Source organism: Lethenteron reissneri, chromosome 28, assembly GCF_015708825.2.
Source record: "Lethenteron reissneri isolate LAM-NWPU_2019-01 chromosome 28, ASM1570882v1, whole genome shotgun sequence".
Lineage (NCBI taxonomy): Eukaryota > Metazoa > Chordata > Hyperoartia > Petromyzontiformes > Petromyzontidae > Lethenteron > Lethenteron reissneri.
The window spans coordinates 5810395-5882483 of NC_083806.1; positions in this window are offsets into that span (position 1 = coordinate 5810395).

The window sequence follows — 72089 nt, forward strand, 5'->3', positions numbered from 1 at the left end:
AAAAGGCGCACAACTCAAGGACAATGCACCATCAGAGTATGAGAGCTCGGGGCAAGCATCTACACTATGGGGACCTCATTTGCCAGTAAAAATATGATAATTGGTTCTTTACCCTTCTATCTGGCAACAAAACTGACACCTTTTTGCAAGGAGTCATGTTTGCATAGACCGCAATACCTGCAGTCATAAATACAAACAAAAGACATAACTCTGATAATGTGCACTGTCCTTGAAGTTGATTGGTCCACACCCGAGACAGCTTTCCTTCGAGCCTAGTCTCATATGGGTTGGACCAGATGACGCCAAAAGGCGCACAACTCAAGGACAATGCACCATCAGAGTATGAGAGCTCGGGGCAAGCATCTACACTATGGGGACCTCATTTGCCAGTAAAAATATGATAATTGGTTCTTTACCCTTCTATCTGGCAACAAAACTGACACCTTTTTGCAAGGAGTCATGTTTGCATAGACCGCAATACCTGCAGTCATAAATACAAACAAAAGACATAACTCTGATAATGTGCACTGTCCTTGAAGTTGATTGGTCCACACCCGAGACAGCTTTCCTTCGAGCCTAGTCTCATATGGGTTGGACCAGATGGCGCCAAAAGGCGCACAACTCAAGGACAATGCACCATCAGAGTATGAGAGCTCGGGGCAAGCATCTACACTATGGGGACCTCATTTGCCAGTAAAAATATGATAATTGGTTCTTTACCATTCTATCTGGCAACAAAACTGACACCTTTTTGCAAGGAGTCATGTTTGCATAGACCGCAATACCTGCAGTCATAAATACAAACAAAAGACATAACTCTGATAATGTGCACTGTCCTTGAAGTTGATTGGTCCACACCCGAGACAGCTTTCCTTCGAGCCTAGTCTCATATGGGTTGGACCAGATGACGCCAAAAGGCGCACAACTCAAGGACAATGCACCATCAGAGTATGAGAGCTCGGGGCCAAGCATCTACACTATGGGGACCTCATTTGCCAGTAAAAATATGATAATTGGTTCTTTACCCTTCTATCTGGCAACAAAACTGACACCTTTTTGCAAGGAGTCATGTTTGCATAGACCGCAATACCTGCAGTCATAAATACAAACAAAAGACATAACTCTGATAATGTGCACTGTCCTTGAAGTTGATTGGTCCACACCCGAGACAGCTTTCCTTCGAGCCTAGTCTCATATGGGTTGGACCAGATGACGCCAAAAGGCGCACAACTCACCTGTTACCCGAGTGTTATTAACGAATGTGTGTTTTATTTTTAAATTCAACACGTTTACCAGCTCGTGCGTGTGTTTGTGTGCAGCAAAATCAAGGTCACCACTGCTCACCTATCTCTTCATCACGCCCTGACCTCTCCCCCACCGTGACACCGGTTACAACACGAACCACGTGGTTAAGCCCTCTCCTCTCGCGCACCGACGATGATCGTCTCTCGGCGACGCAGAGGCTACGCTCGCTACCCCGCCGCGTCGCCGCGTCTCTCCTGCACACGGCATCCCACTCGCTGGCGAATTCATCCGACAGGGGCAAGGAGGGGGGAGGGGGGCGATGGGTGATAAATGCACACCCTCCACCACAACCCTCCTCTCACCGATCCCCCGTCGTCTTGAGACATAGATAATTTCTATTGCTGGTATTTACTTGAGAATATACATCGAATCGTTTTTCTTTATTATGAACGTAGGACACTATTTTTTTAAAATGCTGTTGGGACCGCCTCCCTGGTCCACTTGGGATGTTGCTAGATCCGCGCCTCTGATTTCCCTGCTAACCCCCCCCCCCACCCCGTTACTCTCCCCCCCTCTGTTACCCCCGCACCTCTCCCTCGATCTTCAAAATCTTCATATGTGCATGTCTCCCCCCCCCCTTCCACCCACCCGTGATTGCAAAGCGTATTGCTCAGACGCGCTGGCATTTATTTGGCTGCTTTACAAAGCCAAATACACTTCGAGTGTATGGTGTGCAGTCATTTATTCAGCGCCCCTTTGTTGACCCACTGTAGCAGGAAGCCCCCCCCCGCCCCCCCCCCGCATAGGCTGTGTCGGTCACGGGGTTTTGTTTAAACGAATTGCTCGGCGATGCCGCCACCGCTGCTGAGTTGGCAGCGATGCACAAGCATGGATGAACAAAACACAAATCAACACAATCGTCAACAACCCCGTGGCCTTAAAGAGAGAGAGGAAAACAAGTTCATGAAAGGCGACGTTTTGGGGGCAAAGGCTATTTATTCATAGCATGACCTGTCTATGTGCAGTGAAGAAGGGCCATTGCCCGAAACGTCGCGTATTATATGCGTTTTATGCTTAAAGGCCAGGCACTGTTTTATTGATGCGTCTGTCCAGTTTCCAGTTTGATTTATTTGGTATAGCCCTGTGAGCCACTCGGCTCTTGAATCGGGTGCAACCGCAACAAACAAAAAACAAAAACATGAAACATAAACATGAACAAGAAAACATATTAAAGTGACTATGTGACTAAGTGCAAACAGAAAATCCAGGAAAAGACAGCAAAATATTCCACAAAAAGCACCTTACACCAACGCTGTGTGCAGAAATCCCAGTGGGATGCAAGTCAAACAACAACAACAACCACAAGACAACTTATATTAAAGCCATCAGTCTAACTCCGTACTACAACAAACAAACATGGCCAAACCAAAAAACTTTTCGAAATCACCAAAATAAAGCCATAAAAGCAATGTAACAGTGTAACACACCAGGGCAAATAAAATAATGCATCATCATCATTATCATCTTCACGATCATCAGGATGATGGGCAAAATAAAATATATTCAGATTCTTAATCGATATCTGAGTTAGGCATTCGTGCAATCATCTCCCCAAACCTGTGTCATCAAGAACTCTCCACCATCGACACGTCCAAACAAATGTAATTGTCGCGCGGTGCATGTATGTATCTTGAACTTCTTTCGCACCGTACCATAGCCAACCACGCGAATCGGAGATGCCTGGGAAGGACAGCAAACTTAACGCAAAAAGTCAGTTCTAAAGTGTTCCAGCCGTGAGTTAAAGAACGCTCCTCGCCGCCAAATGTAGCGAGTAGATTCTACGTTTCGATTGAAACTGTTAAGTCAATCATCATCAGGACGATATCTAATTAATAATTTCTGCGTAACAATCCCAAGAAACCAGAGTCTATCACAACGTGGATGGTGCTGTTTCTTGCTGGCCGCTTGGCTACTTACATACTAATTCGATCGCGTAAACGTTACGCAAAGACAAAGATCCCCGATATAACCTTTAACAGACTGTTGGGGCAAGTGCTGTTAGCGAGCACCCATGAAGGCCTGCACGGCACACGAGGGGGTGGGTGGCCAAAACCACACCCGCCGCCTAACCATAAACCCACCACTCACTTACACACCGACTTATCCATTCATTCATTCACCCACTAACTCACCCATCCACTCACTCAACCGCTTACACACTCACCCACTAACTCACCCGTCGACTCACTAAACCACTTACACACTCACCCACTAACTCACCCGTCCACTCACTGAACCACTTACACACTCACCCACTAACTCACCCGTCCACTCACTCAACCACTTACACACTCACCCACGAACTCCCCCGTCCACTCACTCAACTACTTACACACTCACCCACTAACTCACCCGTCCACTCACTCAACCGCTTACACACTCACCCACTAACTCACCCGTCCACTCACTCAACCACTTACACACTCATCCACTAACTCACCCGTCCACTCACTCAACCGCTTACACACTCACCCACTAACTCACCCGTCGACTCACTAAACCACTTACACACTCACCCACTAACTCACCCGTCCACTCACTGAACCACTTACACACTCACCCACTAACTCACCCGTCCACTCACTCAACCACTTACACACTCACCCACGAACTCCCCCGTCCACTCACTCAACTACTTACACACTCACCCACTAACTCACCCGTCCACTCACTCAACCGCTTACACACTCACCCATTAACTCACCCGTCCACTCACTCAACCACTTACACACTCATCCACTAACTCACCCGTCGACTCACTAAACCACTTACACACTCACCCACTAACTCACCCGTCCACTCACTGAACCACTTACACACTCACCCACTAACTCACCCGTCCACTCACTCAACCACTTACACACTCACCCACGAACTCCCCCGTCCACTCACTCAACTACTTACACACTCACCCACTAACTCGCCCGTCCACTCACTCAACCGCTTACACACTCACCCACTAACTCACCCGTCCACTCACTCAACCACTTACACACTCATCCACTAACTCACCCGTCCACTCACTCAACCGCTTACACACTCACCCACTAACTCACCCGTCGACTCACTAAACCACTTACACACTCACCCACTAACTCACCCGTCCACTCACTGAACCACTTACACACTCACCCACTAACTCACCCGTCCACTCACTCAACCACTTACACACTCACCCACGAACTCCCCCGTCCACTCACTCAACTACTTACACACTCACCCACTAACTCACCCGTCCACTCACTCAACCGCTTACACACTCACCCACTAACTCACCCGTCCACTCACTCAACCACTTACACACTCACCCACTAACTCACCCGTCCACTCACTCAACCGCTTACACACTCACCCACTAACTCACCCGTCCACCTACTCAACCACTTACACACTCACCCACTCACTCACCCGTCCACTCACTCAACCACTTACACACTCACCCACTAACTCACCCGTCCACTCACTGCGCGGGAAAACAACGCTGAGAGGAAGTGCGCACAATTGCAGCACGGTCGCAATTCAGTAGCGGACTCGTGATGGTGGTGATGGTGATGGTGGTGATGATGGTGGTGGTGATGGTGGTGATGATGCTGTGGTCTGTAGCGCTCCGGAGGTCCTCTACGATGCACGGCTCCTCCAGGAAACCGAGTGAGCAAGAGACGCTCCGCGAGGTCTGTGACTCGCTACAGTGGGTGAGTTAGTGGGTGAGTGTGTAAGTGGTTGAGTGAGTGGACGGGTGAGTTAGTGGGTGAGTGTGTAAGTGGTTGAGTGAGTGGACGGGTGAGTTAGTGGGTGAGTGTGTAAGTGGTTGAGTGAGTGTACGGGTGAGTTAGTGGGTGAGTGTGTAAGTGGTTGAGTGAGTGGACGGGTGAGTTAATGGGTGAGTGTGTAAGTGGTTGAGTGAGTGGACAGGTGAGTTAGTGGGTGAGTGTGTAAGCGGTTGAGTGAGTGGACGGGTGAGTTAGTGGGTGAGTGTGTAAGTGGTTGAGTGAGTGAACGGGTGAGTTAGTGGGTGAGTGTGTAAGTGGTTGAGTGAGTGGACGGGTGAGTTAGTGGGTGAGTGTGTAAGTAGTTGAGTGAGTGGACGGGGGAGTTCGTGGGTGAGTGTGTAAGCGGTTGAGTGAGTGGACGGGTGAGTTAGTGGGTGAGTGTGTAAGCGGTTGAGTGAGTGGACGGGTGAGTTAGTGGTGAGTGTGTAAGTGGTTGAGTGAGTGGACGGGTGAGTTAGTGGGTGAGTGTGCAAGCGGTTGAGTGAGTGGACGGGTGAGTTAGTGGGTGAGTGAATGAATGGGTAAGTCGGTGTGTAAGTGAAGTGAGTGGTGGGTTTATGGTTAGGCGGCCGGGCGTGGTTTTGGCCACCCACCCCCTCGTGGGCCGTGCATGCCTTCATAGGTGCTCGCTAACAGCACTTGCCCCTACAGTCTATTAAAGGTTATATGGGGGATCTATGTCTTTGCGTAACGTTTACGCGATTGAATCAGTATGTAAGTAGCCAAACGGCACACGCGCCAAGATTGAGGCCGATCTCGGAAGCGTCGTGGATCTCGGTCGACTTTCGGCGTAGTGGGGGGCGGGGGGGGTGCTGGGGCAGGGCAGAGTGGGCCTGCGACTGATGTCTCGTGAGGACGGCTAGGCCTCCGACCGGGGGGAGCTGCGGCCGATTGATGGAGTGGTGGTGGGGAAAACGAGAAGATGAAGAAGATTTAAAGGAACGTCCCAAGTGCGCGAAAGGGATTGAAGCCCCTCCCGTGTTTTGTTAAACAAAATAAACATAACATCTCCTTCACATGATTTCTATTTTGTACACGACCCATTCGTCCCCACGAGCTTCTGAGAGTGAATCGTTTCAGAAACATAGATTCAGTACAGTGCAAGCAAAACTCTGGACCGGTTTCGACACTCAGTGAATCAGCAGCAGAGCGAGGCTTGTTTGAAATAATGATGGTGAATTGATAAATGTTACAGGCAAGGATCCTGTCCGTTTTAAATGATGTGGGCCTTGCGTAAGTTGGACGCAAAGTTGCGTAGTGCGTGGGTCATGTTTCGTTTGAGTGTTTGAAGGCATTTTCCTGTCGCAGCTGCTGCAGCGCTGAGAGTGACAGGTCCGTGGGAAGAGGCAGTGGGAAGAAATATATATATATTTTAACTTGAAACCAGCAGCTGTTGATCGGTCAAAATGTGTGTTCAATAGTAGATACCACATACAAATATTTGCAAAGTGGTGTTTTAAAGCGAGGTTTTGTTATGTTTAAAAAAGTTACGAATTATTCGAAGGCCCCAGCATGCCAAGCGGCCAGCAACAAACAGCACTGTTGAAGGTGTACTGGAGACGAGTTAAATATATATCGTTAAAAGTAAATTAGAATTTAAGTACAGCTGTTAAAATTTAAGATATAGTATGCCGTGGGTTTGATGGGTGTCTTAAAAATGAACAAGCCAAAATATCGTTTTATTACTATGAACCGTGCATTCATGTTGAAATCCGGGGTTACTCGGCACCTGCTGTTTTGATGGTGCGCGTAAGACACAGGAGGAGTGATATCTAAGAGGGGGAAAACCCTCTCAGGAAGAGGAATCAATTTTAGTATCAAGTGCCAGCTACATATTTATGTGCGCACTTCCCATGTATAAATTATGATGAGGTCTGATTTACCCTTGCATGGCCACGAGCATCTTTGACAAGTCTGCGGTGATTGGGCCGACAGTTCAAAGAGATATCACGGGAAGATGCAGCCGTCACGATGGGTAATTTATGCTCGCGTTTTTTTCACGGAGAGCACGCTGCAAGGCCAACGGTGTAAACAATCCCACGCGACATTGGCTCACCCTGTTAATTATGTGACGTTGTACCTGTTTCATAACCAGCGATCGTTAAAAAGTTGATTAAATGCAGCAGCAGAAGAAAAATAATGATCATAATCTGAAATTATATATTTTTTCACTCCCGAGATTGGGTAAAAAACTACTTCTCATCTAATCTCGACCAGTGGTTCTTAACCTTGACTGCAACGTTGCAACCTTTCGGTTCTCAATCTGTACAAATGTACAGTGTTAATAAATACATGGGTTTGATGAAACAAAATAGTTGTAACTTACATGCCCGTGCTTAATTTGTGTTTTAGATGATTTACCTTCTAAAAAAATCTGTCCATGTCTCGCACCCCCAGAAAGGGCATCTCTCATCTCCCAGGGGGTGCAGCGTGCAACCCAGGTTAAGAACCACTGCTCTAGACTCATCTCACGACCGTGGTGGAACGATTCACAACACATCTCCAGGTTGAATTCCATCTCCCGGAACGGCATTTGAAACAATGGTGCGCGCCCCCTCCTGAGAAGGGCCCACCCCCAAACCGCCTTTGTCCACCATACAGTGTGATCGGAGACGTCACGTAACGAGTCTATCGGCGTGTCGCTGTGCGCTGGGGTCAAGTATGGGTGCCCCCACCTCTTCCACCAAGACCCTCTCTCTAGAGCCAGTGCCGGATTATCCTCGCAGCAAAAGTAGCTACACGTGTAGTAGCTTACACATGTAGTAGCTACACATGTGGTAGCTACTACACGTGTAGTAGCTACCACGTGTAGTAGCTACTACACGTGTAGTAGCTACTAAATGTGTAGCTACTATACGTGTAGTAGCTACTAAATGTGTAGCTACTACACGTGTAGCTACTACACGTGTAGCTACTACACGTGTAGTAGCTACGGGCGCCGCACTTTCAAGGGCCCGGCGCTAAATGCTTTCAAGCTATCAATTCCTGTTTCAGTGATTCTGCACTTGCTCTATTGCTATAGTACTAGACTGCCTTCAGCTTTTATGAACGACTGGGTGTTTAATGTTAGCGATTTGTTGTATTATCTGGCTGTATAGCAAATGAAAAAATACAATTACTTTACTATGCAAGTTCAAAATGTGTGTTTTAATGTGTATGCGTTTATTTATGTATTTAGGGCCCCTTTATAACATGTGCTACAGGCCCCGCACTAGCTTAATCCGGCATTCTCTAGAGCTCGCCTCGCAGTGGAGACCCCTCCCGACAACAGCGGCGTGAGCATGCAATTGCAGGGCTGCACCTTTACACGGTGTAGACGTTGCGGTGTTCATTCTCCAGGCGGAGCGCATGTGCAATGTGCGATTCAGGATCGCGCATTTGTTAATTGGGATACGTCTGTCGCGCGGCCGTTCGCTTGAGCTCCGTCAACAACGCAGAGGGCATCGAATCAGAAGATGTGTAATGGCATGATGACGCCTGCTGGCGGGGAAAGGGAAGCACGGGTACGGGTACGGGCACGGTTAAGGGAACATCCGATCGGAGAGGGAGAGGTGTATCTGGAGCAAAGGTAACAGGTGGGGTTAGCCGTGATACTCCGGGAACCTGCTCGAAGGTTCCACGAGAGGGCGTGGCCGGAGGCGAGGCCTAGCGACGCCTGGGGGGATATAAGGGGGAGCGAACTCGGGGGCTCGGGGTTCGTGTGGGGGATACCGTCATCTCTCTCCGTCGTCTGGCCACGTGGAAGATCTCCTGCGGGGTTTTCATCGCCGTCATCGTCACGCCGCCAGCCAGCGGCGTAGCCGAGTGAGGGCGGTGTGAGCACGCCGAGTGATCGGCTGTGTGTAGCCAGTCGAGACGTTAATATCTAAGTGTTGTACTCGGAGTGAGAGGAATAAGGTTGGCCTGTGTTGTGCCCAGTGTGAGAAATAAAAGAAGAAGTACCCACTACACGACGTGTCGCGGAAGTCGCTTTTCACAGATGTATGTATACTGGAGGAGGAATCCGATGAGCTATGAAGCTCTTTTTCGCAGATGTCCAGTAGGGGCACGGGCTCAGAACTTTGCCACGACAAAGTTCCACAGTTCCTATGATCACTGTTTCATTGCTTTATTTTGGTGATTTCGAAAAGTTTACTGGTTTAGCCATGTTTGTTTGTTGTAGTACGTAGTAAGACTGATGGCCTTAATCTAAGTTGTCTTGTGGTTGTTGTTGTTGTTGTTTGACTTGCATCCCACTGGGATTTTTGCACACAGCGTTGGTGTACGGTGTTTTTTCTGCAATATTTTGCTGTCTTTTCTTGGATTTTCTGTTTGCAATTAGTCACATATTCACTTTAAGAAGTTTTCTTGTTCCTGTTTTAGTTTTTTGTTTGTTGCAGTTGCACCCGATTCAAGAGCCGAATGGCTCACAGGGCTATACCTAATAGATGAACTTGAACTTGAACGACAAACAATAAACAAAGCACGATCGGAGTGCAAAGTGTAGGAAATGTAAACAAATCACCTTTAAAAATACAAATAAAGCTAAACTATTTATGTTTGACCAGGTAAGGCCCATTGATCTATCAACTTATTTCTCAGCAGCTCCACCAGTCACTGCCCTACCGTGCACTCAATCTAGCTTGTCCATTCCCCCTCCCCCACCTCTGCTTGTGTCTAGAAACGCAACATTTCTCACGACCCAATGCAGCCCGAAAACAAACAAAAAAGAGCGTGTATCCCAACCACTCTGTTTACCGTTTGCCATTAATGTTTCATGGAATTCGGAGATGGCCATGCATCCAATGTGAAGGTTTACATTTCTCAATACGTAAACTTCACCCCCCTCCCCTTCCTCTCACTCATCTCAAACCAGCCTCCGCCCCGCGCCTCCACACACACACACAATCCCCAACCCTGCCCACGTTCTCTTCTCTCCCTCCTACGATCGGTTGTTTTATTGTTTGTTCCCTCCACCAACATACTTGAGGCTGGGTTATCCCTGGGGATGAAGGAGCAACTCGTTGGGGACGCTTTTCTCCGGAGCGTCAGTGACGGGTGCACACACCACGCCTACTATGAGACATCTCCTTTACCAGTGGCAAAATATAGTAATAGGTTTTTACCCTCTCAACTGGTACAAAAACTGACACCTTTATACAATTTCGATTGAAAGCTTTCGTGACTGCAGGGATTCATCTTCTTGGTTCTTTCGGTAAAGTCACGTAGAAGGGAAGTAATAAAATATAATAAAAATAAAACATAATAAAATAATTCCCACGACGTTTCGGCCACAACGCAAGCAGCCGTCCTCAGGTGAAGAACATGTCTGTCGATAAGACAGAGTCTAAACCTCTGTCCCTTCTACGTGACTTTACCGAAAGAACCAAGAAGATGACCCTTTATACAAGGCATCATGTTTGCAATAACCACAACACAAGCAGTCAAAATGCCATCAAAAAGAAACAACTCTGATAATGATAATGATATGCACTGTCCTTGAAGTTTATTGGTCCACACCAGAGACAGCTTTTTTTAGAGCCTAGTCTCCATTGGTGTTGGACCAGATAACGCTAAAAGGCGTCTTATCAGAGTTGTTTCTTTTTGTTTGCATTTTGACTGCTTGTGTTGTGGTTATTGCAAACATAATGCCTTGTATAAAGGTGTCAGTTTTTGTACCAGTTGAAAGGGTAAAAACCTATTACTACACCACGCCTACTTCAATTAGTCCATGGCAGTGGCTCGTGCGACCTTTAATGCAAACTTGCCAACAACCCCTTCGTTTCTCAATCAGTTAAACATTTTTAATTGTAATAAATACATAGCGTGTTGATGAGACGAAAGCAGTTTGCGACTTTCGTGCCAGTGCTAAATTTGCGTTTCGCTGATTTACCTTCTAAAAAAAGTCAATCTGGCCATATCTCGCACCCCCCAGAAAGGGCATCACGCACCCCTATGGGTTAAGAAGAACCACTGCTCTACGTCTTGGCGCGGTACGCGTTGAACACCGCGTCAAAAGTGCAGCGTCTTTATACAGAGTTCCAGAAGAGGAGCGAGAAAGCCAGGGCATCCAGGGCGTGAACATCACGCCGGCCGGTGGCACGCGCGCGCGTGAACATCACTCCGACGCTCATGGGGGACCTTTAACTTCCACGCAGTGGAAGGCAGACGGCGCGCGAAAGTGTTCCTGCCCCGATCGTGGCGGCTAATTTCTGAGCGCAAATGGGCGCGCGATGGGGGGGGGGGCGGTGGGTGAGTGACAGCGTGATGGTGCAATGCGCCTCGACCTCCAGTCTCTCGCCTCTTTGCCGGGGGGTGGAGGGGAAGGAGGGGTTGGAGAGGCACGTGGGAGGGGGGGGGGGTACGGCGGTCGTGAGATGGGGACGGCGATAGCGATGATGATGTGTCGGGGAACCTGTTGGCTGCTGCCATCTGCTGATCTCGGCAACACCCGGGCTTGGCTCTTCTCTTCGTCGGCTGTTGCCCGAGTGCCGGAATAAATTAGTTCCCAGGGGTTGGGAGGAGGCGGGAAGCACCGTATGTTTCGTGCGCAATTGCAATGTAATGATGGAACAACAAAAATTGCATCGCTATGAATGGGTAACACAATTATGAAATTCACCAAACCAAAAAAACACACTTTTTTTTCTGTTAAATGATGAGAAAAAATATTTCACTCACTGTAGAAAAATATGCGCAGGTTGGAAACAAATATAGATGAGAGAAATTGAAACTTGGTTTGAGCTGGTGGTCTAAACAAGGAACGTGAGGACAGCGTTGGCACGTGGTTGGAATCACCCGTTGGCCTTTAGCGTCGGCCCAACGTTCCGTATCTACGGGACCTTTTTTGCCGGTATCAAAAATGATGAAAAAATAAAGAATTGGCTTTATACTTTCTGGCAATAACACAGGAGGTGTTAAGATGTTAAAACACCAAATGTAAACCTATTGCAAGGCATGAAGTCTGCATTAGCCACACACAATTGTGGCTAAACGTGCACACAGGCACGCCATGATAATATATGCATTGCCTCTGAAACTCGCAACAGTTATCTATTTTGTGTTTGCACATCTTAACACTTGTTATGTTGCCAGAAAGGCTAAAGCCTATTCTTCTTTTCCCAACGTTCCAAGTGTACAGGGTGAATGCCGTTTGGTGGTTCGCAGAACACGAACGCAATGCATGATGGGGGGGAGGGGTCATGCCTTCATGCCGTTTGCGAGCACCATCTATTCATCGTACGTGTATGTTGAACCTCTTTCGCACCGTACCTGTAGCCAACCATTCGGAGGTGCGGGAGAAGGACAACAACGCAACTTGTCGAGCCACGAACGTTATACCATCAGTGGTCGAGCGGCTATCGGGGAGTCCCTTCCCTCTTTCGCGTCACCATCAGCGGAGTTTTTGGGGGAGCTGGAGTTCGCGTTGTCCCCCACATTACGAATCGCCGTTGGATATAATATTTGTGTTTAATCTTAATTGTAAACTGCTAAAAAAAATGAATTAAGGTGCCCAGTTTGGGCCGGGCGTTGCCCCCCCTAACCCACCCGACCCCCCCCCCGCCCCCCGTAAACTCCGTCCACGCGTCACTTGAGAGGGACCTCAGAGGTAGCTCTCGGAAACCCGCTTCTGTGGGCCACTGCCTCTGCGAGAGATCCGCAATCGACGCTTTAATCTCGTGGGGTGATGTCGATATCACACAACTGGCAAACTGGCACAGCAATTTCAGGGGGGTGGGTTGGTGCGAAATTTATAACAATAACAACAAACTGTAGGATAGCGTGGCGGCGGATATTGTTGCACGCGGGGTAGCGTTTCACGGCAAAACCTACGAGAGCCATCGTGCGTGGAGAGAAACCCATTTGCTGATATCAGAGACGGCAAGCAATGCGCCAACTTCGGCCCTGGGATGATGGCAGTGGGCCAAAGATCGCCGTGCGGTCTGCTGCAGCGGTGTTGAATTGTCATCTTTGAGACGCACTCAGTCATCGCCATTTACCGCCGATCGCGATAATGTCATCGGAAACTCCATCATCTTCACTGTCACTCTTGCAACCGTCCATCTCTCTGCGTGGTACCTCCGGCAGGGTCACGCATCGGGTAAGGGAAACCAACTCGCACAGGTTGACTCAGCCCATCATCCCGCTGATGGTCGTTAAAATAAGTACCACTTTGTTGGGGGGGGGGGGGAATAATCTACAGTTGTCCTTTGGAGAGACTCGTCCCCACCATAATAATGCGGAATTTCCATCACTAGCTTAGGGCTTCAGCATAAGATTTGCCCCCCACCACCCGTCACCGCCCCCCCCCCCTCCGCTCACATAAACAGAACATGCATACCGAAAGAACCAAGCAGATGCATGTTTTGTTTAGGTGACAAACCTTACTAATTGGCTGTGTCGGGTGGTGGCGGGTTTAACGACACCTTTATATATTTACGCGATCTAACCTAAAAAATCTTCTATTATGGGTATCGGCAGTTCACATCGGCAGCGTAAATCAAGCAATAACAAACAACGTCAATTCCAGCGAATAGTCTGACATGTAAAATAAAATGACGCGGTGGGGGTTTTTCCCCATTATTTAATCTCCATTTTTTTTTCTTCCGAAAATCTAATTTTCGAAATTACGGGTAGGGTGATCGCATTGCAGGAAATTAAAGCCATTAGCGACCTTAATGCCACAATTGTAATTCGCCGTCTTCGTAGCGTTGCGCCGATTTTGGTTTTAACGGTGGCATAGGTTATATTTTCCCTTGCTTGACGACTCGATAAACTGTGGATGAAACAAATCCGGCAGCGGGATTAATGAAGTGCCCTGCTTGTCAAACCATTCGTTGTGAAATACGATCCTATCCAGCCCGCGCTGTCTAACCCACAGATGGGCGCGCGCCGTGGCTCCGTTCGACGGTGATGTTGTTGAGTAATTATCACCACCTCTTGTTGTCGTCGGCCGGGCGAAGTCCAACACTAAGAATGCGTCGAAGCTAACGACATGATGAAAAACAACATAATAAATTGCGGGGGGGGGGCGAGGGGGGCTGCACTGTCGACATTTGCTGAAGACAACATTCCTGGAGCTACAGTCCGTCCTCAAGTTTGAATCAACGCTTTTTTTGGAGGGGGTTTGTTTTTTAACCTGATGTGGCACCACCACCACCACGGGAATGGGAGTAGAGTCAAGGATGTGATGCGTGGGAAAAGAGAAAGTCACGGCAGAGGGAAGGGGATGCCCAGACGGATGTCCCCAAGACGGACACAGAGATGAGCAGCAGCAGGAAGAGGTGGTAGGGGAGAAGATGAGAGGGGGATGAGATGGTGACGGTGATGATGATGAGAGGGCCGGAAAGCGACGGAGCAAGAAGGAGTAAGCAGACGTCTCCAAGACGAACAAAGAGAAGGAGGGGGAGCAGAAGGCATGACCAGGCCAAGATGTCGAGGATGATGTGAGAGGGTGATGGTGGTCTTGGTGGTGATGGTGATGATAGGGTGATGACAATAAAGTGATGATAATGATAGGGTATATACTCGTAGGGGTTTTCGGTAAAGTCACGTAGGTAAAAAAAAAATAGAAATTAAATAATAAATCACGACGTTTCGGAGGCAACACAAGTCTCCGTCATCAGGTGGGACTTGTGTTTTGCCTCCGAAACGTCGTGATTTATTATTTTATTTCTATTATTATTTCTATTATTTTTTATTTTTTACCTACGTGACTTTACCGAAAAACCTAAGAGTATGAATCCTTGCAGTCACGAAAGCTTCAAATCTAGAAATAATGAGAGGGTGTTGATGACGATGAGAGGGTGGTGATGATGATGATGAGAGGTTGCTGATGACGATGAGAGGGTGATGATGATGACAAGGTGATGATAAGAGAGTAATGATAATGAGGGTGCTGATGACGATGCGAGGGTGGCGATGATGACGATGCGAGGGTGGTGATGATGTAGAGGGGAGGGAAAGAGAAGTAGAAGAGAGAATAAAGGAGCGAGCAAGAAGGACCCCAGCATGTGTTTTCACAGCCGGCGGCACGGAAGCCACGTGATTGACTGGAGGCTTGAGCTGATCTACATATCGAGATGATGTCATTCACCTGTGCGTGTTCTCTCGTCCACGCGTTCCCAGTTCTGTCTCTCGATGCCATTCCAAGCGCGCGTCTCTCTACGCATACACGGCACACGCTTCTTTGCTCAACTTTTCAGTTGTTGTGTGTGGCTATTTTTGTAATCGATTACCGGCGTTTCTGAACCGCGAGTCGCCCCGTGCCAGGCAGCGCACACCCAACACGACTCACGGCCTAAGGGGCCGTTCATAAATGACGTCACGCGATTTTGGACGAATTTTTATTCCCCCCCCCTTCGTCACACGGCGTCACAATAAGTCAGAAACCCCCTCAAATATGACGTCACAAAGTTCTGCCCCCCCTCACAAAAAAAATATAAAACATGCTTAAAATCGCTTTAAACTTTTGCCATTGTAGTGCGTATTTAATGTGGCGCTGCACTCTGATGTTGTAGGAGAAAACATTTATTTAACAGTCTATTTAATTAAGTAGAACGTGTTGTCTATATTTATTTAAAGTTGCGCATTTTGATGTGACGTCACGTTTCTCAAACCCTCCCTCCCCCCCATCGTCACACATCGTCACAAATATCTGACCCCCCCCCCCTCCCTAGGTGCGTGACGTCATTTATGGACGGCGCCTAACGCGTGAGTGGCGAGGGTGTGGGGACGATGACGTTCACGACGTTTCCCAGCACAACGCGTGGGCAACCTTTATTTTAAACGCGTGTTTTATTCTCAATGAAGAGGTGCACTCTGATCGCGAGACCTCTGGACGCTTGTGAGCGGCGGGGGGGGGGGGTGCTGGGGGGGGGGGGCGTGGGTGTTAATGCAAGTCGGCTATTTCCCTGATGCCGATAATGACGACGGATGCCAAACATTAACGTGATTGATGGCGGTGTAAGTGGCATATTGGTCATAAAGTGACGTTGCTGCTGCTACTGCTTCCTCTACTGCAGCGGTCGGGAACCTATGGCTCGCGAGCCATATATGGCTCTTCCGGTGACGGTATATGGCTCCCAGACAATTTTGAGTTGAAAAAAATCAAAATAAAATCAGTTTGGAACTGATTTTAAAATACTTGTGATATTGCTTAATAATACTGTGTCATTTTAAAGTAAACAGAAATTCGTTTTGAAGATAAATTTCACGGGTCACGGGTCCCGTTACCAGAAGTCGCATTAAAAGTAAAACATATTTAATTTATTATACGTTAAAAATACTATATGGCTCTCAATGAAAGATATTTAGAAATATTTGGCTTTTATGGCTCTCCCAGTCAAAAAGGTTCCTAACCCCTGCTCTACTGCTTCTGTTGCGCCGATGATGTGCACACACGCAAACACACACACACACATACGTTCGTAGAATGTTCTTCTACTGATGCTGTGCGTGTAACCATCGGAACTGCAGGTGACAAACACCGCTCTCTCTGCTTCTTTGGCTGGCGCTCCTGCACAATGCAATTCCCTCCAAATCGTCAAGTTCACCCCCAAAGTTCTCCAAGCAAGTGAATGAATTGATGATCCAGCAGCCACCGATTCGCCAGCGGCCAGTCGCCTTCTTGTCGCTCTTCTATGGAGTGACTCATGCTGCCAGCTATGGCTGCAAAGTTTGGTCGTACATGTTATGTGTATTGTGTATTGTTACATTTGAATCACGGTTCCTATGATCACTGTTACGTTGTTTTTACAGCTTTATTTTGGTGATTTCGAAAACGTTTTGGATAAGCCATATTTGTTTGTTGTTGTTGTACAGAGCTAGACTGATAACTTTAATCTAAACTATCTTATGGTTGTTATTGTTTGACTTGCACCCCACTGGGATTTTTGCACACAGCGTTGATATACGGTGCTTTTTCTGGAAGACTTTGCTGTTTTTTCCTGGATTTTGTTGTTGCGCGTAGTCACTTTAAGATGTTTCTTGTTCATCTTTTTGTTTTTTGCGGTTGCACCCGATTCAAGAGCCGAATGGCTCACAGGGCTATACCTAATAAATGAACTGAACTGAAACTGAACTGTTGCTGCCATGGTTCCTGACCCCCGTGACCTTCACTCGCCGATGCCTCCTCCCAATGCTGAGTCCTCGGTCCACTCGACTTTGGAATTCTATCCCATCGTCTTTCTTTTCCCCCAAGTTCTTATAACCTTCACTCAATAAGACGAAACAAACACTGGTCAACACTGGCATAAGGTCTTTGAACGGTTGTATAGGTAATTTTGGGGTGCTGATTCCAAATCTGGCATCAGTTTTTGTCTATCACATCAGGTTTTTGAGATATCAAATATTGTATTTTCAATAAAAACTGCAGAAGAAAATATTAAATAAATGTGGATACTACATAAAATGATATTATAAACACACTATCCTAAAAATACAGCACCATATTTTAACACGAAAGCAGTCATTGACTCGCAACAACTTTCAATCATAAGTGACAGAGTTAATTTCGGATAAAACCAATGAAAATAGGGTATGCCAATAGTATAAAATGAGATGTGATAGAGCAAATCTGAGATCAGATTTGGAATCAGCACCCTGAAATTAGTCTAAAACAGCTGCAAAAGTCCAGGCCAAAAAATGTTTTTTTTTTGTTTACCAGTGTAATCGGACCGGTACTCTTTGTTGCTGGCCGCTTGGCGTTTTGGTCCTTTGCTTTGCGCTCAGTAAAAAACAACAACAATGAAGGTGGTAAAGCTTCATACTCTTAGGTTTTTTCTTGGTTCGCCTGGTCTTGGCCTGGCAATATCAGCAGGCCTCTTTTTAAACGTATATAATTATTTATATATTTCGCCATAAAAAAATCTCGCTTTGGATGAATTGTTCAAATTAATGAAGGCGGAGTGGGGGGGGGGGCGTGTCCTTACTTGAATTAAAATCTGGCGGTGGGAGACAATTTCTCTTTCCCATTAAAGACGGCGAGATCGTTCATCACGCTGAGTGGAACAACTCCGAACGGGATGATTTCGTTGTCCTCCGCTTGACCCCCTCCGTCCGTGCGGAGATTTCCATGTCTAGGCAGCCGATGCAACAACAACAACGACAACAACAATAACGACAACAACAACAACAACGACAACGACAACAACAACAACGACAAAAGATTTTTCCAAGCAAGGAAAACATCCCACTGGCCCGTCATTAAACCAGAAAAAAAAATTAATAAAAATATCATCGCACGTGGCACGGATTCTGCAACACTTTCCAAACGATGGCTTCGTCCTCGGAGGTATTCATGAGTGGCACCAGCTCAAAGCGGTGTTTGTTTGAAAAATGCCGAAGACCCAAAGCCCAACTCGCAAGCCGGCGCCGCTTCAACCTTGTGCCGTAGAGTGACGATCTGCCGCTGGGGATGCCCTCCGCCAAAGATATGAAGAATAATGATAATACTTATAGGGGTTTTTACCTTTTTTCTGGCAACAAAACTTACACCTTTTGCAAGGAATCATGTTTACATTAACCACAATACTTGCAGTCAAATGCAAACAAAAAACAATACTCTGATATTATCAGAGTATTGTGGTTAATGTTAACATGATTCCTTGCGAAAAGGTGTCAGTTTTGTTGCCAGACAAAAGGGGAAAACCCCTATTAGTATATTTTGGTACTGGCAAAGGAGGTCCCGTGAAATAATAATAATGATAATACAAACACTACAGCCGGGCATGTAAATGAGTGAGGTGAACTGCGATGCGATACAATGCACTTGGAGACGCTGGGGGTGGGTGCGAGGGGTATTTAAGTGCATGCAAAAATACAAAACATAGAAAACCCTTGTAGGTTAAGCGCTGGTTTTTTTTGTATGCGAATTTTTTGGGGGGCCCCGAACACTTTGATACATCTGACTGGTTTTCAATAGGGTCACAGTCCCTATTGGCTGCACGACTTGATACTAAAGTCTCGTTCCGGTAGGATACTCGTTGTGCGAGTTCGTCGTATCCCCCCCCCCACCACCACCACCACCCCCCCACCACCACCACCCCCCCACCACCACCACCCCCCCACCACCACCACCCTCCCACCACCATCCCCCCCCCTCTCCCCCTCCGTTATAGACAGACAGACGAACCGAGATTAATTCAACCCTATATCATGGGACCTCCTTTGCCAGTACCAAAATATACTAATAGGGGTTTTCTCCCTTTTTTCCGTCATCTGGTCGAACGCCATATGAACTAGGCTCCAAAGAAAGCTGTCTCTGGTGTGGACCAATCAGTTTCAAAGACAATGCATACATTATCAGAGTATTGTTTTTTATTTGCATTTGACTGCAAGTATTGTGGTTAATGTCAGCATGATTCCTTACAAAAGGTGTCAGTTTTGTTGCCGGAAAAAAGGGGAAAACCCCTATTAGTATTTTCAACCCTAGTTGGGGAAACGTTGCAAAGCAGAGGCATGGGTCAGGAGCGCACACGTTAACTTTTTTTCTTTTCTCGCGAGAAAGACATTCCATAAAATGTTATTAAAAGCTGACATGGAAGCTGTAAACGCGAGCACGGAGGACATGATCTAATCTTCACGCTCATCTTAACACCACGACGTAAGGAGCCCTTGGTCACCGTTACAGCCTCAACGGCGGGGTTTATTCTCACCTTCATTATCAAATGAAAACGTTTCCACTGCACATCATTTCACGAGATACCAATCCATTACGTGTAACCGAAAGAAAAGCGCGTCGCCAGATGGATCTCTCCCCCTCTGTCCGTAACGCAACAGAGTCACTTGGCAGCGTGTCCACTGTGGTGGGGTATTTTTTTTGTGGCAGCGATTTCGCTGACGAGTTCCCAGAAGGGCGAAACCCGTCAAGAGTTACGCGCGTTTAAAGGATGGCCGCTGGATGCTGTTTTTGGTTTGGGAAACCAAACGGCATGATTTAACGACAGGACAAAAGCGTGTGCACTTTGTGGTACCAAACAAACAAAAAACATCTCTTAGCCTTAAGCGTTCATGCAAAACCACTAGTTCCTCAAGAACTAGACTTTGATTTAAAGCTTTCGTGACTGCAGGGATTCATCTTCTCGGTTCTTTCGGTAAAGTCACGTAGAAGGGAAGTAATACAATAATAAAAATAAAACATAATAAAATAATCTTGGTTCTTTCGGTAAAGTCACGTAGAAGGGAAGTAATAAAATAATAAAAATAAAACATAATACAATAATTTTATCATGTTTTATTTTAAAATAATTTTATTATATTTTATTTTTATTATTTTATTACTTCCCTTCTACGTGACTTTACCGAAAGAACTAAGAAGATGAACTAGACTTTGGTCCACCTTGCGTTCAAGTCGCTACCATGCATACATCGAGCAATGACAAAAATAAAGTAAGCGGACTGTATTGATGGTGACTTAAGACAAGATGACCGCTATGCAGTTCTTCAGGAACTGGTGGTTTGGGTCAATAGCTAATGCACTGATATATAATTGTTACAGTAAGTCCCCGTTTAACGTGGTAGATGCGTTCCTGAAAAGTGCCGTGTAAAGCAATGAAACATCTTAATGGTGGACAAAAATCCCATAGATAATGGCAAGACAGAGTTTGGCGAGATACGATGTACCAGTACTCACAGTGAGATGGCGGGACAAAGAACTGAGTGTACGCCGCCGCGTTACCGTATCACTCCGTGTACTGTATCACTCCGCTCAGCCGCGCAGCTCCAAAAAGTAGTTCGTCATCGACCGCTCAGAATCCGCGTTATGACGCTGTTTGTTCCGCTTTATAAGTGGCTCATTGTGCGAAAAGTATTTCCCAATGGAAGAGCCGCGTTATAGCGAGAACGCGTTGTGTGAACACCAACGCGTTAAGCGAGGACTTACCCTATTCATAAGTAGGGGAACAATAGTGGAGATATGGTAATAGGTCTTTATCCTTTTATCTGGCAACAAAACTGACACCTTTATACAAGGGATCATGTTTGCATTAACCACAACACTTGCGGTCAAAATGCAAACAAAAAAGACAACTCTGATAATGTATGCACTGTCCTTGATTACATTATCAGAGTTGTATTTTTTGTTTGCATTTTGACCGCAAGTGTTGTGGTTAATGCAAACATGATCCCTTGGATAAATGTGTCAGTGTTTTTGCCAGATAAAAGGGTAAAAACATATTACTATATCTTGCTACTGGCAAAGGAGGTCTCATAATGGAAGTGGAGATATGCTTACATATTTTTATGTCCATTGACGACATTGCTATATGGCTACCACTGCCACACTCGCGAATGCCGTCAGTGAAGCTATTTGTATGAACTGTTTGTATGTTGATTTTCTTTTGCATAGTACGTAGTCAGCCGTCTTAATCGGTGCATGGGGGAAGGACTGGAACTGACTGGAACTTGAGAAATGCCATTCATGGGACGACTGTTAATTCAAAATAGGAAATGCAATTGGAACCCTCGCTGTTATTAATGCAATTTTAAATACCACGTGAATTCCTCTCACTCGTGCCATGCATTACGTTATTTTGGATTTCTTACAAGGTTTATTTTTATTTTTTTATTTTATGTGTCTACCTACGTGACTTTACCGAAAGAACCAAAGAGTATGGATTCCTGCAGTCACGAAAGCTTCAAATCTAGATTTACCTTTCATTGTTACACATTAGTCACGGGTATGCAATTGCTCTTGTTCCTACACAGCTCCCAGGTGAACCCTCCCTTCCCATGATTGCATGTATGCTGAACTTCTTTCGCACCGTACGTAGCGAACCCGTGCACCTCCGACTGTAACACGCTCGATACGGTCGCGTCAGCCGTTCAATGCGGACCCTCCCTTCCCACGTTAATGCGCTTGCCGCTTTGATCGCATCGACATTTTAAACAAATAGCTGCTAATCTCAACCGTCCTGTAGAATATGTTCGCATCGATGGAATGCTGTGTAACCTCCCCCCCCCCCCCCCTCATGAGGAAATGAACGGTTCAATCTTAATCTTGGAGCTTTCGTGACTGCAGGAATAATTCTTTGGTTCTTTCGGTAAAGTCACGTATAAAGATAAAGTAATAAATTAAATACTAGCATACTACGACGTGTGTTGCAATCGAAACGTCGTAGTATGCTATTATTTAATTTATTATTTTATCTTTAGACGTGACTTTACCGAAAGAACCAAATAATAAGAAATGAACGGTCACGATTTGAGGGTCGCGATTCGAGAAATCGTTTTCTTAATTGCTGTTTTTACACGCTTTCATTTAACTCACTCTGTCCGTTGTTGTTGTTGTTGTCGTTGTTGTTGTGGTTGTCGTTGTTGTTCTATCCTCAAATAATGTAAATTTAACCCACTTCTCAATGTGGTATCGACTGCAAACTTGGTATACTTATGTCATACTGTTGACAATACTATATTCTATCATAAAAAAATATATCTATTTTTAAACATTATTTTTTATATGTTATGTTTCGGCTTTGGTCTTATTGTCCACGCTCAACTGACGTTGGCTGTAATTGGCCACGGTCCCCTTACGTTATGGCAAGCCTCGGGGCCACTTCCTGGAGTCGTGGAGTTCTGCCATTACTAGTACATTTCATAAAAGCGTGTTTAAAAAAATGTTTTTTTCCCCCATGATTACATGTTTTTTTAAAAAATATTACTTATTGAGCATGCGGTGAATGGACGCGCCTCTAGTGGCTGGCAGGGATGACGTGAACCATTTGGATGCGACACCTACCCCTTGAGCACGCTCGAGTCCGGCGTACAACAATCCCATACGTCCATCGTGAACTTAAAAATAAAATCAATGTTAATTGTTTGAATCGATGCATATTTTCACCCCCTTGAATGCGAGTGTTCATGATGACTATTACTGCCAATGGATAATATATTTGCGGGAAACCAGCGAATGTAATTTTCACCGTGCACTGCACAGATTGTCCGGCGTGTGTTACGTGGCAAAGGCGCGGCCCTGCAATTGCTTGCTCACTCCACTACTGGATAAAGAGCCTCTACTGAAGAGCATGCATGTATGTCGATTTAAAGCTTTCGTGACTGCAGGGATTCATCTTCTTGGTTCTTTCGGTAAAGTCACGTAGAAGGGAAGTAATAAAAGAATAAAAATAAAACATTTTTTATTTTTTATTTTATTACTTCCCTTCTACGTGACTTTACCGAAAGAACCAAGAAGAAGCATGCATGTATGTTGACATTCCTTGGCACCGTACGTAGCCAACCGTGCAAATCGGAGGTTCGGGGGAAGGACAAAGAGAGAAAGGCTCCGGGATTAGAGTTCCTCTCTCGATGCTATTTAGGAGACAACTCTTCCACGTTGGCCGCTCGTCTTGGAAGAGGTGGCAGTACCCAACACTTTACACGCAACCCTCACACGGAATTGACGTCTGCGTATCCGCATGTGCTGCTGGTGTTGCGTCTGCCGCGCCGGGAGACGGTATCAAACCGCCAAACCTCTGGAGCTTACTTTTGCACGAAGGCAACAACATGATAGTGTATATATTGTCCATTCTTACTTGTTCACATATTCTAATTCATGCGCATGCATTACCGCTCTTCTCCCTGGCCTTGGCACCTAATTGCCTCACAGGTACCGGCATCACGTGGTCCGTCTATTGAAGACCGAAACAGGGGTAGTTTTCGATTTAAAGCTTTCGTGACTGCAGGGTTTCGTTTTCTTGGTTCTTTCGGTAAAGTCACGTAGAATGGAAATAATAAAATAATGAAAATAAAACATAATTAAATCATTCTCACGACGTTTCGGCCACAACGCAGGCAGCCGTCCTCAGGTGGAGAGCAGGTTTGTCGAGAAGACAGAGTTTTATTTGTATTATTTTATTATTTCCATTCTACGTGACTTTACCGAAAGAACCAAGAAGAAGGGGTAGTTTTTATCCACAAATCTGGCTGTCGCCCGATGATGCTAGTTGTAATTACTGGCGAAACGTCGTTAATAATCTTGATTTGAAGCTTTCGTGACTGCAGGAATCCATACTCTTTGGTTCATTCGGTAAAGTCACGTAGGTATAAAAATACTAGATCACGACGTTTCGATCGCAACACAAGCAATCGTCGTCAGGTGGGACAACCACAGCAAGAACAAAACTGCTGAAGTAGGCGAGAGATCTGCCGTAGCACGAGGTTATATCGGACTCGGCAGTAGGGGGGGGGGAGAGAAATTGGGGGGGGGGAGGGTCAGAAAGTGGACCACCGCGGCAGCACTGGAGAAATCGGCTGCAGGGGGGAAGAGAGAAGTGGGGGGGGGGGGGAGGAGGAAAGTGGACCCCACAGCAGCACCCGGGTTTTCGAGTAACGAAACGTCGTTTTGTTTAGGTGACAAACCTTACCAATTGGCTGTGTCGGGTGGTGGCGGGTTTAACGACGCGTTTATATATTTACGCGACCGAACCAAACGACGTCTATTATGTCCGCATATCGTTTAAAATATAACACCATTGCAATTGTCACATTTTCATTCCAGCAGTGAGAACCAAATTGCAGCTTTTTGCGATCGGTTTGACCGTCACGTGACGAACATGTCACTCTCATATGCAGAGCAGAGGTCGCAACCGGGTACCCGATACCCGTACGCTACCCGATACCCAGCTACCCGTACCCGGCCAGGTACGGGTACGGGTACCCGTTTGCGACCCTGGTGCGGCCGGGTACGGGTAGGCCGTGAGTCACTGGTGAGTAACCGTTTGTCACTCATTTCGGGTAGGGTACGGGTACGGGAAGATAACGGGTAAGGAATCAAAACCTGTTTGCGACCACTGATGCAGAGCCGCGTGAGTACAGCCCCCTCCCCCCTCCATCTCCTGTGTGTGTGTTGGGACGACCAGAGGTCACGTGAAGAGGAGGTCTCAGAAGTAGCTCTGTGACATCCACTTCAGTGGGCCCGAAACGATGAAGAAGGCACCCACGCTGCCCCTGCGATGAGATGTCCTGAGCTTTCGATTTAAAGCTTTCGTGACTGCAGGAATTCATCTTATTGGTTCTTTCGGTAAAGTCACGTAGAAGGGAAAACATAAAATAATAAAAATAAAACATAATAAAATAATTCTCACGACGTTTCGGCCACAACGCAAGCAGCCGTCCTCAGGTGAAGAACAGGTCTGTCTGTCTTCCCTACAGACCTGTTATTATGTTTTATTTTTATTATTTTATTATTTCCCTTCTACGTGACTTTACCGAAAGAACCAAGAAGAAATCCTGAGCTGTGACTACGGGTGAGAGCGAACATGCGTGTGGACACGTGTGTCTGTAGGGAGCGGTAGTGCAGCAGTTAGCGCACCTGGCGACCCCGAGTTCGATTCCCGCTCACAGCCAACACCAGCGACGATTATCTGAACCGGTTCTGGGCCACCCCTAGGTCGACTCAGTCTCAAATGAGTACCAGGTGTGGTGTGTAAACATCGCCCCCACCCCCCGCCCCGTGTGCGGGGCCGACCGTCATAGGTGCTCGCTAACAGCACTTGCCCCAACCGTCTGTTAAGGCTATACGGGGGGAACCTTTGTCTTTGGTGGGACGACCAGAGGTCACGCGAAGAGGAGATCTCAGAAGTGGCTCTGTGACATCCGCTTCCGTGGGCTGCTCCTGCGAGCGATCGTCGAGGATGCTTCGTCTCGTGACACTGATTGCCCAGTGGGGGGGTGGGGGGAGGTGATGGGCGGCGGGGGGAGGGGTGTGGGTGGAATTTTGTCGGGGATAAAATAAATTGATAAATGAAAAAAAAGTGAAGGCACTCGCTTGGGACGCATCTGAGAGAGAGAGAGAGAGACACCTCGGCTAAATAACAAAAAAATCGCAGCAACCGTGTAGAAAATATACGGCCATGCGGGCACGGGGGCATTTAAGGACAAGCTGAGAAATACCATAATGCAAGAGCAGGTTGTTATTCTTTTTTTTTACTTACCTCAATTTTTTTTACAAAAAAGTCCTTCAATAAAACCGCAGCGTCCTAATGAATGCCGTTACAAGAAGGTAGGTTTTTTTAAAAAGAAAGAAAAAAATTAAACGCAGGCAAACGGTATGTTGGGCCAATTATTAAATTACTCGTGCTTAAATGGTATTGGTCCTTCTGTTGCGATGACACGAGTCACGCTGGTGGTGTTCGTAAAAATCGGCGAAAATTGGCCGTGAATTTTTTTACGTGACAACACGCTTGCAATTAATGGCAGTCATTGTGCCCGGCATCGGTGAGTCATAACAGTAATTTCGTACGAGTAGAATATGCGCTACACGTAAAACTATAGATGGAAAAAAACTGCTTCCATAAAAGCTGTTATAATTGCTATAACCGAATATGCCAATTTAAACATTTTTTTTCGTTACCCGCAAATGCCAGACTGTCATTTTTATTTTGTCACATTGTATGCGATGCTATTATCCGTGTGTTTTATTAGATTCTTTTTTTTGGAACGCACTTCTCCGAACAGGAGACGCGGTGAATGATGCATCATTTAATTGATTCGATGTTCAGTCTTGAAGGTCACAAATACATCAATTGCACGCGTCGAATCGCGTGTTTGACGATAGATTTTTACGTTCCATTTCAATACAGGTTGTCCTCCCCTCGCTTTATGCGGGTTCGATTTGTGCGGCCAAACGAGTTGGGCGATGCTGCCGCAACTACGTTGGCAGCGGTGCACAAAGCACAATTTAACAACAACAAATCTCAACACATTGGTCAATAACACCGTGGCCTTAAAGGAGACATTATAACTAGGCAACGTTTCAGGCGATGGCCCTTATTTATAGCAACATACATGGTGCAAACATGAAGAATACATTTGCACAACATATTGAATATCATTTTTTTTAAAGAAAGCCAATTTTTTTTTTACTCAAATATAAATGATCGCACCGTCCACGCGTCCCACAGGTATATTGTAAAGGTAAAGGTAAAGGCGCCGCGCTGCAGGTGCTGCTCACGGAAGGACCTCTGCTGACGATCCACTTCACTGCGGTGAACCCGTGTGTAGCGCATTGGGTGGACAGAGGCGGCGGCGGGGGTAGATGACGACGAGGATGATGATGATGATGTTGATGGTTTAATAAAAACACCAAAACTTGGGCGACCTTTCTGGATTGCATGCAGCCAACCAACCAACCATTCATTCATTACAACCACGCGTAGCATCGCTCATCTCACAGTGTCCAATGAGTTATCGTATAGCGCGTATTTTTATCTCTCTCTCTCTCTGTATCTGTGCCGTTGCCAGCAGCGAGCAGATGGAAATCAGTCACGGGCAGCAGCCCCGCTGTTTCTGGGCGCTCACGGGGACCCCAGCAGGCAAGTTGGAACCTGGGTGTGTGTGCACTCACAATCAAAGCCAGCGGGGGGGGGGGGGGGGTGGCGGGCAGGGGGTGGGGGGTATCGGGGGCGGTGGGGGTGGGGGGGTTACACAAACAAACAGCTCGGGATAGCCCCTTCGTCACTCGTCCAGACGGGCATCGTAAATCATCTCGCGGTGGGTAATCGTCACGGCCACGGAGCCGCGTGCACTCGGACTGGACCGAGGGTGCATCCGTCCGTCCGTCCGTCCGTCCGTGCGTGCGTCCGTCCGCCGTGGGGTTTTTTTTTATTTTGGTTTTAATTAGCTCCTAATTTTGAGCGATGGGCCGCGCGAGACCGGGACGATTCGGACGCTCGCCTGTTGCGACGGTGATGGATACGGCGGGGTGGAGTTTGATGTTTGTGGGGGACGAATTGCGGTTTCATTCGGTTTACCCGTTGTCGGTTTCCGTCGCGGAGTTTGACAGCTGCCAGCCGCGTCCGTACAACAACAAAAAACTATCCAAGCACAACGCAAATAATGAATTTTGAAAATGTTATATTATAAGCATTATTTATTCATAGGAGAATGTCAATTGCCCGCAACGTTGCCGATGTTGTTGTTATTTTAATGCCACAGTGTTGTTATTGATGGATGTGTTGAGTTGTTGTTGTGTTATTGTTGTGTTGTGAGTTGTTGTTGCGTGTGCTTGTGTGTGCTTGTGCAACCGCCGCCAACGCAGCAGCAGCAGCGGCGGCGGCGGCGGCATCACCGAATCTTTCGTGAAATATTTGAGATTACATCTGGACGCCGCACAGGAGCAACTTGTTTGCGCCAAACAACGCGGAGGAGATCGCCAGGTGTCATCTCGACGTTCTCCACTGCGACAGGCACGCGTTAACGGGTCAACCCGTGAAGTAGTAAAGAATCGAATGCAATTTTAGTTTTTTATTGAAAGGCACACTCCGGTCACACGTACAGAGTGCGAGCGTAACGGGTGGGGAAGCTACGTAGCATACGGAGAGACTCGTTCACACGCAGCCGTCACAGTCAACACGTGAACGTTGGACGAACGTTGGGGACAAGGCTTCACGTGTTGTTGTTTTTTTTTCCGGGAAGTCTTGCGGTCCGGACTTGACCTAATTCTGATAAATCCCAACCCCATCCCATATTCATGCAAGAAAAGAAATATCGTAATTGTCTGTCGAGGATTTGATTACTGCTGTTATTGCGTTCCCGGCGCCGACATTCCGTGACATTTAAGGCTCGACGCTGCCACGTGCCTAGATTAGATCACCGCTTAATAAACGCGGCTTTAGTGCACGTCATTAGCCGATGATTATTTTGATTATAATTCTTATTATTGTTGTTAATAATTCCAGTGCGGTTGTTGTTTAATCCCCCACCCCCCACCCCGAGCCGAAGCAATAATGTACGCCCTGCCGCAAGTTGTCAATGCCGGCTTGCAAACTTAATACTCTTCGACTAATGTTATTTGTGATGGGAAATCGGGGGGGCGGGGGGGGGGGGCTGGTCACGCGGCGTCTATCAATAGGACGGTTGCGCGAGTTGACATCCCTGTTGGGGGTTGAGTCAGCCCATCATCGCTTGCGGGGTCGATAAAGTAAGTACCACTTTGTGGGGACGTCAACGTTCGGTTGGCCTACGGAAAGACTTCACCCACCCACTCCCCATCCTCACCTCCACACCCATCATAGGAACGTGGAATTTCCACCACTGGTTCAGCATGATAGGAGCAACTTTAAGCACATATTAAGCGCTAAAGGGAATGAGTCAAGACACGATCCACATTGTATTCGCTCCGGTTCTCACGCCCTATATGCTGTGATGTGAGTAAAGGCTGCACCAGGATTTTTTGAGTTTGCGAATTTAGATTGGGGTCCGAGCCTTCAGCAGTCAGACAGGGAGAGGGGGGGGGGGGGGGGGCTCGACTCCCTCCACAAATGCTTTGGGGCTCCTGCACAACCAGCCTCGCTGCATTGCCCAGCCCAAAGAGCCTCCATATCTCCTCGCACCGCGTTCGATCTTTGCCCTCCGTGTGTTCCGGATGGTGCCTCGTGCCGTGCGTGCACGTGCGTGTGTACGTCACATTGCCGCCACCGCGTGCTATGACTGCACGTCGTTTTGCGCTATTCATTATTAATAATACAAACAAACAAAAAAACCCGTGACTCTATTTAGACCCCGCTTGCTGCCAAGCCAGTCGCTTTATGTACAAACGAGCGGAGCGCCCGAATCCATCAAGCGAACGACGCCAAATTGCCCTCTCAAATTTCGCGCTGTGCTCGTGGCTGCTCCGGCGAGCGACGGCGAAGACCCTTCCGGGACCGATCGCGACGCTAGTCGCTGGCTCGCGCCGCACGCGCGTGCCAGGTAAGAGAGCCACGGGGAAACCGGGCGACTGTTCAGCAGCAGCAGCAGTAGGTGCCCGAGTGGATTGTTCACATTTCAGGGTCGTAAAAGGTGGCCGTGGCGGTGGTGGTGGCAATGGCTTGAGGCTGGAGCAGTCAGCAGCAGCAACATTGCCCCACCCTACTCGGAGAAAACGAATGCAAAGGGACAGTTACACTATGAGACCTCCTTTACCAGTGGCAAAATATAGTAGTAGGTTTTTACCCTGTAAACTGGTCCAACACCAATGGAGACTAGGCTCTAAGAAAAGCTGTCTCGGGTGTTGACCAATCAACTTCAAGGTCAGTGCATATCATTATCATTATCAAAGTTGTTTTCTTTTTCTTTGCATTTTGACTGCTTGTGTTGTGGTTATTGCAAAAATGATGCCTTGTATAAAGGTGTCAGTTTTTGTACCAGTTTAAAGGGTAAAAACCTATTGCTAAAGGGACAATTGTCACTGGGGGTGCTCTTAGGATGGACCATTCAGTAACGATCATCGCCCCCCTCCCCCATACTGGCAGCATGATGCCCGATCGCAGACCGCGTGCCCACTCACCTTGTGATGCACGGGAACAGCTGCTGTCACTGGGAGTGCCCTTTAAATGTGTTGAGATGGTGAGATGGAAAGGGCTCCAAAACGGTAGAGCGAGCGGCTCGCAATCGGAAGTTTGCGGTTTACTCAGCCCATCATCTCTCCGGGGTCGATAAAACAGCTAAAACTTTGCGAGGAAATCAACGGTGCTTGCCGTATGGAGAGACTCGTCCCCACCATAGGAATGTGGAATGCCCACCTCTGGCTCTGCAGGGCTGTAAAACAGGAGCTGAGCACCAATGCATCAATGCTAATTTAAACAGAGAAATCGCTCTGACTTTTAAATATATTTGAGTTCAAAAGACAATGCATATATTATCAGAGTGCGTTTTTTTGTTTGTTATTCTGACCACAAGTATTGTGGTTAATGCAGACATGATCCCTTGTAAAAGGTTTCAGTTTGGTGTTTTAACATCTTAACACCTGTTTTGTTGCCAGACAAAAAAAGGAAAACCTGTTTGACTTCAAGTTTTTAAAAAAAAAATTCATTTTGAAAATCCCCATTTATTTAAAAGCCATCGCAGCAATACCATTTCAAACATCATCTCTCGTGTCCTAAGGCGCTCAAAATTCATTTCCCGGACTGCCCTGAGAATCGCCGAGCGCCGTTTAAAGCGCATCGCCTTGTCCTATCACGTCACAAGATGTGTTTGATTTCCAGCATCGTCTTCTCTCTCTCATATTCGGCGGCGGGAGCGCAGAATTCAACGAAATCTCATTTCTAAATTTGCACAGTTCTGCTTGGAGGGGTGGGGGAAGGGGGGGGGGCAATAGGGGGGGGGGATGATGGGGGATAATCCGAACAAGAAAAGCAAAGTAATCAGAACAAGGACAAGGACTTTGTCTTTAAAATTAATGGAGTGGAGGCACCCGATCACTCGCTTTGCTGAACCCCATGCCTCTATGATTATTATTATTCTCAAGAAGCAGGGAAAATTTAATTCACAGCCCCTGCTGCCCCCCACCCCCTTCCCCGACCCAGCCAACCGCCAACGCCTGTGAAGTGCACACACATTTATACAACTCAAGTTGCTTATTTTTAAACCTCGGCCCTGTGTGCCTTGAGTCGTTGACCCTTCCTTAGAGCGGCGTCCCTCTCTCTCTCTCGCGCGCGCGCGCTGGGGGTGGTGGTGGTGGTGAGCCGCCTTCTTAGCGTGCCCCTTTCTCTATGCGACGGCTCTCGCAGCGGTGGCTGATGCGGCATCGTTTGCGAACGCCGTCAAAGGGACAATGAAACCGCGGCGCCGATCTCCGCGTTTTAATAACTGCGTTGGAGAGCCGCTGCTCGAGTCGGCGTCCCGCAGCGAATCGAACGCTGTTGTAGCTATCTTAATTTTGGAGCTTCCGTGACTGCAGGAATTATTCTTTGGTTCTTTCGGTAAAGTCACGTATGAAGATAAAATAATTAATTAAATAACAGCATACTACGACGTTTCGATTGCAACACAAGCAATCATCATCAGGTATAAATGAAATAGCGACGTAAAATCTAACCAGAAAACTATAGACCAGGGGTCGGCAACCAAAATAACAAGAAGAGCCATTTCTTTCCAATTCGGTACCAAATTCTGTATTTCAAGAGCCGCAATGCATCTGAGTACATACTGTACATACGTACATATCGTCAAGAAGCAGCCCGTAAAGAGCCGCATGCGGCTCCGGAGCCGTAGGTTGCCGACCCCTGCTATAGACAGACATATAAGCAGACAGATATCACCAAGATACATAGAGATAGCAACACAGGCACAGAGGAGTGATCGTCATTTGTAGCTATTTACAAGAATGACAATGATATTGCGCGTGAACACACAGACACGCGCGCGAATATATGATTGTAAATAGTAACGCGTGTGTGTGAACACACGCGATAACATGCGTGTGTTCACGCACACACACACACGTAATGATATGTATGTGTGTGACGAAGACAAAGATCCCCCGTATAGCCTGAACAAACTTTTGGGGGAAAATGCTGTTAGCGAGCACCTATAAAGGCCAGCACGGCACACGAGGCCAGCACCACCCCCGGCCGCCTTTGTCTCCCTAGCGGCGATGTTTACACTCCTGCAACAGGTACTCATTTGAGGCTGAGTCGACCTAGGAGAGGCCCAGGACGAGTTCAGATAATCGTCACTGTGTGTTGGCCGTGAGCGGGAATCGAACTCGGGTCGCCGGTTTCGTAGCGCAGCGCGCTGTTACACTACCACTTCCCACAACGCGCGCACACACACACACAATGATATGTTCGTGAAAACACACACACATCATTATGATTATTACACATATAGTGTGTGTGTGTGAGTGTTCAAATTCCCTCAACTGTTCGATTTTACCCATCACTATTAGCCAGTTATGATGTGCAGTGCATTTGCCAGAATTGTTTTATTCGGAGCGGCGGGGGTGATGTGGGGGGGGGGGCTGGGGCTTCAGTGTGACAGAAGCCATTGACTCCGCAATATAATTGATCGATATCTCGCTCCGCAACACGGCGGAGAATTCGGTTACACTCAGGATGCACCCAGGATGCTCTCTCTCCCCACATCCCGGTCGTAAATCAACTTAGCCACGGTGTGGAACGCGAGATTCTGCGCATCTGAAAAAAATCATTTCACCACCCCCCAGCACATATCCTACATCGAGAAATGCTGACCGTGAATCGCATATTGAAACCGCAAAGTAATGCGCCATTATCATAATCATACCTGTGTGTGCGCATGTGTTATATGGAGAGAGAGAGGAGAGCTGGGGAGCGGTAGTGTGGTGGTTCGCGTGCAGCGCTGCGAACCGGGGCGACCCGAGCTCGATTCAGGCTCGCGGCCAACACCGGTGACGAATATCTGAACCGGTCCTGGGTCGGCTCAGCCACAAATGAAGTACCTGGTGCGGTGTGTAATCGTTGCCACTGGGGAGACAAAGGCGGCCGGGCGTGGTGTTGGCCATCCACCCCCTCGCGTGCCGTGCCGGCCTTCATAGGTGCTCGCTAACAGCACTTGCCCCTACAGTCTGTTAAGGCTACACGGGGGATCTTTGTTCGTGTTATATGGAGAGACAATTAATGTGTTTTGTCGTTGCTGCCTGATGGTCGAGGTTGTGAATGGAATCACAAAGGTAGAAGCGCAGCCCTGCAACTGCTGGTTCGCGCCACTGCTGGGGAAAGGGCCTCCACATGAGCTCCCTCTCTCTCTTTTCTTGGTTCTTTCGGTAAAGTCACGTAGAAGGGAAATAATAAAATAATACAAATTAAACATAATATTCAGACACTGTCTTTCCGACAGACCTGTTCTTCACCTGAAGACGGCTGCCTGCGTTGTGGCCGAAACGTCGTGAGAATTATTTTATGATGTTTTATTTTTATTATTATTTTTATTTTATTATTTCCCTTCTACGTGACTTTACCGAAAGAACCAAGAAGATGAATCCCTGCAGTCACGAAAGCTTTAAATCGAAACTCTCTCTCTTTCTCTCTCTCGAAAGAGAAGGGGGCTCTCTGGGTTTTTTTTGGCCTACTATTCCACGGAGTTCCCACACTTTACTCATTCGCCACACGTGACTTGTACTGCTGGGTGGACAGAGGCAGTGGCAATGGCTGGAAGGGATTTGAGAAACTTCGTTCTTGCTGCAACGGTCGGTTACGGACCACGGGTCCTTCTTGCTTCTGAACTCCGATCGAACAACATCACGAACCGGGATTGTGACAATTCGAGGGGTAAGGGCGCCACGGTGGCCAGGAAGATGTTAACTACCTCACCTGGCATACAGGAGGTAGTGGGTATCCATCCCGACCCTGATGCCTGCATATTTGGAGTTTGCATGTCTCTCCCCCCGTGGTCGCGTGGATTTTTTCACCGGTTCCTCCGGGTTTTCCTCCCCGTTTAGAATCAACGTGCATTTAGAGTATTTGGCTGCTATAAATTTCAACGCGATCAGCCACTTCGTTGAGCTATCATTTGTGACCAGATCGCTTCTGAAAAAGAGCTTTATATAGCTCAGTGGGGCTTACCTGGTAAAATAAAAAATAACCCGATAAAATACAAATAAAATAAAAACTGTTTATAGTTTTAGTAACTCTCATTGAACAACATCACGACCCCCCCCCCCTGAATCGTGACGATTCAATTGAAGCGCTGGGTTCGCATGGGGTGACGAGGAGGTGTGTGTGTGTGGGGGGGGGGGTTGGGGGTGACGCGCTACGTGCCGAGACCACTGTTGCCGCTGGTGGTGACACGATGCACGAGAGGGCCCACAAGCCACTGTTGCCGCTGGTGACACGATGCACGAGGGGGGCCTCAACTCTGCGCCGCTATGTTGATGACTCTCGTTGCCGCACTTCGTGGGTTCATCGAGAGGAGGTTAAAAAATTTTGTTTTTTAATCTGGGGGCCTTACGGCCGTGGTCCCGGGCAGCGGCGAGCTGCGAATTTGATTTAGGAGTGACAGCCGCGGTGCCTTCACATTACTTCATTCATCGCCACTTAATGCCAGACGTGTCCAATTAAGGTGTCTCTGGACGGGCAGTGTAAACAGCATCATTATCGTCGTCGTCGTCGACGGCTGCCATGGGCAATCCACTGCTGGATGGAGGCCTCCCCGAGCTGCCGTCACCTGCCACGGCGCTGCGATGTGACAATCCACGCAGCGGCCTCCCGCACGCGAGGTGATTATCGCCGCTCCATCACCTCCTCGGTGGACGGCGTCTCGGACGCGGGTTCCCTTCCCTTGATGGCCGCTGCGTTGTTGTTGTTGTTGTCCCTTTTGGCGGGGAGATGTTAACTACATCGCCCGGTGTGCAGGAGGGTCGTGGGTTCGATCCCGACCCTGATTTTGTATATTTCGAGTTCGCACGTTCTCTCTCCCATTTAGAATCAACAACACGCGTTCAGAGTATTTGGTTGTTCTAAATATGATAAGCCACTTCGTTGAGTTATCATTTGTGGCCAGGTCGCTTCTGATAAAAAGAGCTCTAAAAAAAAATAAATGTGTTAAATAAATAAAGCACTGGAGAGAACTTGCAACTCCAAATATACAGGCGTCAAGGCCAGGATCGAACCCGCGACTTCCCGCACACTCGGCGAGGGAGATAACATCACGCCATAGCGGCGACCTGTTGACCTTCCGGGACTCAGTCTGATATACCGAGTCCTCAAGGTGGGAGGAAACATCAATGAGTAAAATCACCGAAGCACGGCTGACGAACTGCACGAGCGAAGTTTCCCCAAAAAAGAAATTGCGCGCGGGAGGGACGCTCACATCAAACGGACAGCAGCTTTGAACCAGTGGTGGAAATTCCACATTCCTGCGGCGGGAGCGAGCCCGTCCATTCTGTGTTATATCGTCACGAAGTGGTACTCTTTCGATTTAAAGCTTTCGTAACTGCAGGGATTCATCTTCTTGGTTCTTTCGGTAAAGTCACGTAGAATGGAAATAATAAAATAATGAAAACAAAACATAATAAAATAATTCTCACGACGTTTCGGCCACAACGCAAGCAGCCGTCCTCATGTGGAGAACAGGTCTGTCGAGAAGACAGAGTCGAGAAGACAGACGCTGGTTTCCTATTAATAACAGAGTCGAGAAGACAGACTCCGTCTTCTCGACAGACCTGTTCTCCACCTGAGGACGGCTGCTTGCGTTGTGGCCGAAACGTCGTGAGAATTATTTTATTTTGTTTTATTTTTATTATTTTATTATTTCCATTCTACGTGACTTTACCGAAAAAAAACAAGAAGATGAAGTGGTACTCGTTTACGGTAATCGCCCCCGAAAGATAAGTCGCCAAATCACCGTTAGAAAAAAAAAGTGCCCGAGTCCGTCAGATCTCCGAAAGCTAAGCAAGTTCGGGCCTAAACAGTGCCTCAATGGGAAACCAGGTTTGTGCTGCTGTGTGACCAGGAGAGTATAGTACTGTACATCAATATATTCTTGAATCTATCTGTGCGGAGCTTTAAGTTTTATAATTCTGGTTTCCTATTAATAATACGTTGATATCCTTAATTTTAAAAAATGTGGGTTAAATCGCCTAAATATAGCTGTGTTGTTGAACCCATCACCACCCGACACAGCCAATGAATAAGGTTTAAATCTTGATTTAGTAACGTTCGTCACGTAAACAAAATGTGCCAGTTAGTTACTAGTTCATCACGCCGGTGTGTTGGAGCGTAAACCCACAAACATGTCACATTACTTTAACACGTGCAACTTACACCCCCCCCGCCCCCACCCCTCGTCAATCTCAACCCGTTGTGCTTGACTGAACCATCCTTCACCACGCTGGTTCGTGCGCGATGGTGAACGGCGAAGCGGTGGGGGCGAATCAACAATCGGTGAGACCGCCGCCTATATCAGCCACGGCCGTGAAAATCTCGCTTCAGTGTGGCTGAGAGGCTCTCTCGGGCGCCGTACCGCCAGCAGCCACCGCACCACCGCTCCATCGAATCGTCTGGTTGTTGTTGTTGTTGTTTACGGTTGTTCGGACCATCGCGAACGACGGCTTCGCGCGAGCTTAACAGAGGCAACCGTCACCCTTGGCTGCAATGGGTTTATAATTTCAGTGACGACTCGCGTGACAAAGTGCACGGCTGTAGGCAAGTGAGCGAGGGGGAAAGGAAGAATAAGAAGGAGGAGGGAGGAGGAGGAGAAAAGGAAGAGGAAGAGGAAAAAGAAGAAGCTCCCCGTCTAGACCACTTTTAAATGTTGCCTGTAAGAGCTTGTACATAAATCTCTGCGACCTAATCCGTCACGTCGAAGGCATTACGGCCGCAGCACGTATTACACGTCTCCAATGTAGACCTTTCAAACGCTGCATTACGCGCCGCTGAATTGAAAGTGCATCGCCACCCTATTTCACTCGGCGCGGCTGGGGCCGTCATGCTCGCGCGGGGCGGTTAAATAATAAATAATAAACTATTCCGGCGTGTCGCGAAAAAGACTGAGAGACCTCGCGAACGTGAATCTACTCGGACACGAAGCGAGTTCTCGCACAACGTAACCGACGCCAACGATGTCATCGGTACTTTTTTATTTTCATGAATTCCCTTCCCCGCATGCGAATTAACGCTGCATGGAAAGAAAAAAAAGAGAGACAGGCATATTGCATCGCTGGATAAAGTTGTCCATCGTAGATCAGTCCTCGCGGATTTCTCCAACAAGCGTGCCATTTTGGGCGGAATCGCTCGAAGCAATTTGGGTAAATACCACCACGCATCGAGCAGTCTTAAACATCCGTACGCGGCGATTATTAATTTACGTTCCAACCTATAAAGGGGACAAAGTGGTGGGCGAGCAGTGGTTTTTTTCACAATGCTTCTTCCTCTTCAGGGAGTTTTGATACCCAGCGGTGACTGTCATGATCTCTGAAATCATTTCCCGCTCCAAGGGATGCTTTTGCGGCGTTGTTTGCTCATATCCTCATCGCAGCTCTGAGCCATTGATGGAAATTCCACATTCCTGTGTCAGAGGCGAGTCTCTCGTACAAATTGGTGTTCATTTTGTCGACCCCGGAGGGATGACAATGATGATGGGCTGAGTGTTCTACCCCCCGCCCCATCCAGGGTTTGAAATCGCAACCTTTACTTACCTACTCATTCACTCACCCACTCGCTCACTCGCAAACATGATGCCTCAGTGGTAATTTGAACAGGATATCACTTTGACTATTAAAGTAGTAATTGTATACGTGTATAAATTATGATCTTAAGTAAGAGCTTGTTGAGACAAGGAGTCACCTCTATTGACACGTCTGTCATTTGTTGCGTCTGTTAAAATAAAATGTCAAAGCAATAACAAACAAAAAACTCGTCCTGCCGATTTCAAAACAAACACAATCTTGGGCTTGAAAAGCGGCAACGAACGTGTTGATTCACGCACTGCTCCAGGTGGCGCAAATCCCTTGCCTAGATTATACAACGAAAGCTTTAGAATGATGCCAACCTTGTCTGCAATCTACGTCATATAAATATACGAATTTAGCGCTTGCTTGTCGATGGTTAGCACGCTGGAGTTGCAGTCCTGATTCGATGTTCCGGAGTGGCAGTTGAAACTGTTGGGCACGTTTCTTAAATCACACTTTCCCGCTACCAAAGACAAATATTCCACCCCCCCCCCCCCCCCGTATAGCCTCAATAGACTGTTGGGGCAAGTGCACCTATGAAAGCCGGCACGGCACACGAGGGGGAGGTTGCCAGTGGCGATGTTTACACACCGCACCAGGTACTCATTTGAGGCTGAGTTGACCTAGAGGTCTTCCCCTGGTAGAGGCCGTTCCGCCAGCAGTGGCGTGAGTAAGCAATTAGCGCTGTTGGCTACGTGCGGTGCGAAATAAGTTCAACATGCATATCTTTCCCGAAAGCGTTCATTGTTTTGCGCCATTCCTATAGCGCAGGGCGATCACGAAAGGGGACTGTTTTATTTTTTTTACGGATGAATTTAGTCCGTCAGTGATGGGGCCGGTGGAGGAAATTGCGGGGCTGCGCCTTCACCTTTCTCCAGTAATTGTTCCACCACGTCCACCGTGCGTTAGCGCGTTGCCCGTATCGGTTTATCTGCACGGTTAAGTGTGCTTGTAATTGCCGCGATAAAAAAAATCAATGACGGCTTTAATTTGCGCAAAATATACTCGCGGCTTAGGATTTACGGAACGGATGGAGGGGAGGTGGAGGGTAGGGGTGCGAGGGGTGGTTTTTGAGGTCCATGCCCTCTGCCCTCAAAGAGTCCGCGCGTATTAATGCGAACAGTCCTCTAGGAATTTTATTAAAATCGCGGCCGAGGGTTTTTGAAATGCAGCCCAGCGCCCCCGGGGGAGGACCTCAGCTCATCTGTGGCTCATAATAATAATACTTTTAACATAATTTCCATTCCGCTTTGCCAAGGACTAGCTGCTCAGGTAATTATTCCACCTCATTCTTCTTCTGATTCCTCTAATTCTTGTGCCGCGTGCGTGTCCCACGTCGGGAAAGACTTGCAAATCACTTGGCCAGAGCAATGGGTGAGTGCAGCAAATGTGCAGCAGCGGAATCGTTCATCTACCTGTGCCGAGTGAGGAGGGGGGCACCGAAATAAATATGACGTGGACACATTTTTTTTAAAGCGAACCACCGTAGAGGTTAAACGGTATCGGTGCAGGATTTGCAATGTCTTGTTCATGCCCACGGCTGGCGGAAGGACCTCCATATACTGGAGTGTATGTTGAAGGTGGAAGTGTCCACACTTTACCCCGCCGCACGCGACCTGCCGATTAGCTTTATTACTGGCGAGTTGAACTGACGGGGGGTGACGTGGGGAGGGGATTTAAGAAGCTTGCGCACCGTTGGTTCGAGTTTTAACTGCCGCGCCGGGCGATGGCATTGAACTGGCGACCTCTGCATTGCGAAGTCTGTTCGGTGTGGGCTAAACCCCACCGCTGTGGGCATCGATCACTCGCCCTTGTGGGTGTCATTGGCGGGTGTCATTGGTGGGTGGCTTTAATGAGTAGTTTTGGTGGGTGGCATTGGTGAGTGGTATTTGTGGGTGGCATTGGTGAGTGGCATTTGTGGGTGGCATTGGTGAGTGGCATATGTGGGTGGCATTATTGGGTGGCTTTGGTGGGTAGGTTTGGTGGGTGTCATTGGTGAGTGGCAATGGTGGGTGGCTTTAATGAGTAGTTTTGGTGGGTGGCATTGGTGAGTGGCATTTGTGGGTGACATTGGTGTGTGGCATTTGTGGGTGGCATTATTGGGTGGCTTTGGTGGGTAGGTTTGGTGGGTGGCATTGGTGGGTGGCTTTGAAATTCAGATTAAATGAAATATCAATCGCAAAAAAAGTGTAAAGAAATCTTTTTTCCGGCTAAAATAGCCACGTCTTCAATAATGTTTCTTCCCCCAGAAGCTAGCATTAATTATAAATGTCAAGTTATTAAATGGTAGCTTGCATTTTTTTTGTTTGTTTTATAATTCATACATTTTGCATTCTGACATTTAAATGACATTATTATTATTATTGCCGAGAAAGACCGGCGCGTCGTTTGTGCGGCCGTTTAATTATTCATTAACGTGGGTTTCGGTTTGTAGGAGCTGCACCAAAGAGAATATTCCACTTAATTCATAGGACAGGTGGTGAATGAAAGTACTCCGAGCTTATGTGTACCTCTGCAGCCTGTGCCTAATTTAAAATAAATTTCAAAAAGACACATTTTATTTATTTTATTCCAGCTGCGTGTTATTAAAACACTTCTGTAATGGCGTGCTGGTCTAAAATGTGTAAGACGAGAAAATCACGTATTCGACGTTTCGGGTAATAGCCATTCTCTTTCGCCCACCTTCGGGTGACGAGTTCACCATATCCTGGCCGATTACCCAGCAAAGCCTCACCGAGTCTCAATATATTTTTCAGAAGGATCCTGCCATGTGTTTGCAGCAGGGAACCTGGAGGAACCCTATGCAGAACAAGGAGAAGACGTACACACTCCACACAGCGAGGTGTACGAGTGGGGAATCAAAACAATGTTGCTTCATCTTACTCGCCCCCATCGTCTAAGGCGGTGGCGAGGAGATCTATATCATTTGCCTGCTATGCGGGATGTCTGTTGGTGTGTATTTGGAGCCCACGTGTTCTCTATCTCTCTCCCGTGGTCACTTGGATTGTTTCCCACCCCTCTACATTTATAATCAACACGCCTTGTAGATTATGTAAATGCTGTTATACATTACCACGTGTGATGATGATGATATACGCAACTTCGATAAGCTATCATCATGTGTGGCCAGGCTACTTCCATAAAAGTAGCTAATAGCTCAGTGGGCTTTACCTGGTAAAATAAAATAGTTTCGTTTCTTTACCATCGTTTAATATCCATACCGTATCTCCCGTGCGGAACAGCCCGGAGTGTCTTGTGGCAATTTATTAATCTCACTCAACCCACAGCACCTGGATCTGTCCCATGACCTCCTGCCAGCAGCGAGCCTTCCGCACGTAACGTGGCCTCAAGGTGCACCTAGTCTGGCACTGTGGTGACGTCACTGCCACTTAGTGGTGAATCGCAGTGGCGGCGGCGGTGGTCATTGTTGTCGTTGATGCTTTTGTTGCATCGCACGTGGCGCTCGAAAGGCCATTCGCCGTTCGCTATTCGTCTCGGCGCTGTTAAATGACACGAGTGTGTATTTTCTCCCCAGCTGTAGCGTCTAATTGATAGACCCCAAAACAAGATTCCGACTGTGGATCATAATTAGCGCGGTTAAAAATACCTGCTTGCCACTGCCGCCTCCCTTCAGCCTCAAACTGACAAGGAAACATCTGGGAAGGTATGACAGCCTGCCGGGGAGATTTGATGCGTAGGCATGGTGTGCACTTATTTATTTTTATTCTTGCAAGGAGCCAAATGCTCAGTTTTTGCCGTGTCTGTGTTGTGGTGCTAGGGATGCTTGAATCGCTGAGTGGATGATTTCGAAAAAGTAAACAACTAAACCCACTAATTACTGCGTTCGGCTCTCCGCCTTGTGCTTTTTTTGGGGTCCACTGCCCCGCTGCGTTGTTCCGGCACGATGTCCGACGTTTTGCTGAAGCGGCAAACACCAGTGCCAGCTGGCAATGCCCTGTAATTGAAGGGGAATGTGAGCCGTTCAAATTTAGTAAGTGTAAAGGTTATCGGCATGTGGAGCGAAACGTCGGACGTCGTGCCGAACGGCACGCGGTACAACCCGAAGGAGTATTAGCTAATACTCCTTCGGGTAAGCAGTTAACAGTGCATCTTGATACAGCAAATCTGGCTGTGACGGTCCCACCTGATGACGGAGACTTGTGTTGCCTCCGAAACGTCGTGGTTTTTTTAAAATTCATTTTAATTTCATTTTTTACCTACGTGACTTTACCGAAAAAACTAAGAGTATTAGTATTAGAGAGGTAGATTCACTGAATGTAATTTTAAAAATAATGTTTTCCTTCTCTTTTCCCCACATGCCCTTTCTGTGCTGTATCAGTGGCATTTCATGGCCATGTAATGGGATGAAATTCCCATTTTTAACTCTTTCAGCTAACAGTGCATCACCCTGTGTCCAAGAAAGGTTTCAGACGTCACAGATCTAATTCTAGATTTGAGGTTTTCGTGACTGCAAGGGTCCATACTCTTTGTTTTTTTGGGTAAAGTCACGTAGGTAAAAAAATAGAAAATAAATTTAATCACGACGTTTCGGAAGCCACACAAGCAACCGTCATCAGGTGTTGACTGCTCCAGCAAAATTACTGAGGAACCTTTCTTGGCACTGTTAGCTGGAAGAGTTAAAAATGGGAATTTCATCCCATTACATGGCCATGAAATGCCACTGATATAGCACAGAAAGGGCATGTGGGTAAAAGAGAAGAAAAACATTATTTTTTAAAAATTACATTCAGTGAATCTACCTCTTTGATACTCCTTCGGGTTGTACCGCGTGCCGTTCGGCACGATGTCCGACGTTTCGCTCCACATGCCGATAACCTTTTACACTTGCTAAATTTGAACAGCTCACATTCCCCTTCAATTACAGATTACTGAGGCCTCAGTAATTTTGCTGGAGCAGTCAACACCTGATGACGGTTGCGTGTGTTGCTTCCGAAACGTCGTGATTTAATTGATTTTCTCTTTTTAACCTACGTGACGTTACCGACAAAACCAAAGAGTATGTTACAGATCTACTTCTGAAGGCACTGCAATGGGCCTCTCTATCCACACGAGAGGCACACCCCTGCAAAGAGTCTTCGTCTCATCTCAGTTCATGCTCAGAGCTGCAATTTATCCAAATTGACTTTCAATATCCTGTTGCGCCATTCCTTTTACCATCTCCAACTTCGGGAGGTCGCCCTGGAGAAATAACTTGCAAGCCTCAATCGGCTTTCCCCCGGGGTAGCAAAAATTACATATTTTTAACAAAAACCTATTTATTTTTTTACATGTGTAGAGAAGTTCCCACGGACGCACTCACTCGGAGACTGAGGTAAGTTAAGGGCTTTCGCCAGGGTTTATTAAAGCTGTTACAATATAACACACAAGGGTACACAACTCCTAGGGGCTAGGGCTCCTACTCTGAGTCCGGGTCCCTGCCGGCTAGCTCCGATCTCTCTCTCTCGTGTCGGATCGTGGACTCTGCCGACTCCACCGAGCGGAGAGAGAAGCACCTCTACGGCTACCACCGGCTTCTCTCCAGACTCCCTATTCGATCCCTCTCTCTACCCCTGGTTCCCTCTTCACCCTGCTTACTCTACCCGTTCCCACAGTGACCCCGCTTACGTCACGGGGTATCCCTTAAGTACCCTAGGAGACGTGACGTCATCGCACTGAACGGCACACCTGACGTCACGTCCCCATTTTACTCCTCTACACGTGTAATGAGGGATTCTATGTATGCAGTAATTGTCTTCCGATCCAAGACAGTCAATTCACTGCGCTTGATAGCCCAGCTGAGACCCGGATTCAAACCCAGCACCTCATCCGTGTCGGCTCAGCGCTCTGATTTCCCGGGCCATCAGGTCACCTCGTTGTCACAATTGTTGGAGATAACCATGGGTTCTGGCTCCACAGCATCCGTTGAGATTGATCGAATGTCCTTACTTGCATCCTGGACTGGGGTCTCAATATAAAAAGGGCTTTTTGGCAAAATTCTAGATTTGAAGCTTTCGTGACTGCTGTATCAATTTACTGTATCAAGTAAATTTAGCTGTGACGGTCCCACCTGAAGACGGAGACTTGCGTTGCCTCCGAAACGTCGTGATTTAATTGAGTTATTTTCATTTATTATTATTTGATTTTATTATTTTGATCTACTTGACTTTACCGAAAAAACCTAAGAATTTTTTTGGCAAAATCCCAAAAACTCAAGACCAACCGCTGGACGGCCAATAGTTGATACACGGCGAGGGTGATATCCATGCAGTAGGACGCTGAACGTGGTGGACTTGCAACCCACCACGTTCTGGACTTGCGATCCGGAGGTCGCCGTCACGATTTGACATCTGGTGGCGGCGTTTAAAGCAATGGTGCAAGCGTTTTAAATCCTCACCCCACAAACCCCGCTCTGCCTGTCCGCCCAGCCGCAGTCCACAGTACACGGGGGTTACACCTCAGCCAGTCGATCGCCAGGTCGCGTCTGGTGGGGTATAGTGTGGATAGTCCCACCCTCTTCCAAGATGTATGAACAAATATTCACAAGAGGGGCTATCTCGGGGCTCGCTATAGTGGTGGTGACCCTTCCGACCAGCAGCGGCAGCAACGAGCAATTGCAGGGCTGCGTCTTTATCTTTACCATGTACAAAGACAGAGATCCCCCATATAGCCTTAACGGACTGTAGGAGCAAGTGCTGTTAGCGAGCACCTAAGAAGGCCGGTACGGCACACGAGGGGGTGGGAGGCCAGCACCACGCCCGGCCGACTTTATCTCCCCAGTGGCGATGTTTACTACACATCCCACCAGGTACTCATTTGAGGCTGAATCGACCAAGGGGAAGCCCATAACCGATTAAAATAATCGTCACTGGTGTTGGCCGTGAGCGGGAATCGAATCCGGCTCGCAGGTTTTAAGCGCAGCGCGCTAACCGCTACACCAACGCTCCACACTTTGTTGATTCGCTCCTGATCTGACTCCCCCCCCCACCCCTTCCGTAATTTCAACCCGACATCGTTAATCCTGATTCGTAATGTCTATTTTAAATTTCGATTTAAAGCTTTCGTGACTGCAGGGATTCATCTTCTTGGTTATTTCGGTAAAGTCACGTTCTTCACCTGAGGACGGCTGCTTGCGTTGTGGCCGAAACGTCGTGAGAATAATTTTATTATGTTTTATTTTTATTATTTTATTATTTCCCTTCTACGTGACTTTACCGAAAGAACCCAGAAAATGTCTATTTTGTTTTGCGGTTAGGCCACGCAATGACCTGGCCCAAGTTTGTGACGTTAGGAAACCCTCCACCACCCGACTGAGCCAAACAAATTCAACGGCCACGCGGTGCGTGCGCGTCGAACGACGACGACGACTCCCCGATCATCGTTGGTTCAGCCGAGTTGGTTTGTTGACGATTTTTATTGAGCCAGCTGGGGCCGGGATTGGGCCCATAAAACCCCGAGCCCAATTTTCACCCAGGCAGCGTGTCTTTGGAGATTGCGTGTCTCTCTCTCCCTGTGGTCGCGTGGATGTTTATTTTTATCCGGGTCCACCGGGTTTCCCCCTCCACATTTTTAGAAACATGAATTGAGATTATGTAGATTATTCTGGTGCTAGAAATGTCCAAATGATGAGGCTACTTTGTTGAGCTTTCATTTGCGGCCAGGTCGCTTCTGAATAATACGTGAATACCTCAGTGGGCTTCGCCTGGTAGGATGGGGATGGTTTAGTTAAATTTGCTTGTGTTGTTTGGGTGATTTCGACCAAGGGTCGCAGGATTCTAAGCGCAGCACGCTGACCAATAAACTACCGTTCCCCGCTTCTCCATGTACAGTAGTAGCCTGACGTAAACATTTTAAAACTGTATTGAAGGAAGAACCGAATACAGAAAATAAACGGGTAAAATATGACTTTCTTGATCACGACTTAAGCGGGTTATGGAGTGCACGCTCTGAATGCGATTACACACCGAGATGCGCCCACGTTGTGATTTAAACCGCCACGCAGCCCCCACCCTAATCATCATCATTATGTGGTGGGCCCACACTCGGGAGGGCCGAGAGTGCAGGGGGGTCAGGGATTGTCCCCGAAGAATTTCCTGCCTCGCTCAGGATAAGGGCCTCTGGCATTCGCTGCACCCGCACTAATGACCTCGCGTGAGCCCACAGAGGGCTCGGGCCCGGCACTTAATCAGCGCTGCTGTGAGCAACGCACGGGGGCGGGGAGTCGCAATTTGCGCATCGTCATCATCACTACCATCGTCATCATCATCATCACCATCATCATCATCATCGTCGTCATCATCATCATCGTCGTCATCATCATTACCATCGTCATCATCATCGTCATCATCATCGTCATCATCATCACCATCGTCATCACCATCGTCATCATCATCACCATCGTCATCATCATCACCATCGTCATCATCGTCGTCATCATCATCACCATCGTCATCATCATCACCATCGTCATAATCATCATCATCACCGTCGTCATCATTACCATCGTCATAATCATCATCATCACCGTCGTCATCATCATCGTCATCATCATCACCATCGTCATCATCATCGTCATCACCATCGTCATCGTCATCACCATCGTCATCGTCATCATCATCGTCATTATCATCACCATCGCCATCATCATCACCATCGTCATCATCATCGTCATCACCACCATCGTCATCATCATCACCATCGTCATCATCATCACCATCGTCATCGTCATCCCACTCACCATCGTCATCGTCATCCTACTCACCATCGTCATCGTCATCACCATCGTCATCATCATCACCATCGTCATCATCATCGTCATTATCATCACCATCGTCATCACCATTGTCATCATCATCGTCATCACCACCATCGTCATCATCATCGCCATTATCACCATCGTCATCATAATCATCATCGTCATCATCATCATCGTCGTCTTCGTCATCGCAGCAGCAGTTGGTGTGGCGGCGGTGGCGATTATGATGACGATGGTGATGGTGATGGCGATGATGATGGTGATGATGCGAGGCGCGGCATTTTTGCTGTGTGGCGATTCTGGGCAGTCAGTCCTAATTAGTACTGCCGGTGCAATGATAACCGGAGTGATACCAGGCGTTGTCATCTTCACGGTGCACTTTAAAGATCCTCTGACACCATTGGCAAGAGCAAGCCACTGCGTGCAGGCGTCGCGGTCGGTCCGAATGAGCAAACTTCAGATAATTTTCTCATTTGGGTTTAAAACACAGCGGCCATCACTGCCCTCCTCCTTCCGACTGGCAGATGATTTTCCCGATAGCAGGCCACGTGCTGAGTCACCGTGTGCCGCACAGGGACAGCTGCCACTTGGAAGTCCCCTTTCAAATGTGTTGAGATGATGAGACGTGATGTAAAGCGCTCCGAGATATTCTGGCGTAAAGGGTGCTGAATGAAAACAAAAACAATTATAGCAGAGAAGGGAATATAACCTCCATAAATGTTTTTTTTTGGGTCCGAGCAAGTCAAAACGAGATCTCTTCTGCTCAAAATGAACAACGGGACGGTGCTCATCCTTATTTACAGCCATGTGCCAGTGGTGGATACTCCATATTCCCATGACAGGGCCGAGTCCATTCCTCCAAAGGACAACCGCTGTTGAACTAAGAGGTTGGACGGAACACGTCAAAGCTCGGGTCTTCGTGCCCTGCGTCCAGCGTGAATGTCTGGAACATGCAGCAGGGGACACTGCATGAGCCGCAGGGCCATGTACATTCACCCGCATTGTGCCACTGCAGTTGGACAAAAATATGAAACTACGTTTTATTTGAGCAGGTAAGGCCCCCACTGAGCTATGTAACTATTTTCCAGAAACGAACTGCCCATCGCAAATGATAGCTCAACGAAGTGGCTTATCACGTGGAAATATATAGCAGCCAAACACTCCAAACGCGTGTATCGATGTGTGGAGGGAAACCCCGAAGGACCCGGAGAAAAATTCACGGGACCACGGGGTGAGAGAGAGAAAGCCATCCAAACTCCAAATATACAGCAGGCATCAAGAGTTCAGGCTCGAACCGACGATCCCCTGTATACCAGGCGAGGTAGTCAACATCTCGCCACGGCGGTGGCTGCCTCTCTCTCTCTCTGCACGATGGCTCCTATCTGGCGCATGTGCGTGCGCGTGCACACGACCCGAGGTGTCCTCGGCGCTCACGTGAGCCGTGACCGATCCTGCGCGCGCGCTCGACACTGAGCAATGTGCATGAGGTTGACCCCAGAGCCCGCGCGCGACTGCTAACTCTGCATCTGAAGAAGGAGAGCAAGTGGGTAAAGGCGCAACCCTGTTGCAATTGCACGCTCAGCAACCCCCCCACCCCGCCTCCACCACCCCGTATAGCGGAAGGGAACTACCACTTAGAGTCGAGGTCGATTCCATCTCCCGGTACGGAACGTTTCTCAGATAGCACCCTCATCCCCGCCCCCACCTCTCCGTACCACCCCCCCTCGCCCATCGCCGCCGTCTCTGTCCGCCCAGCATGATATAAATTGGTACGCCACGGTTAGTCTATGATCAGCAAGTTGCTCTCGTTGTGATCGCTGCCGCTGGTTCCTTGCATTCTCCCCTCCCGCCGCTGACTCTGTTCAACTCTAGATTTGAAGCTTTCGTGACTGCAAGGATTCATATTCTTAGGTTTTTTTCGGTAAAGTCACGTAGGTAAAACATTTTTAATTAATAAAACAAAATAAAAAATCACGACGTTTCGGAAGCAACACAAGCCTCCGTCTTCAGGTGGATGTGACGGTTCCACCTGAAGACATAGGCTTGTGTTGTTTCCGAAACGTCGTGATTTTTTATTTTGTTTTATTTTACTTTTATTAATTTAATTTTTTTTACCTACGTGACTTTACCGAAAAACCTAAGAATATGAATCTGTTCAACTCGCCCACGAGCCGGCGTGAAGGGCTTTACAGCCGCAAACTGAGCGAGCCCATCGGCAGCTCGCGTGCGGTAGGGTAAAGCGTGGGTGCTCCCACGGCCCCCCACCCCCCATCTCCACCTGCACCCCGCCCGTTCAAGGCGTGAGAATAAGCCACCGAGACCTCGAGATGGCCTCTCGAGCGCTGCCTCCTTCACGTGAGCACAGCGGCAGAGAATATTGCAGCTCCTGCAGCCCGTACCGAGCTACACGTTGGGCACGACGCGTAGGTCGTGGCGTCTCGCCGGCGCGTATGCACCTAGCGTGGCACAAGCGCAGCAGTCGCCTCGAGCGAGCGGTCGCTCACTCGGCGCGGCGCTCGCTGAGTTGTTGTTGTTTTGATGTACGCGCGAACCGCTCGGCGAGCGCATAAATAAAAGATTATTCTGAATATCTGTCGACTTATAATTAATAGTTTAGCAGGCAATTAGGCTTGTGCAGGAATACGCGGTCGCTGTATCATTCGTCATTGTCCGACACGAAGGAACGAATCTCTCTCCCTCACCCCCCCCAACCACTCCCCCAAAAGACGAACAGACTCCACGCTCTATATATAGTTTGTACACACGCGCGCGCACACAATCGCGGTGTGTTTAACTGAAAAGCTCAGCATAACTAGTACACCACGTGAATTCCGTGCCGTCCGATTAAATGGCACACTCGTTGCGTAATGTTCTTGATGCATCATCGGGGACGCTGTCACGGGCGGTCGAACTTGTTGGGCACACTGCCATGCGCAGATTCGTCGGTTCGATTCGATTCTATCTCCCGGTGCGGCAGGTTGCAACAACGATGCAGGTTTTTTTAAATCCCCCACTCCGCCAGTGTGTGCGTCCCTCCCACCCAGGCGGTATTAACGCGCGCGCCACGCAGTTGGTCGTGTTCGGCGTCGTCTGTGGTGGCGTCTGGGCAGGCTGGATGAGTAGGCCAAGTTCTCTCTGACAGGAGCCTCTCTCTCGAACTTCCTCCGTTGGATGTTCTTCCGCGAGGAGGCCCCTCGTGATCGGGCAGTTGGCGGGCGCTGCGGCTCCTGGCTGCTTCGCCTTCAACTTCGTGCGTTCAAATGTGCCTCAAGTATTTTCGATTTCAGAAATCTGGCGAGCTGTTTTTTTTTTTCCCCACGTTTTTCTCCTTTCGGCGAATGGAATTCCAAGCCGTTGCTTGGAAATAAAGGTTTTGAAAAAAAAACCATGGGCTACACGTCGCCTCTCAGCCCACATCAATAAGCGTCGAGATATCCACACGCGCATGTGTAATCATGTCACACATTGTGCGCTCCTGCGCTGATTACTTTAAACATTTTTTACGTTCGGTAATTAAAAGGTGGCACCCCCCCCTCTCACCCCCCCCTCAACCCCCCGTTTTCCCCCGGATCCTGATTAATACAGACAAGATGATCACGTGAAAAACGCATTCAATTATAAAGATTGTTTTAATGTAATTGTTTTCTAACACACGCAAACATTTAATGTAATTTTGCGGATTTGGATGTGCCGCTGAAGGCTCGGTGTTTTCATAAATTAATGGAGCAACGGGGTTGTTCAATTTATTTGCCTGCTTCTATCCTCGGTCTGTCAGTCAAGGTCGCGAGGTTGGCCTTGCTCCGCCCTACAGATCCCCCGCGGTGAGTACAGATGGCTATTAATCCACGTGTTCGCTCGTTAATTTACTATTTCCACATTTCATCTTTTTTTTTACGTACATTAAATCGTCCCCGAACGCGCCCGATCTCGTCTGATCTGGCAAGCTAAGCGGCGGGGCCCAGCCTGTCCTGCTCATATCAGTGGATTTCCCATGAACCGTGGTCAGTGTGGGAGAACGGAACATCGCTTATCCTAATTGTCGCGGGGTTATCCGCGAATTCACTCCACTTGTCCGCAAAAAATATCGATATATGCGGATAATAGGATGAATTGACCGGTGAACCGTACTAATTGGAGATAGCATGGAGCGTTCGACAATTGAAAAACGGGGACATGTGCGGATTATATAATAGAAAAAATAGGCGTGTAACATGCAATGACTCAAAACGATTGTTTACATTTATTTTATGCAAGAACACCGGTACATTGCTTATAGTCGCAAACTCCTGCTCGTCAGAGGTCCGACGACGCAGAACATCCCTTGGGCGTCGATCTCCCGCCCCCCTGAATCGCATCAACCACTGAACTCCAATCATGGCGGTAGCAGCAGCAACCGCAGAAGATGGCGGACACTCCATGGTGATGGTGGTGATGAAGATGGTCATGATCGTGATGCACAAATGGATGATGATGATGATGAAAAAACTCTCCGGTAGCGTGCGGCGACTTGGTCAACACTCAGAAGAGAGCCATGTAACTTGCAGCGACTCAATGGGGCCAGATTCACTCACACACGAAGGAGTAGATATCATCATCGTCACCACCACAGCAGCAGCAGCGATGCACCACACTGCTCCTGACTGAGCGCAATTCTGTGGCTCAACCAGCTCAGTGCCCCCGCGTGCGACGGGGAAACACTCGATCCCATACTTGACGGAACTGACGGAGTCCACATTTTTTTGCTATACCGCCATCTCCTGGCAGTCCCAGGGCATGGCACCTCCACGAGGCAAACGGGAAAGGTAAGGAAGGGAGTGTTTATTTTCTTGGTTTGTTCGGTAAAGTCAGGTGAAAACCAGGTCTGTCGAGGACGGCTGCTTGCGTTGTGGCCGAAACGTCGTGAGAATTATTTTATTATGTTTTATTTATATTATTTGATTACTTCCCTTCTACGTGACTTTACCGAAAGAACCAAGAAGATGAATCCATGCAGTCACGAAAGCTTTAAATCGAAGGGAGTGTTCTAACATCCGTACGGTGATCCGCCAACTCTCGCTGCTGCACCCAAAGGGGCCGTCCATAAATGACGTCACGCAACTAGAGGGGGAAGGGTGTCAGACATCTGTGACGATGTGTGACGAGGGTGGGGGGGGGTTGAGAAATGTGACGTCACATCAAAATGCGCAACTTAAAATAAATATAAACAACACGTTCTACTTAATTAAATAGACTTTTTAATAAATGTTTTCTCCTATAACATCAGAGTGCAGCGCCACATTAAATACGCACTACAATGACAATAGTTTAAAGCGATTTGAAGCATGTTTTAATTTTTTGGGGGGAGGAGGGGGGGGGCAGAGCTTTGTGACGTCATATTTCAGGGGGGGATCTGACTTTTTGTGACGCCGTGTGACGAGGGGGGGGAGGGGTCAATAATCGTCCTAAATCGCGTGACGTCATTTATGGACGGCCCCAAAGTGCAGGGTTAGAGGCAGCCACTTACAGCAGCAGCCACGTAGCCGCCACCAACCGCTCGGCTACTGCAGAACTCGGAACGACTCAAAGGCTTGATTGACAAATATCCAGTGCCCGTTGGTTCTTTCGGTAAAGTCACTCTATTATTTTTTATTTTATTTTTCTACCTACGTGACTTTAGGCCTCGGCAAGGTAAGGTAAAAGTTAAACGGTAAAAAAACAAGAGAAACTTTACCCTACCTGTAACCTTACCACAATACAATCGCGCTACCCTACCTTTTACCCCTTAGCAGGTAAGGTAAAACGTAAAAGCTAAAAAAAAGAACGAGCCTACCTTTACCTTACCTTTTACCCTTATCCCATACAAATTTCGCGATTACAGGGTGATTACTGGGGTAAAAAACCATGGAATTTTTTAACGATATATGCTAGTTAGAGGGCTTTATTCATGTTTCGATTTAAAGCTTTCGTGACTGCAGGGATTCATCTTCTTGGTTCTTTCGTTAAAGTCACGTAGAATGGAAATAATAAAATAATAAAACATAATAAAATAATTCTCACGACGTTTCGGCCACAACGCAAGCAGCCGTCCTCAGGTGAAGACCAGGTCTGTCGGGGAGACAGCGTCTGAATGAAACAGCACCATGCTTGGAGCATATATTTAATCTGGGTTGGAAGGGGGGAAATGGCGCCTTGACAAAATAATTTGCATATCAAGAGGAATTTAGCATATTTATGGGAAATGCAGGTATGTGATAAGTACTATTTATGCCCGTGCATTATGCAGGATTAGCAGCATCAAAGGGAGGGGATATGGGAAATGCAGGTATGTGATTAGTACTACTTATGCCCGTGCATTATGCAGGATTAGCAGCATCAAAGGGTGGGAAATGCAGGTATGTGATTAGTACTACTTATGCCCGTGCATTATGCAGGATTAGCAGCATCAAAAGGAGGAGATATGGAAAATACAGGTATGTGATTAGTACTACTTATGCCCGTGCATTATGCAGGATTAGCAGCATCAAAGGGAGGGGATATGGGAAATGCAGGTATGTGATTAGTACTACTAATGCCCGTGCATTATGCAGGATTAGCAGCATCAAAAGGAGGGGATAGGGGTAGCATTAATAAAGGGAAGGAGTGTTAATAGTATGTAGCTGCAGTAACTAAAACCACCACGTAAACAACTAAAGTATAAACTACATAGTATCATCAGTATACTAAATATACTCGACAATAAGCTGAGTTACTAACAGTAAGTAATACATTACAATTCTACGTCGTAAAAAATATAATATGCTTCCATCTAAACTTTATTCTCTTACATCACACGAGTCTACACCGTACTATATACTGCAATAGACAAACCCAACATTAAATTATATACTGTATTGCTATAAACCACCCTATGCCTTATACATTGTAATATTACACTATGTATTATTCTACCCACCCTAATGTATATCACACTGCTGTATATGGTACAGTGTATAATAACAAATAGTATTAAATTTATATGCTTAATACAATGTACAAAGTAATACATAGTATCGTAATTGTTTAGTGAAGGATGTAGAGTATAGGTTGTCTGGTGCCAGGATGTTGAATGGAGATTGTCTGGTGCCAGGATGTAGAGTGGACGTTGTCTGGTGCCAGGATGTTGAGTGGAGCTTGTCTGGTGCCAGGATGTAGAGTGGAGGTTGTCTGGTGCCAGGATGTAGTGTGGAGTTTGTCTGGTGCCAGGATGTAGTGTGGAGTTTGTCTGGTGCCAGGATGTAGAGTGGAGTTTGTCTGGTGCCAGGATGTAGAGTGGAGTTTGTCTGGTGCCAGGATGTAGAGTGGAGTTTGTCTGGTGCCAGGATGTTGAGTGGAGTTTGTCTGATGCCAGGATGTAGAGTGGAGTTTGTCTGGTGCCAGGATGTTGAGTGGAGTTTGTCTGGTGCCAGGATGTTGAGTGTAGTTTGTCTGGTGCCAGGAAGTAAGAGTGGAGTATGTCTGGTGCCAGGATGTAGAGTGGAGTTTGTCTGGTGCCAGGATGCAGTGTGGAGTTTTTTCTGGTGCCAGGATGTAGAGCGGAGTTTGTCTGGTGCCAGGATGTTGAGTGGAGTTTGTCTGGTGCCAGGATGTAGAGTGGAGTTTGTCTGGTGCCAGGATGTAGAGTGGAGTTTGTCTGGTGCCAGGATGTTGAGTGGAGTTTGTCTGGTGCCAGGATGTAGAGTGGAGTTTGTCTGGTGCCAGGATGTAGAGTGGAGTTTGTCTGGTGCCAGGATGTAGAGTGGAGTTTGTCTGGTGCTAGGATGTAGAGTGGAGTTTGTCTGGTGCCAGGATGTAGAGTGGAGTTTGTCTGGTGCCAGGATGTAGAGTGGAGTTTGTCTGGTGCCAGGCTGTAGAGTGGAGTTTGTCTGGTGCCAGGATGTAGAGTGGAGTTTGTCTGGTGCCAGGATGTTGAGTGGAGTTTGTCTGGTGCCAGGATGTAGAGTGGAGTCCGATTCAGTACAGTGCATAAAATCCGTGATCTGATTCCATCTGTGAAGGATGTCGTTCCTGACTTACAGTATCCTGGAGTCTACAAACTGAGTTGCAGTTGTGGTGATTGCTACATTGGAGAAACGAAACGTCATGTTTCTGATCGTGTCCAGTCAGATCTGAAACATGGCAGAACTGATTCTTCGGCCGTTGCCGATCATTGCTACAACTCTGTGGGCTCTCATGAAATTGTCTTTTCCGAGACCAAGGTGCTCTGCAAACCTCCTGGCTACCATCAAAGGTTTATACACGAAGCCATACAAATATACAAACACAGACATAATTTCAACCGTGATGATGGTTACAAACTGAGTAATCATTGGAAAGATGTGATTAACCATGCAAAAAAGATTTAACTACACTTATTTGGACCATCTTATTTGACAGACAACTATTACAGGTTACTGATAGACAGCCAGTTTTGTTTAACCAGGTTTAGCTTATTTTTTCACATTTATTCACACTTTTGTTATGTAGGCTAGGCGTAGTCACAAACCGAACCTCTCCATAATAAAGGCTCAGTCATTTGTTATGTAGTCTATTACCATCTATATGGCAGAGGCTCGGTCTCATTTGCAGCATTTTGTTATGTAGGCTAGGCGTAGTCACAAACCGCACCTCTCCATAATAAAGGCTCAGTCATTTGTTATACAGTCTATTCATAGTCTCAAGCCGCACCTTACCATAATAATAAAAAGTGTGCCGTTCCTGGCCCTTCCCCCCCCTCAACCATTATATATACGGAGTGGTATCTCTTGTAATCTCTCATTTACTTGATACAGCTGTAGGACTGTGACGGTTCCACCTGAAGACGGAAGCTTGTGTTGCCTCCAAAACATCGTGATTTTTATTTTATTTTTATTTTATTTTACTTTTATTAATTTAAATTTAATTTTTTTACCTACGTGACTTTACCGAAAAAACTAAGAATATGAATAAGAGTGGAGTTTGTCTGGTGCCAGGATGTAGAGTGGAGTTTGTCTGGTGCCAGGATGTAGAGTGGAGTTTGTCTGGTGCCAGGATGTTGAGTGGAGTTTGTGTGATTTATAGCAATACAGTATATAATTTAATGTTGGGTTTGTCTATGGCAGTATATAGTACGGTGTAGACTCGTGTGATGTAAGAGAATAAAGTTTAGATGTTAGTAACTCAGCTTATTGACGAGTATATTTAGTATACTGATGATACTATGTAGTTTATACTTTAGTTGTTTACGTGGTGGTTTTAGTTATTGCAGCTACATACTTTTAACACTCCTTCCCTTTATTAATGCTACCCCTATCCCCTCCTTTTGATGCTGCTAATCCTGCATAATGCACGGGCATAAGTAGTACTAATCACATACCTGCATTTCCCATATCCCCTCCCTTTGATGCTGCTAATCCTGCATAATGCACGGGCATAAGTAGTACTAATCACATACCTGCATTTCCCATATCCCCTCCCTTTGATGCTGCTAATCCTGCATAATGCACGGGCATAAGTAGTACTAATCACATATCTGCATTTCCCATACCCCCTCTCTTTGATGCCTGCTAATCCTGGATAATGCACGGGCATAAGTAGTACTAATCACATACCTGCATTTCCCATATCCCCTCCCTTTGATACTGCTAATCCTGCATAATGCACGGGCATAAGTAGTACAAATCACATTCCTGCATTTTCCATATCCCCTCCCTTTGATGCTGCTAATCCTGCATAATGCACGGGCATAAGTAGTACTAATCACATATCTGCATTTCCCATAAATATGCTAAATTCATCTTGATACGCAAATTCTTTTGTCAAGGTGCTCTTTCCCCCCCTTCCAACCCAGATTTAATATACGCTCCAAGCATGGTGCTGTTTCATTCAGACACTGTCTCCCCAACAGACCTGGTCTTCACCTGAGGACGGCTGCTTGCGTTGTGGCCGAAACGTCGTGAGAATGTTTTTATTATGTTTTATTTTTATTATTTTATTATTTCCATTCTACGTGACTTTACCGAAAGAACCAAAAAGATGCTTTATTCATACAGAATACTCTCAAATCGGGCCTTTAGGCTGTCGACGACACCGTCCTCCATAACCTCCTCGTCCCAGTCGTTTTGGTCGATGGCGATCTCATCAACAACCTGATCAAGTTCGTTATTGCCATCATCCTTGGACGGACGACAGGCAATAAGATCCTGCGCCGCTCCAGCCCAGTTAGACGGAACCTTCAGGCAGCCGGCCGTGATCCATGAGCGCAAGCACATGGACTTTATGAAGAGCGTCGTTGACAGCGACTGGCTAACGCATGTGAACTCCCGCCCGGCTCCGCTATTCGCACGTTCACAGGGAGTTGACGTCGCCGGCGCTCCCAAGTAGTCGCAGGCCATCTTGTAGTGGGCGGGGAGCAACTCTGTGCATTACGTCAATGATGGCGCTGGCGGTCGTGACGCCCATGCTCAGAAAACGATCGACTTCATCGCCGTCGTCTATGGAGTTGCCGACGTTGCTGAACAGGGTGCTGAACAGCGACTGCTCCTCCATATGGGCAGCAACTGCCGTCGGCGTGATCGTGAGCACATCCGAGTAGCGATTCTGCAGGACAGAGCGGATTGTGGCCTTCAGTGTAGCCAGCTCGTCTTGGTCTGTCGTTTTCGGCAGCTGTGGATTCAAGTAGGATGCCACAATGGCGGGTTCCTGAACCAGGAAGTCGCGTTACCACACCAGCTCGGCCTTCATCCCCGTCGGGGTCAAGGGCTCATCGATCGCTCTAAGGGCGGCTTCACCGTGATCGCAATGACGGACGAGGTGCTCCATCGTTACCGGCACGAGATCCAATGTCGAATTGTCGTCCGCCGACAACGAGGCCATGACCTGGCGTGGCATTCGCAGGAATGCTGTCACGCCCTCGATGGTTGCCCACTGCAGTTCAGATAAAGCACCGACACCGATCACATCCTGGAAGCGCGCCATGATAATGTCCAATGGGACACGCTTCTTGATGGCGTCGTCGCCCATGTCAAACGTCGAATGCCACCTGGTCGGCGAGTCCTGGTGCGTCGGCTCCTTTCTGGCGAACTTGGCGATCTCGGCCTCGCGGCGGTACGACTGCCGGACGACCTTGCTGCACCTGATATTGACGAGCGCTTTGCGCAGTTCGGCATTTGTTGACTTGATCAGTTTTAGAACTTGGACAACACCGATCTGGATGGAATGATCCGCACATCGAATATGGTGGCAAGCCCGCAACTGCTCATATCCGGCGTCCACTTTGACCAGGGCGAACAACGTCTTGACAGCACTGTTCGCATCGGAGCCATTGTCGCTGGTGACAGCGAGCAGCTTGGTCGAGATATTGTGCCCGAGGCTTTGGAGGTGCTCAAACAGAGCGGCCCCAATGCGCTTGCCGACACCCCTTCCGGACTGCACATCGAGGATTCTAGATTTGAAGCTTTTGTGACTGCAAGGATTCACACTCCCAGGTTCTTTCAGTAAAGTCACGTAGGTAAAAAATTAAAATAAAAATTAATAAAAGTAAAATAAAAAATAAAAATCACGACGTTTCGGAGGCAACACAAGCTTCCATCTTCAGGTGGAACCGTCACAGCACGACAGCTGTATCAAGTAAATGAGAGATTACAAGAGATACCACTCCGTATATATAATGGTTGAGGGGGGGGGGAAGGGCCAGGAACGGCCCACTTTTTATTATTATGGTAAGGATTGTCAGCAGCATGGATTTTGACGCACCAGATTTGCTGTCGATCCAGTGCACCGTGACCATCCAAAATCCCTTCATGTTGCGGTTCGACCACCTGTCGATGGTGAGCGAGATGGCGACGTCCAGGTTGGAGAAGAACGCCCCGATGATGGGCAGCATGATGGCGTGATGCTCGACAATCCTGCGAATGATGGTGCGGGTCGATGGGCCCTCGTATACCTGTGTCAATGTGTTGACCAAGGTCTTGAACTTGTCGTTGCCGGTGGCTCGCAAAAAGATTGCACCTTGGATAACAAAATCCACCACCGCGTTCTCAAACTTTACCAGGAGGCGATCCGGGATTGCTGGCCGGCTCAGCGTTTGCTGTATTAGGCGGCTCGCCGACGCCGACGTCCCGACCTCGCTGCCTGGGGCGAGCACGTTGTGTTTCTTGAGTTGGGCTTTCCACCCCGACACGTTCGTTTGGGTGGAAAACCACTTCCCTTGCTGTGCATGCGGATCACCCTCCATCCAATCGTGTGTGTGCTCCCACGGGAACGCATACCGCTGCCTCTTTCGATTGCTGTTTGCAAGCAAACCCAAAAAAGCCGTTGCTGGCATCCTCGTCCCCTAGTACCTCCGCCATCACTTTAAAATGGAGGCCACGGACTGTGTCACTGTGCCACGGAACTTTTAGCGTTAAACAAGGTACTGTATTTACCGGGTAATTATTCGCCCTACCCTTACCCTACCGGGTAATTCTTCTGAGCTACCTTTACCCTACTCTTTACCTTACCCCTTGGCATGTCGAAACCTTTACTCTTTACCTTTACCCTTTGACCCAGTAATAAAGGTAATTTACCTTACCTTGCCGAGGCCTACGTGACTTTACCGAAAGAACCAACGAGTATGGATTCCTGCAGTCACGAAAGCTTCAAATCAAGATTGAAATATCCAGTGGTGGAAATGGGCAAGAACGCCTCGACACGCCGTGGTAGGAGTGGACATTTGAACCCTGTGACTGCGTTCCGGAAGGACTCAGGGATTCATATTGTTTTTTCATTTAACTCACACATAGACCCCCTACCCAAACAGCGAGACCCACGGACACACGCACAGAAACTTACAGACACGCATAGAGACCCACAGACATGCATAGAGACACACAGACACTCTCAGAGACCCACATACACTGCCAGAGACCCACAGACACGCACAAAGACCCACATACACTGTCAGAGACCCCCCCCCCCCCCACACACAGAGACCCACAGACACGCACAGAGACCCACAGACACGCACAGAGACCCACAGACACGTACAAAGACCTACAGACACGCCCAGAGACCCACAGACACGCACAGAGACCCACAGACACGCACAGAGACCCACAGACACACACAGAGACCCACAGACACGCACAGAGACCTACAGACACGCACAGAGACCCACAGACACGCAAAGAGACCCACATACACGCACAAAGACCCACATACAGTGTCAGAGACCCCCCCCTCACACACACAGAGACCCACAGACACGCAGAGACCCACAGACACGCATAGAGACCCACAGACACGTACAGAGACCTACAGACACGCACAGAGACCCACAGACACGCACAGAGACCCACAGACACGCACAGAGACCCACAGACACGCACAGAGACCCACAGACACGCACAGAGACCCACAGACACGCACAGAGACACACATACACGCACAGAGACACACATACACGCACAGAGACCCACAGACACACACAGAGACCCACAGACACACACAGAGACCCACAAACACGCACAGAGACCCACAGACACGCACAGAGATCCACAGTCACGTACAGAGACCTACAGACACGCACAGAGACCCACAGACACGCATAGAGACCCACAGACATGCATAGAGACACACAGACACTCTCAGAGACCCACATACACTGCCAGAGACCCACAGACACGCACAAAGACCCACATACACTGTCAGAGACCCCCCCCCCCCCCCCCCACACACAGAGACCCACAGACACGCACAGAGACCCACAGACACGCACAGAGACCCACAGACACGTACAAAGACCTACAGACACGCCCAGAGACCCACAGACACGCACAGAGACCCACAGACACGCACAGAGACCCACAGACACACACAGAGACCCACAGACACGCACAGAGACCTACAGACACGCACAGAGACCCACAGACACGCATAGAGACCCACAGACACGCACAAAGACCCACAGACACGCACAAAGACCCACATACACTGTCAGAGACCCCCCCCCTCACACACACAGAGACCCACAGACACGCAGAGACCCACAGACACGCACAGAGACCCACAGACACGTACAGATACCTACAGACACGCACAGAGACCCACAGACACGCACAGAGACCCACAGACACGCACAGAGACCCACAGACACGCACAGAGACCCACAGACACGCACAGAGACCCACAGACACGCACAGAGACACACATACACGCACAGAGACACACATACACGCACAGAGACCCACAGACACGCACAGAGACACACAGACACGCACAGAGACCCACAGACACGCACATAGACCCACATACACGCACAGAGATCCACAGACACGCATAGAGACCCACAGACACACACAGAGACCCACAGACACACACAGAGACCCACAAACACGCACAGAGACCCACAGACACGCACAGAGATCCACAGACACGTACAGAGACCTACAGACACGCACAGAGACCCACAGACACGCACAGAGACCCACAGACACGCACAGGGACCCACAGACACGCACTGGGACCCACAGACATGCACAGAGACTCACAGACACGCACAGAGACCCGCAGACACACACAGAGACCCACAGACACGCACAGAGACACACAGACACGCACAGAGACCCACAGACACACACAGAGACCCACAGACACACACAGAGACACACAGACACGCTCAGAGACCCACGGACACGCACAAAAACACACAGACACGCACAGAGACCCACAGACACGCACAGAGACCCACAGACACGCACAGAGACACACAGACACGCACAGAGACCCACAGACACACACAGAGACCCACAGACACGCTCAGAGACCTACAGACACACACACAGACCCACAGACACGCACAGAGACCCACAGACACGCTCAGAGACCCACAGACACACACAGAGACCCACAGACACGCGCAGAGACCCACAGACACGCACAGAGACCCACAGACACACACAGAGACCCACAGACACGCACAGAGACCCACAGACACGCACAGAGACCCACAGACACGCACAGAGACCCACAGACACACACAAAGACCCACAGACACGCTCAGAGACCCACAGACACGCACAAAGACCCACAGACACACACAGAGACCCACAGACACACACAGAGACACACAGACACGCACAGAGATCCACAGACACGCACAGAGACCCACAGACACACACAGAGACCCACAGACACGCACAGAGACCCACAGACACGCACAGAGACCCACAGACACACACAGAGACCCACAGACACGCACAGAGACCCACAGACACGCACAGAGACACACAGACACGCACAGAGACCCACAGACACACACAAAGACCCACAGACACACACAGAGACCCACAGACACGCACAGAGACACACAGACAGGCACAGAGACCTACAGACACGTACAGAGACCCACAGACACGCACAGAGACACACAGACACGCACAGAGACCTACAGACACACACATAGACACACAGACACGCACAGAGACACACAGACACGCACAGAGACACACAGACACGCACAGAAACCCACAGACACACACAGAGACCCACAGACACGCACAGAGACCCACAGACACGCACAGAGACCCACAGACACGCACATAGACACACAGACACGCACAGAGACCCACAGACACGCACAGAGACCCACAGACACGCATAGAGACCCACAGACACACACAGAGACCTACAGACACGCACATAGACACACAGACACGCACAGAGACCCACAGACACGCACAGAGACCCACAGACACTGTCAGAGACCCACATACGGAGCGAAGCTTCTCCTTGCCCTCCTCATTAGATCTAGTGGGGAGGGGGGGGGGAATAATTTATGAGTTCCACCCCACAGTAATGTATTCCCATTTCAAGCCCTGAAATATGGAGGAGGAGGAGGCATCATCACGGCCATGAGACCCCCAACTCCAGCTCTACTCGTGACTCCGCAATCATCTGGCTCAACCGCCTAAATGAAACATCACAGATGTTGATCGACACCGACATCAGCTGCCATTCGAAGACGAAGATGTTGGGTTTCTCTGATTATTAGCGAATGCTGTCAGGTCATTCATTGTAAGTGGAATGATCTCGGTTTTCATTCGTGGGCTGTCAAGTACGGGGCGTTTGTTTTTTTCAGCGTTAACTTTGAAAAGTAGGTTGTGGTTTATTACAGAGCTGCACTTTTAATTAATGTCTTTTATGTCAAGCCATGAGTCATGCTCTTGACTAAGACGACTCAAGTCGTAATAAACTATAAATAAACAGCTTCATTTGTACATCTGTCTGCCGGTCACATCATGTATTTCAATTGTCGCCATCATACATACGACTACCAGTGTGGGTTGATAGTGACTGTCATCAATTGGACGCTTGTGATTATTTTAAGTTTTGTATCGCTATCAAACGCATTTGAAATTATATTCTGGCTTCTTGGATTATCCTGAAGGTGTTCGCTGTCGTTTCAAGTGAAACGTCGCGTTTGTAATTTTACGAAATTTGGTTACAATAATTGGTGTTTGTCTCTGAACTGCGATCCTTAAATATGTTATTGTTATTTTATTAATGTTAGGTGTTCAGACACACTTAGAATGAGAACAGTTGAGAAGTTGTATTTTTACTGGAGGAATCCGATGAGCTATAAAGCTCCTTCTCACAGATGTCCAGTCGGGGCCGGTAAGAACATTACAACAACAAACAGAACAATAACACGATATTCTAGATTTGAAGTTTTCGTGACTGCAACGATTCATACTCTTTGTTTTTTTCGGTAAAGTCACGTAGGTAATTTTTTTTTAATGAAAATAAAATAGAATGAAAACAACTAAAATTAAATCAAATCAAATCACGACGTTTCGGGCGCAACACAACCTGAAGAAGGACGCTTGTGTTGTGCCCGAAACGTCGTGATTTGATTTAATTTTATTTTAGTTGTCTTCATTCTATTTTTTTTCATTTATTTTACTTTTTTACCTACTTGACTTTACCGACAAAAAACAAATACAATAACACGATAGTAACGCAAAGTACAGGACAAAGTACCAAATCACCCAAACACACGCAAATGAAACTAAACCATCCCCATCCTACCAGGCAAAGCCCACTGAGGTCTTAACTTGTTTTTCAGAAGCGACCTGGACACAAATGACAGCTCAACAAAGTAGCCTATCACTTGGACATTTATAGCACCAAAATAATTTAGACAATGTCATTGCATGTTTCTAAATGTGGAGGGGAAAACCCGGAGGACCCGGATGAAAAATAAACATCCACGCGACCACGGGGAGAGAGAGAGAGAGACACGCAAACTTCAAATACAATCTGTCTGTGCTGCTCTCCCCGCTGCCTGGGTGAAAATTGGGCTCGGGTTTTATGGGCCCAATCCCGGCCCCAGCTGGCTCAATGAAAATCGTCAACAAACCAACTCGGCTGAACAAACGATGATCGGGGAGTCGTCGTCGTCGTCTTCGTTCGACGCGCGCACACCGCGTGGCCGTTGAATTTGTTTGGCTCAGTCGGGTGGTGGAGGGTTTCCTAACGTCACAAACTTGGGCCAGGTCATTGCGTGGCCTAACCGCAAAACAAAGTAGACATTACGAATCAGAATTAACGATGTCGGGTTGAAATTACGGAAGGGGGGGGGGGAGTCAGATCAGGAGCAAATCAACAAAGTGGGGAACGGTAAAATAATATATTATTTCCCTTCTACGTGACTTTACCGTAAGAACCAAGAAGATGAATCCCTGCAGTCACGAAAGCTTTTAATCTAAATTTGGAAAGCAGTAGTGTAGCGGTTAGCGAGCTGCGCTTCGAACCTGGCGAGACAGATTCGATTCCCGCTCACGGCCAAGACCGGTGACGATTATTTGAACCGGTTATGGGTCTCCCCTGGGTCGACTCAGCCTCAAATGAGTACCTGGTGTGGTGTGTCAACATCGCTAATGGGGAGACAAAGGCGACCGGGCGTGGTGCTGGCCACCCACCCCCTCGTGTGCCGTGTCGGCCTTCATAGGTGCTTTTCGCTCAGAACACTTGGCCCCAACAGTTTGTTACAGGAAACACGGGGGGGGGGGGATATTAATCTTCGGGGGCGGGGGATAGTCAGATCAGGAGCGAATCAACAAAGTGGGACCAAGAGATCGGAGCCGTCTTGACAGGCAAGATGATGTTTCTGATGGAACGGGGCATCACGTACGGCGTGGCGTTGTATTGGAGCCGAGGGGGTTGTTCTTATAATATGCACAAGATTCCCTTCATCAATTTGCACATTCCGTTAAACAGTGAGTCACCTTAACAAGCTTGACACTATTGTTGGCGGTTATATTTTAATTAGCAACAGCAGCCACACCAATTATCGGTTGCATACACACACACACACACATCCTTGCAATGGCACGCAAGCTTACTCCGTCGCGTGCCATCGCAGTCCATCGCATACGAGGAAACATCAGACTGTGGCCTATTTTTTTAATCCTTTATATTAAGTTCGCTTGCTTGCTTAGGACCGTGCAAATCTTTCGGTCGTTTTTTAACCCACTTCCCGTGATCCAATCGAGCTGACATTTTCCACACAGACTCGTTGTGCGTGACAATTAAGGTTCGTGAAAATTTTTTTCCAACATTTTACACTTTTTAGGACAAAAATATTATATTTAATTACCAATTGCTTAATGGTGCAATGCAATCATCTGATCCATATGTGGCAGCCATCTCAAACCAGAGGACGAGAGGACTCTAGCCGCCACGCATATAAAGGATTTATAGTGAAAAACTTTGTTTTTACGGTTTATACTTATTCACGTTGACTTGCGTGGCCATGAGAGAGGGCTCAAGTCATAGTAGTAGGTTTTTACCCTTTTAAACTGGTACAAAACTGGCACCTTTATACAAGGCATCATGTTTGCAATAACCACAACACAAGTAGTCAAAAATGCAAACAAAAAGAAGCAACTCTGATAGTGATAATAATATGCACTGTCCTTGAAGTTGATTGGTCCACACCCGAGACCGCTTTCTTTAGAGCCTAGTCCCCATTGGTGTTGGACCAGATGACACCTTCTGGCTCTAAAGAAAGCCGTCTCGGGTGTGGACCAATCAACTTCAAGGACAGTGCATATCATTATCAGAGTTGTTTTCTTTTTGTTTGCATTTTTGACTGCTTGTGTTGTGGTTATTGCAAACATGATGCCTTGTATAAAGGTGTCAGTTTTGTACCAGTTTAAAAGGGTATAAACCTACTACTATATTTTGCCACTGGTAAAGGAGGTCTCATAGAGCTCAAGTCGTGCTCTGTTTTGGATCAAAGTTTTGCTGTCGCACGGGGCCCCTCCAAGAAAACGTCAAGCGGCCAGCGGCAAAAACGTGGCGCAGATAAAATACTGCATTTGCGTTGCTTTCGTTGAGTGAGGTTTGACGAACTTGCGAAACGAGCCAATGGGTGGTATTTCGAGCGTGCGATGGGGACCACCCGCGGAAAGAGAGGCGTGGTGAGTGAGTGAGTGAATTAGTGAGTGTGTGGGTAATTGAGTTCGGTGCGTTTCATGTTAGTCAGTTGTCCGGCTATTTTACAAGGGAAATCCGCGGTGCTGCGTAAGAACAGCGGCGGCAGCAAAATGAACATCGCAGAGGACGAGTACAGCAGGGTCCTGAATTAATATTGCACAACTAACAAACGAGGCATTTGACGGTCTCAAACAAAGCAGAACGCGAATCGAAAGAATGACCGTGCAAACATAATATGAGAGCTAGGCGCTCCACGAAAAAGGTTAGGTGCATGTGAAAGTAAGCTGTATATTTTTGTCTAATTGTTGTGACCTGCAGTGTGGTGACTGAATTGATGAGTGAGTGCGTTATTGAGTGGCTGTGTGGGTGTGTTGGTATGACCTGCAGTGTGGCGACTGAATTGGTGAGTGAGTGCGTTATTGAGTGGGTGCGTGGGTGTGTTGGTATGACCTGCAGTGTGGCGACTGAATTGGTGAGTGAGTGCGTTATTGAGTGGGTGTTTTGGTATGACCTGCAGTGTGGCGACTGAATTGGTGAACGAGTGCGTTATTGAGTGGGTGCGTGGGTGTGTTGGTATGATCTGCAGTGTGGTGACTGATTTGGTGAGCGAGTGCGTTATTGAGTGGCTGCGTGGCCGTGTTGGTATGACCTGCAGTGTGGCGACTGAATTGGTGAGTGAGAGCGTTATTGAGTGGCTGCGTGGGTGTGTTGGTATGTCCTGCAGTGTGGCGACTGATCTGGTGAGTGAGTGCGTTATTGAGTGGGTGCGTGGGTGTGTTGGTATGACCTGCAGTGTGGCGATTAAACACCGTGTGAATGAGACGAATCGGACCTTAGCGTGGCTGGAGGGAATCAATAAGTTCAGTTCCTGGAAACAGTATCTAGTCTCGTTCTCGTCGAGTAAATCGAACTGATAATTAACGGTATAGATTTCGATCAATTACATTAAGCTGATAACCCAGCTCTAAATGCAAGTTCCGTTTGGGTCAAGAGCCTCTTTTCATCGATGCACCGATGCAGTCCTAATGAGCAGTGAACACACGTTAAACGCGTCATCACCTCTGCATCTGCGCGTGGCACATTGCGAAACATCTCAGAGAGGAGATGTTTTTCGCCTGTGTGTGGGTGTAACGCTAATTAATTTTGTAAGCACATTGAATGAAAAGGCTGCTGTGAATGTCATGGATGTGCGTGTGCCTGTTATAGGCTGTGTGGGGAGCGGTAGTGTAGCGGTTAGCGTGCTGCGCTATGAACCCGGCGGCCCGAGTTCGATTCCCGCTCACGGCCAACACCAGTGGCGATTGTCTGAACCGGTCATGGGCCTCCCCTAAGTCGACTCAGCCTCAAATGAGTACCTGGTGCGGTGTGTAAACATCGCCTACTCGGGAGACAAAGGCGGCCGGGCGTGGTCCTGGCCCACACACCCTCTCGTGTGCCGTGCCGGCCTTCATAGGTGCTCGCTCACAGCACTTGCCCCAACAGTCTGTGCAGGCTATACGCGGGGGATCTTTGTCTTTGTTATCGTTTGCAAAACCATCATCTATTCTCTTTCAAATCGAAAATATTCCTTCGTGCAAATAAAATAAACCATCATCATCAGCCACAGTTTATGCCGCTGTAGAACGATGGCCCTCCCCAAAAGCGGAACGATCCTTCCCTCGTTTTTGTTTCCACCAACCCCCAACGATCCATCCGGGCTCCCGCACGTGACTTCCCATCTGCTCCGTGTCCCCCGGACCCGGCGGACGGGGATCCTCGCACCGCGTGCTGAGCTTCCCCTCCATACTCTTTGGTTCTCTCGGTAAAGTCACGTAGGTAGAAAAATAAAACGAAACAAAAAATATGTCTTCTTGGTTCTTTCGGTAAAGTCACGTAGAAGGGAAATAATAAAATAATAAAAATAAAACATAGTAAAATAATTATCACGACGTTTCGGCCACAACGCAAGCAGCCGTCCTCAGGTGAAGAACAGGTCTGTCGGGAAGACAGCGTCTGCCGCGACTCTAAGGCGCTCTTCCCCCTCCAACCCAGCTTAAATAGACGCTCCAAGCCTGGGGTGTTTCATTCAGACGCTGTCTTTCCGACAGACCTGTTCTTCACCTGAGGACGGCTGCTTGCGTTGTGGCCGAAACGTCGTGATAATTATTTTACTATGTTTTATTTTTATTATTTTATTATTTCCCTTCTACGTGACTTTACCGAAAGAACCAAGAAGACATATTTTTTGTTTCGTTTTATTTTTCTACCTACGTGACTTTACCGAGAGAACCAAAGAGTATGGAGGGGAAGCTCAGCACGCGGTGCGAGGATCCCCGTCCGCCGGGTCCGGGGGACACGGAGCAGATGGGAAGTCACGTGCGGGAGCCCGGATGGATCGTTGGGGGTTGGTGGAAACAAAAACGAGGGAAGGATCGTTCCGCTTTTGGGGAGGGCCATCGTTCTACAGCGGCATAAACTGTGGCTGATGATGATGGTTTATTTTATTTGCACGAAGGAATATTTTCGATTTGAAAGAGAATAGATGATGGTTTTGCAAACGATAACAAAGACAAAGATCCCCCGCGTATAGCCTGCACAGACTGTTGGGGCAAGTGCTGTGAGCGAGCACCTATGAAGGCCGGCACGGCACACGAGAGGGTGTGTGGGCCAGGACCACGCCCGGCCGCCTTTGTCTCCCGAGTAGGCGATGTTTACACACCGCACCAGGTACTCATTTGAGGCTGAGTCGACTTAGGGGAGGCCCATGACCGGTTCAGACAATCGCCACTGGTGTTGGCCGTGAGCGGGAATCGAACTCGGGCCGCCGGGTTCATAGCGCAGCACGCTAACCGCTACACTACCGCTCCCCACACAGCCTATAACAGGCACACGCACATCCATGACATTCACAGCAGCCTTTTCATTCAATGTGCTTACAAAATTAATTAGCGTTACACCCACACACAGGCGAAAAACATCTCCTCTCTGAGATGTTTCGCAATGTGCCACGCGCAGATGCAGAGGTGATGACGCGTTTAACGTGTGTTCACTGCTCATTAGGACTGCATCGGTGCATCGATGAAAAGAGGCTCTTGACCCAAACGGAACTTGCATTTAGAGCTGGGTTATCAGCTTAATGTAATTGATCGAAATCTATACCGTTAATTATCAGTTCGATTTACTCGACGAGAACGAGACTAGATACTGTTCCCAGGAACTGAACTTATTGATTCCCTCCAGCCACGCTAAGGTCCGATTCGTCTCATTCACACGGTGTTTAATCGCCACACTGCAGGTCATACCAACACACCCACGCACCCACTCAATAACGCACTCACTCACCAGATCAGTCGCCACACTGCAGGACATACCAACACACCCACGCAGCCACTCAATAACGCTCTCACTCACCAATTCAGTCGCCACACTGCAGGTCATACCAACACGGCCACGCAGCCACTCAATAACGCACTCGCTCACCAAATCAGTCACCACACTGCAGATCATACCAACACACCCACGCACCCACTCAATAACGCACTCGTTCACCAATTCAGTCGCCACACTGCAGGTCATACCAAAACACCCACTCAATAACGCACTCACTCACCAATTCAGTCGCCACACTGCAGGTCATACCAACACACCCACGCACCCACTCAATAACGCACTCACTCACCAATTCAGTCGCCACACTGCAGGTCATACCAACACACCCACACAGCCACTCAATAACGCACTCACTCATCAATTCAGTCACCACACTGCAGGTCACAACAATTAGACAAAAATATACAGCTTACTTTCACATGCACCTAACCTTTTTCGTGGAGCGCCTAGCTCTCATATTATGTTTGCACGGTCATTCTTTCGATTCGCGTTCTGCTTTGTTTGAGACCGTCAAATGCCTCGTTTGTTAGTTGTGCAATATTAATTCAGGACCCTGCTGTACTCGTCCTCTGCGATGTTCATTTTGCTGCCGCCGCTGTTCTTACGCAGCACCGCGGATTTCCCTTGTAAAATAGCCGGACAACTGACTAACATGAAACGCACCGAACTCAATTACCCACACACTCACTAATTCACTCACTCACTCACCACGCCTCTCTTTCCGCGGGTGGTCCCCATCGCACGCTCGAAATACCACCCATTGGCTCGTTTCGCAAGTTCGTCAAACCTCACTCAACGAAAGCAACGCAAATGCAGTATTTTATCTGCGCCACGTTTTTGCCGCTGGCCGCTTGACGTTTTCTTGGAGGGGCCCCGTGCGACAGCAAAACTTTGATCCAAAACAGAGCACGACTTGAGCTCTATGAGACCTCCTTTACCAGTGGCAAAATATAGTAGTAGGTTTATACCCTTTTAAACTGGTACAAAACTGACACCTTTATACAAGGCATCATGTTTGCAATAACCACAACACAAGCAGTCACGACTCTAAGGCGCTCTTCCCCCTCCAACCCAGCTTAAATAGACGCTCCAAGCCTGGGGTGTTTCATTCAGACGCTGTCTTTCCGACAGACCTGTTCTTCACCTGAGGACGGCTGCTTGCGTTGTGGCCGAAACGTCGTGAGAATTATTTCATTATGTTTTATTTTTATTATTTTATTATTTCCCTTCTACGTGACTTTACCGAAAGAACCAAGAAGATGAATCCCTGCAGTCACGAACGCTTTAAATCGAAAAATAAAATATCGCGACGTTTCGATCGCAACACAAAGCGGTCGTCCTCAGCCGTGAAACTGCTCGATTATTTTTTTCGCTCGAGAAACGTCGCGATACATTATTTTTATTTTGTTTTATTTTTCTACCCACGTGACTTTACCGATTGAACCAAAGAGCAACGGATTCCTGCAGTAACGAAAGCTTCAAATCAAAGATGTAACTTCCCCTCCTTTGTGTGCTGCCTGTCTTGCTCGGCTCCTATCCGTCGCGGGAGCGCATGCCGAGCTGATTGCATCGCTCCATCTCGCTGCCACTCCGTCGCCGCTCTCGACCACCGCACCCTGCACACTCCTCTACCGCACCCTGCACATGTCATACCTCATGTGGGCTTTGTATGATGTGATGAGGATGGTTTAGGGTGGTATTTGTCTGTGTTCGAGTAATTTTATTACCTTGCTTTGCGCTTTGCACCGCTATCGTATTTGTGCATATTGGTCGTGGTAACCTCCTTAACCCGCCCCGACTGGACATCCGTGTGAAACAGAGCTTCACAACTCATCGGATTCCTCCGTTATAAGCACACAATTGTGAAGCTACGAGCCGCTAGTCCGAGCGCGCGCGATCCGTTTACAAGCAACGGTGGTGAGCAAAGTTCCCCGGCCCTGCTGCCTCTAATTGACGCTAAAATTGTCAAGGGGTCAGTCGAATCAAAGCGGCGGCGGCGACGCTTTTTTTTGCCGCATTGCCGCCGTGTGATCTGGAGTCTCCCATCCTGCCTAACCCCTCCACCCCCCGCCCCCCCCGTGAAGCAATCCGATCACTCACCGTGACGGCGAAGGAGCTCGGCTTAGCTTCACCTGCGCGGACATCACATCGACGTTAATTGGACGAGTCTGCCTGTCTCTGCAGCTGCTCTGGACGGCGCTGTCTCTGGCTGCCGCTCGCAAACGTGACAGTGGTGGCTACGGTGCTGTTGCTTGCTGCTGCCGCTGCTGTTGTTGCCGCTCGTGGCGGTCGTTGTTCCGTCGCTTACGGCCCGAGAAAATCATTGTCGGTGGACACTTCTCACGACAGAGGCCCACTCAATTTGGGTCGAGACGAGGCCCTCCGGCAGAAGTCGCAGGTTTGCCGGCATCGTGAACACGTGCGATGCCTCTTCCAAGCCCTCTAGCAGGGGGGGGGCGGTGTAGGGGGGACTCAACTACCCCCCCCCCCCACTCCGCCCCCATGTCTATATTCTTCATAGCGCGATAATGACTGTGTTCCACACGTTGCAATGACT